Here is a 72,089-nt window from a genome sequence, read left to right as displayed (position 1 = left end):
AAAAGAAAAGCAGGCCCCACTAATAATCCTAGACACAAAGGGGAAAAAGTGAAATAAATAAATAAATAAAATTAACAAAAAAAGGAAAAGAGAGAGAGATATTCAACACAATTATTCCCCTGTAATAATTAGATTATGTGAGTTCTCAATGTGCGTGCCTCTGATATTTGATCTGTATAACACAGACACACTAAAATAGGAGATTTTGAATACCCCATTGTAGAGAACTCAAGCTTGCATAGGACTCTCTGCATTTCCAACAGAAAAAAAAAAAAACTGCTGCCATTTCCTCTTTCATAAAAACTCTTTCTTTTTCATTTTCTCTATCTTTCTTTATATGTCAATGGCCAATCCCAACTCTGCATAGCTTTCTGCAACTGTCACAATATATATATAGAGACATTCCTGCATTATATGTCCACCCCCCCATTTATACAGAACTCAATCTTTAGGTACAACAAACAAAAACCCTAATGTTTATGCTTTATTGATTGTTATTTGTCATGTAAAGATTGAATCTTTTTTGGTTAAAAATGCGTTTTTTTTGTCTTTCTTGGCATTTTGGATGTGGATCTGATCTTGGTTTTTGATCTTTTTGTATTTTATGATGGAAATGGTTGAGAATTTTGAATCTTGATTTGTGATTGGTAGTTTTCGATTGGTGTCTTTTTGCAGGATGATCTGAGGATTTGGATAGCTTGGTTTATAAGGGAATAGAGAGTTGTTTCAGAATTGGCATTGGTTGGATTGGTTGTGTGTGTGAGAGAGAGAATTGTGAGTCATTGGTAGTTGATGTGTCATAATCATTTAGGAGGGGCATATCACTTATCTGCATTTGCTTGTTTTACTTGGTGATTGTGGAGACTTGTGGGATTGAAATTTTGCCTGATTTGTTATCTTGATTAGTTTGGTTTGATTGGGGAATTTCTTTATGTTGAGCTTAGGTAGTGGTTTAAACAGATGCCAGTTGAAATTGTTTGGATTTTGGGTGATATATATGGGAGATGGTCTCTGATGATATATTACAGTTTTCACAGTTGTTGGAAGTTCAGGTTGAAACAATAGCTACCACCTAGTGGTCTAACTCAATTCGATCTTCGAAGGGGTTCTTGAAACTAGGCCATGAGAAGCCCTTTGCTCAATAAACTATCATTAATTTTCGGCCCTAGACCACCACTCAACTGGATACTCTTGTGTTTGGTCAGTGTCTTTATGCTAATAGCATATTCAGGATCATTTTCTTCTACTACCTTTGACTCGGTGACTTCCTCTGTGAAGCCTGATATCTATACAAATTATAGAAAGCTAAAGGAGCAAGCAAGAAATGATTATTTAGAGCTAAAGAGCATTTCTCTGGGAGCTAACCGGATAAAGGATGTTGGTCTTTGTGGGAAGGAAAGAGAGAATTATGTGCCTTGCTATAATGTATCTGCAAACCTATTAGTTGGGCTTAAAGATGGGGAGGAATTTGATCGGCACTGTGAGTTATCGCAAGAATATCAAGATTGTTTGGTTCGTCCTCCCAAGGAGTACAAGATTCCACTGACTTGGCCAGCAGGTAGGGATGCCATATGGAGTGGAAATGTGAAGCTAACCAAAGATCAGTTCCTTTCTTCTGGAAGCATGACAAAAAGGTATAGTTGGTCAAATTCAGCTCATCTTTCAAATAGTGCATTTAGCGCGATGGAGCATGTGTTTTAAGTCTTTACCTCCTCTGGATTGGTTTATTTTAAGTAATAGATTCTAAAGGTCCAATTTTTAAGCCTTCTTCAGAGTTGGTCATTGCTTTACTTTCTTTCCAGGCTAATGTTAGTGGAAGAGAACCAAATAGCTTTCCACTCAGAGGATGGAATGATTGTTGATGGTGTCAAAGATTACTCTCACCTTATTGCAGAGATGATTGGGCTGGGAAGTGATACAGAGTTTCTTCAAGCCGGTGTAAGTGCAGTGTTTGTTCTGCATTAAATAGACATATCCTAATTTGTTGCTTGTTTGTGTCTGTGTGTGTTTCTTTAAAATCAATTATTTTGGTCTGCGAATGACGTATTGGCATCATTCCTACATCTAAATGCAGAACAAATTTCACTCTTAGATATATTGCCTTTCTCTTCTGAATAACAGGTGCACACCGTGCTGGATATTGGTTGTGGATTTGGTGGCTTTGGTGCCCATCTACACTCACTGATGTTGATGGCTCTTTGTGTGGCAGCATATGAGCCATCTGGTAGCCAAGTTCAGTTAGCACTCGAGAGAGGACTTCCTGCTGTCATTGGCAATTTTATTTCAAAACAGCTTCCATTTCCGTCATTGTCCTATGACATGGTTCACTGTGCTCAATGTGGAATCATTTGGGATAGCAAAGGTATTGTCGCAGTTGTGCTTTGAGGAAGTACTGTTTTCCATCACGCATTTATGAGTGACTAATCTTATTATATTTGTAATCTCCATTGTATTAACTATGATATTTACTTCATTTCCATGTTTATTTCATGATGTCAATTGTCGAATCCACTCCTAGTAACGTTACACCGATTCCTTTCCATCTGTTATATGATTAACCCCCTACACTGGTTAACATAGTTTCCAAATAGAATAATGTTGCTTGGTATTGCCTATTTAGCTAGATTTTACTAGTGTCCCACTGATCAATTATCTTTTAAATTCAAAATCCTGCCCTGTCTCTGTCTCTGTCTCACGTGTGCTGGACCGCTAATGGAAGCTTCCTGAAAGCTTAGACCATCTTGTGTGTGGGATGATTGACCTTAAGCTGGAGCTTAAAAGATATTATTGTTTAGAAACCAGCACCATATTCTTATTTACGGATGCATTCTAGTCTATAGTTGATTTTGTTGTTTCACATTTTCTGTAGAGAAAATCAAAAACACGTTCTTTTCATCTGTCAGTTATCATGATGAAACAATTTCAGATCTCATATCGCCTTCTAAACATTTAAAGTTCCATTCAAGTCTTGTTAAAATTTGAAAATAAATTTTATAGCATGAAACTGACAATGATTTGACAAAACAGATGGGCTGTTTCTTATTGAAATTGACCGTATACTCAAACCTGGTGGTTACTTTGTCTTAACCTCACCCACAACACATCAGCAGGATAGTACTAGCACTACAAAGAAGGGAAGCACGTCTAGTTCACTGGAAGAATTCACTAAGAAGCTCTGTTGGTCTCTTTTGGCACAGCAAGAAGAGACTTTTATTTGGCAGAAGACAGCTGATTCTCAGTGTTATACATCCAGGTAAGTCTACTAAGAAAGCCAATGTGTGTAGCTGATTAACTCCCAGTCTCCGACTATGTTCAGTTTCTCGCTTCCTCGGCTTTAATTAATTCAATTTATAAGCTAATTTTCAGGATTAAAAAGAAAGAACTAAAGTATTACAGGGATACTATTCTAGAAATATAATGCCTATTAAGATACAGAAGATGCCGAGGGTCTCCAGGAAATAGCCGTCATACCTTGGTAGGAGTAAGGTCTGCGTACATTCTACCCTCCCCAGACCCCATGTTGTGGGATTTCACTGGGTGGTTGTTGTTGTTGTTGTAAGATACAGAAGACCATGTTTTTTGTTAAAGCGTGACCCCCCCAGGCCATCCCACCAAACCACCACACATCAAAACATTTTTAATGGGTCATGGATAGGTTTGAAACTGTTTTTATTTGTGCACTTGTTTATAAAATATTGTATGCCCCAACTACCCGACATCCTTTTGCAAAAGGGAAAAGTTACCCTTTATGCTCTGGTGTTAATATTCGTGTGTTTCAATCTGTTTTCACGTTATAGTTTTACCTTTTTCATTTTCTTTCTTTTCCACTTAACTCCCACAATGAGAATTTGCATTTAATTGTCGCAGTAAGGGTGAGATACCAGTTTGTAAAGGAAATGATATGCAAATGTACTACCAACCACTTTCACACTGTATATCTGGGACAACAAGTCACCGGTGGGTTCCAATTCATAGCAAATCTGATCATCTGAACTCAACTGAGCTTGAAATTCACGGCAAGTTTTCTTTCTGTTTTTCCAAAACTAGATTGGTTGTTGTGACGTTTTCAGTTTTATATTTGTTCTCCAACTCCGTTATTTTGACCCTCTATTGTTAGCAGTCATTTTTTTTTTACCAATCTTTTGATTTGTTACAGGGCTCCATCCTGATGATTTCTTTGAGGAGTCAAACTTCTGGAAATTAGCTCTGAGAAATTATTGGTCTTTGCTCTCACCCTTGATTTTCTCTGACCATCCGAAAAGGCCAGGTGATGATGATCCATTACCTCCATATAATATGGTGCGTAATGTCATGGACATGAATGCTCATTATGGAGGTCTTAGTGCTGCATTGATGGAGGCAAGAAAAGCAGTATGGGTGATGAACGTGATTCCTCTTGGGGCGCGTAATACACTTCCTCTCATATATGATCGAGGTTTTGCCGGTGTTCTGCATAACTGGTGAGACATTGTTAGAAATGTTCTAAAGACTTGCAAAGACATGTGCTTGGATGTGTGAACATGCTAAAGTGGAAAGAGTGCGCTCTTCTTCTTAATTTTCTTGATAGTTAAATTTTATTATATATTTTCTGTCTCATATTAGTTAGTATTACATCTTTATGAAGAATTGCATTGTTCTGTTTTGCTTGTGTGCTACTAAGGACATCGTTCCTCCATAATATGCAATAAGCATTATTGCCCTGTTCCAAGCGAGCTAAGTCCAGTTTTTAAGTGAAGAAGAGTAGAGGGGTGGGATCATCATTCCCATGTCTCGAAAGCTGTGGTTGGCCCAAAGGGTTGGGTCCAAAGGGATTTTTCGGTCATAAAAAAAATGCAATAAGCATTGTTTTGCTCTTTTACACTTCTTAGTCTCTTATGTTGCCTGAATTACCATCACTTCAATTTTCCCGCATCTTTTCCTTTTTCATTTGATTATCCATGGGAATTCTGCTGGATTCTGAAGTACATTTGCATTTTGATCTTTGGTATTGAGAAGGATCGTAAATGCATTGGATGATCCTGATGTGTTCCACCCGTAATTTATTGTTGACTGTCAGCTTAAATAGTTTTTGGTTGGGATTGTAATCTTCTCCATCACCAGAATAATATCCTCACTGAGCCATGTCTTTATATAGTCAGTGAGAATTAATTTAAGACCGGGGAAAGGCAGCATCATAAGAAGCTCGTCCATATCCTCACCTGGATATATTATTGAAATTTGAGTCCTTTCAGTTGAATTCTCGTAAAGCAATTGGAGTTGAACTGTTTTTATTGCTAGATGCTCGAAATATTCTGGCTATTGATTCCGATGTTGTTCTAACATTGGTCCAGGTGTGAACCCTTTCCTACATATCCCCGAACATATGATTTGCTCCATGCAAATGGGCTCCTTTCCCATATTGATTCACAAAAATGCAGCATGTTTAAACTACTCCTGGAGATGGATCGTATTTTAAGGCCTGAGGTAATATTCCGTTTGCTCTCTATATTTCTTTAATGATCTTTTGATTTACTTTTCTTCTAAGGTTAGCTTGTATCTCTCATTGAGATACTATTATGAATTTGAATTGTAAGAATATACTTGTTGCAGGGATGGATTATTCTTTCTGATACATTGGTTACAATAGAAAAAGCACGCACTTTAGCTGCCCAAATCCGCTGGGAAGCCAGGCTGATCGACCTCCTGAATGGAAGTGACCAGCGACTACTTGTATGCCAAAAACCATTCGTGAAAAAGTGATATTCTGCAAATGCATAATTTCATCAATCTAATGATTGTCCAGTCCTTTTTAACACTGCTAATTTCCTAACTTCTCGTGTAAACGAGGAATACTATGAAAAAGCGGAAGTTCTATATTTTGATATTACCAGGCCACAAGCTTGCGCGGTGACGTCTGAACCTCTTGGTCTTCTTATTGATGGATTATATGGTGCTCACAAAGCTGAAACTATATTTTTTGGAAGCTGATGAATATAGAGAATGCTTTTGCTTCATTAGTAACAGTACACAAAAGAAGATTTTGGCCTTATTTTTTTCCCACAATATTTATGTAGCAATTCTTTCGTCTCATTGCTTCTCTCTTTTTTTTTTTTTTCTATTTTTGAAATTCATTCTGAATTTTGTAATTGAATTATGTTTTGTACTGAAGAACTACCCTTTACTGAGAGCAAGAGTTCTATATTGGAATCAATCATAAAGATGACACTTAACCAAATTCTTCAATAATTGGCATTCCATCATTTGTCTTGTGGGATTGAATCATACTTTAGTTGCTTTGGACTTGAGTATGGTATCTGATACGAGTGTGGATTTAGAGGTGAGATTCTTCATGATCTAACTCTAAAGATTTGACGACACGAATTCAGGTATACTACAGGTGCTGGGTGCCGTTAAAAATAATTCAAATATCTTAAGAGTAGAGGTTTATTTACATGTAGCCTGTAGTGTACACTTAATTTTTTGTTCTCATGTTTTAGTATAGCACAAATATCTCTAACAAACAAATAATGAAACTTAGAATGGGAGGTTCAATATTTCTATTTCGAACAATTAATATATATATATAGGTCACGGATACCTGGTAACTTGGGAAAACTGTATGTATATCTGAAATAATGTATATTTTTCTGTATTGTCGTCTTTTAAAACAAAGGTAAAATAGTTTTATTGATTGACGCAGGGTGCACGGGTGGACATTTACTAGACTTACCTGGATTAAGTCCACTAAATGATATTTTAGTAGTTACGCCCATTTATATATACTAGATTCACCGCATGTGCATTGCACGTGGTTGCTTTGTGGTTTCAACTTTTAAAATGTATCCATTGTATATTTGTCATAATATATCGTCGTTACTCTCTGCATACTCTTTTAAAGTCATTTAACTGTGCAAATGTATGCCTCCTACATTTGTTGAACATATTGCATATGTCTTAAACAAATTGTGTGAATGCATGTTTTCAATCCCTAAAATTCTTCTTTGTAAATAATACTCCATTACGGTGTACTAATGTACTGAAATGAGATGCATACAACTTGTGGCCGAAGCTCTATATAATATGTAGTTATGTATCTTTTATCGAATTCACATTTAGGACCCATATTAAGGTTATCCAGTAACACAGTCTACGTTTAAGTAGTACCAAATCTCTTGTAGCATAATTACCTATAATTCACTCTAGAGGATAGTTTTTTTTTAATGTTGCATAGTGATGGTTAGCTCGTCTCTCATTCAACCGAACCTGTCAATACGACCAATGACATTTTCATTAGCTTCATGTAAGTTGTTTGGTTTGATCCCAAATGATTTATGATAAAACTTATATCAATTGTCTCTCACCTAATACTTCCTTGTATACGATATTTCTTGTGTATGTCCCTGTCGTCCTATCTGGTTGTTCTATCATAACCAATACTTTCGTCGTGGCCATTGAGATTCCTCTTGACAGTGATACATATAGTTGCCCATGTAAGAAAACATGTTGCGGTAAATACAATCCAACATTAGGGATTGTTTGTCCTTTCGCTTTATTTATCGTCATTGCAAAGCATAGACGTATTGAAAATTGCTTGCGAATAAATTTGAATACATATCCTTCATTCTCAGACGGTGATAGTTTGATTCTTGATATAAACATCTGCTTTGTTGCAAATTGTCCCGTTGTTATTTCGATGTCTATGACATTGTTGTCAAAACCTCTGCAAATCAATCGTGTCCTATTGCATAATCCATTTGATGGGTCCAGATTCTGCAGCATCATGATAGGCACATTTTCTTTCAAAACTAATCTAACATATAATATTCAAATAGACATTAGTTGTTATGTATTTTTGCTGACCTATGTTTTTCATACGTTTTTGCTAGTTCATGTTAAATAATCATTCGAATGAAAATGAAAGAATGGGCTTGTTGATATACCTATGTGGATGTTATTTGTGTAAATTAAAATTTAGGGAAAATTACCAAATTACACACCTTTTATTATTATATTTCCTAAAAGTCCCAACCCTTTAAAAAATTTATCAAAATCCCTTATTTTCAGTTTTTCCCTTCATATACATCACTCAAAAAACATTCTCTCTCTTCTAAATCTTTTTCTCTCGTTCTCTCTCCAGATCCAAAAATTTAAGAAATTTACTGAGTATATCCCTAATTTCTATTCTCTCTCTATTTTCATAGCTTTTACTGAGCATATCCCTAATTTCTCACTCATGATTCTGATTCTTCTAGTAGTGATGGTTTTAATGAAAATAGATTCAAACACCATAATAAGGTCTTTAATTATGAAGAAATTGTGAAAGGATGCTTGTTCAAGTTCGAAATCTCCAGTTCTAATAGTTTCAAGTTCAAAATCTCCAATTCCAAAAGCTTCCAAAAAAGGAGAAAAAAGTCAAAACAGTAGTTTATTTTCTATGTATCATGTTATTGTATTTTTTATGGCTGGGTGAATGTCTTATTTTGAATTGAGGTTAATCTATTATTTCATGATACATAAACTTGTTGTTATGTGTCAGATATTCTCATGTATCAGTTTATGTATCAGATTCTCATGTATCAGAAGCTTTACTGCTTCTGATACATCTACAACCTATATCAATATAGGATGTTATGTATCAACCACAATTCAATTGAAAACTAATACTACAATCTTCAATGTATCAACCCTTAATCTGTCGAATATATCAGCTATGGTTATGTATCAGCTATTCTCATGTATCAGAAGCTTTACTTCTTCTGATACATCTACAACCTATATCAATACAAGATGTTATGTATCAACCACAATTCAGTTGAAAACTAATACAACAATCTTTAATTTATCAACCCTCAATCTGTCGAATGTATCAGCTATGGTTATGTATCAACTATTCTTATGTATCAGCTATTCTCAAGTATCAGAAGCTTTACTGCTTCTGATACATCTACAATCATCTTACTCCTACCAGATAATTCAACCAAAGTCGAAGGTAGCATGGGTTAAACACAACCCATAAACTGTTAAAAAACTGTGTAGCATGGTCAATTCAGGAGCAATTGCTGCTTTTAGATTCAAGTAAGATATATTTTCGCTCAGTAGTATCGGGATATTCATCTCGATTCGCTTGATGAAATTCGAAGTTTGGATTGAAGTTTATGTTCGATGTTATGCTCTGTTTTTTGAGTTTTTCACGTCACTCATAACTGTTATGATTTGTTTGGATTATTTCCCTTATTTAGCAAAGTAACTGATTGAAACAAGGAATCCTAGCTAAAAGTACGTTACTATCCATAAATACTTCAACAACATTAATTATTCTACACCCAAAACGTGATGTATCAGAAGAACCTGTAATGTATCGGGAAAATCAGGGAAATCGGGTAATTTAAGAAAAATGAGTGTTAAGTTGTAATTGAGCTTTTTCACTATGAGATTTAGGTAAAGTTTACTAAAATTTACGGTGATGGGCCTTGCCAGGCTATATTGTAGTGCGATTTTATTATTATTATGCAATTCAATTTGCATTGTGCTTATTTATTAGTTAAACAGTAACTCTGGAAAGTATGCTCGTAATATAAATTATTACTTGCCGTTGGGTTTTTTCCATGCCTAACAATTTTTAGCCGTATAAGTTATCACCAATTCTCTAACGGATTCCTCGCGCAATGATAGTTGTGTAGTTGATACTGATAATTCAGGCTAACTAATTATAGGTTTGTAACTAATACTACCCTATGCCTGGCTAATTGGCTTTTTAAATTGTTGTTTATGTTTATGTTAGTGTGCGGTAACCGTTGTAGGTAGTTCTAAAAGATTCTTCCTAATTTAACACCAGATTTGAAGAAAAACATAAAGGATTGAAAATTCGTAAAAATGAATTTCGGTGTTCAGTTTTACGATAGTGTTAGGCCTCTCGATTTCTGATTTAGTTCATTATCTTATAAAGTTGGCGTTGGCGAACAAAATGAACTCAAAATAATGTTATTGCTTATGTATTTGTTGTATTTGTTCGTGATGGAATTGAGGAAAAGCATAAAGGGCCGAAAATCGTTATAAAGGAATTATGATGGACAATTTTACTGTAGTGTTAGGCATCACGATATGTGACGTAGTTCATATCTTATTAAGTTAGTGTTGGCGAACGAACTGAACACAAAAAAATGTTATTGCTTCTTTAATTGTTGTATTTGTTCGGGATGATTTTATTCTCTTTGGATTCCCACTATTTATTGTAAATCTTAACAATTGTAAATCTTAACCCTCAGGAATGATTCTGAGTCACCCAATATAACTTTGTATATAATTCTCCGTTATGCTTGTCTAGTTGTCTTCATGTCCTTCTTTTGTTTTGGTTGTTCATTGAGCTTGAAGTATCATTTTGGACCCGTATTTATGGCGAGTGCATAAATATAGGTTACCTTTTGTGAATATCATATAAAGTGCGTCATAATTTAAATTTGTAAGTGTACATGACAGTAGTGTGTTGTTTGAAAATTGCACTTTGATGGTCTTCTCGTATTTCAGGACATGTAATTTAGTGATAGCTATTATGGATTAGATCATGGAAGTAGTTGTTAATTAGTCTTCAGTGGTATGGCGCATAGTACCATTTGACATTTTAATTAATAGATTGATCTAAATTGAAAGATGATGAATAAATATTGTACACATGGTTCACATTTCTGAGTACAGTAATTGTAATGCAAATGTCTGAAAAGCTTATACGTAGTATTTCACAAAAAAACAATAGATATGCGTTCAATTTATATACGGGGGATCAATTACTGTTGCATTATAAACTCCAGCTCTCAATTGTTGAAATGTTTTCATCTCTTTTGTGCTAGTTGCGGGTTCACCAAATCTGCTGGCATCTTAGGTAGCTTAATGACTGTTCCCAAACACACGCGCGCAAGAAGGTTTTATAAAGCACATAAGCGTAAAAATAGTTTACATTGGTGTGATATTTGTCGGGCTGGTTGAGCTCTGTAGTATTTTGATACATGCTATCCATCAGAGGGATCCTGCAAGTTATAAGGAGGGTAATGCAATAACCTTATAGTTCTTTAGAATGAATTTGTTGTTACTTATCCAAAATAGTAGCCTCTTGGATGTGCAAATCAACTTTCACCAACTATCATAGTGAAATTGTGTTCCTAGATAGTTTAACTATCAACCACCAATAATTACAATTCTAAACAAAATTTGTGGGGCTAGAAGTCATGTGTGTAATTTGCTAATCTTTTTAAGCCGTTTCATTAATCTTCCTCCTTTTTTTTAATAGTAATCCCAAATTGTATCCACACATTCAGTTTCATGTTTCCTGTTTAATGTATAAGATAGTACTTATTGAGGGGAATAAATTTGTAAGGTTATTTTCAATAGAGACAGCTTAAACATAGGCATAGCAATTGTTTGAAAGAAGTAAACATAATGAATCATCAATTCAATTTCACACAGCAAGCCCTGCTTAGATGGTTTTTAGGTAAAAAACAAATTGTGTTCTTATGTATATCTACTCAATCAAATGGATTGCTATTAGTCCTCTACCTAATGCATTCATTATCAGCATTGGTGATATGTTGGAGGTAATTAATAAATTTTACAACACTAAACTTGACAGACAAATTTGTCCTGCTCCCCGCATCCTTTCTGCTAAAAATCCACCAAAGTTCTGTAGTATTGGAGCTGCAGATTATTTCAGAGATTTTTTTTCTTATAAACTTGATAAGAAATCATAATTAAATGTTATTTGAATTGATAATACTGAAAATCCATCAAGTTGGAAATTTGTCCACCAGTCAAAGTATTTGAGGTTTGAATAATATATGTGCTCCAATGTTCATAATTGAGACAAAGTTATGTGAAAACATACAGACATTACATAAACAGGAGCAAAACTAATAAAATACATAAATTAAGCTATAGTACATACATACATTATTAGATAAACATAAGACTAAACTTAAAAGTTTCAGACATTAGGGTACAGGGGCTCGTTCAGGTGTACAGACAACTAAACTAATAATATACATACATTAAGCTACAATACATACATACATTTGATAAACATAAGACTAAACTAATAAGATTCACACATTAAGGTAGAGACGTTTGTTTAGCTGTAGACAGAACTTCAAGGTCAGTTGCACTATGAAGGAAGTCATCTACTGTGCCTCAACTTTTGTTTTTGTATTTTGGATTTGGAGCTTTTGTTTATTTGTTTTCCTGCCTCTTTTCCTTTGTGGCCTCATGGATTGTTCATCTTCCACTATGTGTGGTGTTTCATCTTCTTGGTCATGTATTTCATATGCTCTACAGTTCTTTACCTTCTTGTTTCGTGGGGTCAGTGATTTGATGCTTCTACCACTATTATTGGTGCTTCATCTTCACTTGCATGTATTTCCTGAGCAATTAAATTCCTTCGTGGGTTTGAATTATTCATATCGATGCAGACAAGGAAGTTAAATTTCTTTTCTTTACTCAACACCAATCTGAGGTAGTTCAGACAATGTTCCTTCTATAAGAAATGCCAACAGTTGGATATATTTGAGTTAATAGTTGTAAGTAAGTTTGTCATATAATTTGTCAATGTTGGACTTACGGTTGAAGATGTATAGTGTAAGATATTATAAGTATACGACATACCTTTAGCGAGGTTGATGCGATGTACTCTTGGACACTGCAGCCAAGTAAATTCTGGGCTGCGTCAAAAAGTATAACCCGAGCACGTTGTTCTCCAGCAGAAAGTTCAAGCCGTAAGCTATATCTTTAAACGAAAAGGGGAACAACTTAGACTTAACAGTAAAACATGTTTTTGTAATCTGAAAATGTAGAATGACCTTTTCTAGGAAGTCTAACCTCATTTCAAATTCGACATTTTCGATGTTGCAATTTCTACAATTCGCTAAATCTTTTATAACCTCCATTTTCTTGTGGCATTTCTTGCAGGAGAGTACCATGGCTCATCTTTATTGAGTATGTCAACAATTTTGGCTTTGAACTTGTATAAAGATTCCTGGACATTGTTAATAATCAATAGTCGGCATTATTTTTGGTAACGACTAATGGTCATTTGTGGATAGATAAAGTGTGGTTAGTAGGTACCTGTGTTTGTCTGAGCATCCCATCCATAAGATTGGGTAACGTCACTTCTGTGGCTTTTTTCATTACCTTACTCGGTGTGATGGTAATATCCTTCTTTTCGGCCTTTATGACTTCATGCCTGCATTTCGGATGAGGTTGGTTACTTGGCGCACATAATTAAAAATAGTTTTTGGGAATTTATGTTGATAGATTTAGATTGGGTAGGACTTCTTCTATATAGTTGCCCCCAATTAAATTGCTTGGTTGTGTTGTTAAATTATAGTTGTAACATAGCTTCTTGAAGTGATGTTTAAGAAATATTGGGAATTTATGTTGATAGATTTAGATTGGGTAGGACTTCTGCTATATAGTTGCCCCCAATTAAATTGCTTGGTTGTGTTGTTAAATTATAGTTGTAACATAGCTTCTTGAAGTGATGTTTAAGAAATATTGGCTAGTATAGTACAAAATGAAATAGTGCACCAGGAGCGAAGGTCTAGTGATTTTTGAAACATAGGATTGATCAACATACTGCTCACGGGTATAGTTGATATCCCAAAAATTCCTAGTTAGGAAATAGCATATTAAAATGAGGAATTATATAATATTTCTTAAATTAGCAGATAGAAAAGGTTGTGTAATACCTTTATAGATCGAGACTCGCACGTCGCATAAGGCTAAGATAGGTTGATCATCTTTCAGCTTCTGAAGAAAGGCACCATTGTTTTCTGCCAAATCTCCCCATAGAGTAACAGTTGTATGCTCCATTCTGAATTATCAGGATTCGAGTATTGTAAATGCCTTGTCCGATATTTATAACGCTAGAGAGAAAGCAAGTGAAACTACAAGTGAAGCTTACAGTTCATTAGTGACAACAATTTCGTGTCGTTTTCTTTTGCCTTTTACAATGAGGCGATTCACCATAACTAACACGCAAATCAAATCTGAATAGAGGTCATGTTGATTAGTGATAGCTATTATGTATTTGCGTGTGAATTTATAAATTGAATTGTGTGAAGAGTTATCGAATATGGAATCATTTGACAATTTCTCAGCGTGTTCCAAAGAAACAAAGCCATCCGAGAATTTGTGTGTTGATACATCATGATCAGTCTCCTTTATGATTGTGTTGTCGCAGGGGCTTGGCTCCCGAACTGTACGTGAGCTGTCTCGTACGGCTCTTCCTAAGAACTTGAAGCCCCATCTCTCTAAATAGAAAAAAATGCATTTACAAGAAAAAAAAGACTTTTTCAAAAAGCCTTCGCCCGCCTTTTTGTGCAATAAACCCCTCCTGCCGAAGACTAGTGGTAGGTCGTCCTGCGGAGCTTGCTAAAATATCGGTATTAAACCCGAAACTCCCGGCAGATGCTCCTTCCCCTTTTCGCCTGGAAGGGGGTCAGTCTCAAAGCAAATGAATCCTTCGAATCTTTGTTGTGAAGTCGATAAATTAGACGCCCTCTGGGTTATTAGTTTAGGATTTACTTTTTTAACCATAGGAATCTCCATTCATCCGACCGGAGGTATGGATAACGAGGCCACCTTCACAACCTTCTCCCTTCTGTCCCTATATTGGAATAAGGTAAGGACAGTTCAACTTCTTTGTGCACCGATGTGTAGTTGGAGTTGACCCGATCTAACCGGCCATTAGCAATAGTAACTCTTATTTGTCTTCAAGAATTCCTTCCATCTGTCGATATGCTTATTAAATAGTGTTGCTTGCAGCTTTGTCCCCTAATATTGAATTAACGACGTTCGATGGCGTGAGAAATGTATTCAGGAAAGTAGAGTGTAAAAGATATTACCTCGTCATCAACTAATATTATCGTTTGGTAAGTGCCTTCATGACGTGAATTATTGTACGGAATTGCCGAACTCTTTCGAATAACTAATACTCTCATCACTCAATCAACAAACTGTTTTGGGATCTTGTTTATGGGCAGGCAATGAAGTTCTATTTCAGTCGCCATATGTGCTGAATCTGGATGGATAGAGAGACAGAGGAGAAAGTGAGTACCAATATTAATTACGGACGTCTATGTGTATTTGCTAAAGTAAAAGGAATGTGTTAACAAGTTATAACAATTTTAGGAGCACAAGTACGGTGTGTTGCAAGTTAAAAGGAATGGTTAAACAGGTAATATCAATGTTAGGAGCACAAATACGGTGTGCTGAAAGTTTTCCACAGATTAGCGTTACAGGAATAATAAGGAGAATAAAAACTTACATATTTAAGTGTGGCCTGCGAAAACAACGGAAGAAGATAAGCAAAGAAGAAAGTGCAGTTGAAGGTTTGAGATAAATAAGAACGTTGTTTGAAGAATAATAAGCAGGGAAAAACTATGCATTTTTTGAAGGAGTATGATTTTTAATGTGAGAGGCCAAAATAAGATTGGGTGATATAAATAGGTAATTGCAGAAGTTGCATCCCTTGGGAACGTTTGGTTGTTGGCGTAGCTGTTGATGAAAGCAGACATTGTTAAGTTTGAATGAAAGCAAACGATTGTCGACATCTGGTTAGTTAGGGGTTATTTTAGTATAGATTTAGTGAAGGGGTGATAATGTAATTTAGGGGTTATACATAAGTGAGGGGTATTTACGTAATTTAACTTTTATTTTTTAGAGTTCATACTTCTAAGGTAGTATATATATATATATATATATATATATATATATATATATATATATATATATATTTTATTATTATTTTTTAAAAAAGTTTTCAAAGAGTTTCATCACAAAATTTGTAGCAAGTTATTGACACATCTATGAGCCCGTTTGAATGAGCTTAAAAAAAGTAACTTTTATGTATGAAGTATTTTTAGAACTTTGAAGTGCTGAAAATTATTTTTATAAATAAGCAGTTGAGTGTTTGGATAAAAGTGCTTATGTTGAAAATACGTGTTTGAATTTTAGGGTTAAAAGAATAAAAAGGATAGTTTGGAAATTTAGTTAAAATATAAGGGATATAAAAGTAATTTTCATGGTCAAACAAAATGGCTTAAGCACTTAGAAAAAAAAGTTAGAAATCCTAACTTTTCATTTTTGACTGACTTTAAGAACTTTATGGCTTAAAGTTAATATTAGACAAATACATTCAAAAGCTAAAAAAGAGCTTATAAGTTAGTTTGACCAACTTAAAACCCATCCAAACAGGCTCTATATCATTTTCGAAGAAAAAGAATTTAACATGTACATATGTTAAACAGTTAAAGTAATCAGAACCCAAATGTAATTTGACAACTATGTTTGGGCCTTCTAGTTTCTAATGGACCCAATTTCACTAAATTTCCTTTATTTTTTTTGGGCCCCAATTGTACTTTCCTCAAAATTTCATCTTCCTTGCCTGACCCATTCTCCCACTCCACCGGCGGCCACCATCCTCCACCGGAGACCTGAGTAAAAGATTGGGATTTTCGTTCCAGTTCGCGGTCACTGCGATTTTTCCCCCTCTTGGTTCGTATTCCGATCAGTTCCATAGCCGAGCTTCTTGATTTTTTGCTATATTTTGGGAACAAATTTGTATAGCTCCGAGCTTCTATATATTCAACAAGCTTTGGAGAAAAAATCTGGGTATACCTCAAATCTATTCTATTTACTGATTTGCAGCTTGTTTGGATGCTTCTATATTTTTGTTTTGATTACTACTTTAATTTTATTGTATGGTATCGTTAATCAGTGTGATTGCGTAGTTACCTTATTTTTTCTTCTCATTTTATCTTTGCTTATTAGATATAATCATTTTTTATCACTTACCATTTCTTTTTGTAAGGGTTTGTTCTTCAAATTGCTAGTGTGTGAGCTATGAACGATAAAATCTATCCAAATGTTATATTCATTAAAACAATACACTACAACACAATATAATACTACTGAAGTCTGAAGTCTAATTGCCTTTAGCGATCGGAAATAATGAAGATAACTGATCGATGATACTTGTGGTGATGATCTGATGATATCATATGCATTGATGCATGGTTGTTTCGTTGCACTCTTTTATTAGGTGTGTGTGCTTATCTCCTTGTCATCACTTGTTGAAGATAAGTTCTTGATCAATTAATCTTGTACCTTGCTCAATTAATTTCATTCTTTATAATTTTGTGTATATTTTTTTTTCTTTATCGGTTTCTTTACTATGTTTAACTTGTGAGATTTAGAGAATAATAATCTGACATATATTCAAATTCAGATATCTTAATTTTAATGACAATTTGATATATGGATGATTTGATTTGTTTTTAGAAATAAATGTATTAAATACGTAGCTTAATAGAAACAAAAGAATGAATAAAATGATTTGGTTTATAAGTAGCAATTAAGTTAAAAGTGCAGATGCATGAAATAGCCGACTCTTGGATACAGCCAATGGTTGCTGGCTATCTTAATCATATTTGATTGCTTTTCAAAGACCTTTATTTCATCTGAAGTCTTCAGCAGTAAAGCAACAGAATAATGCTGGACTATTTATTGGAGTGAACTATTGTCTTCTTAAACATAATAGAGGATGTGAATCTCCAAAAAAAGTTGATTTTCTTGGCTGTATTGATTACAGGGTAGCTTCCAGTTTCGCAGAAGATGTCACTTTTCAGGCTCTCTAGAAGAGTCAATCCTTTAGTTTCTTTAAACAGGACTCATCATTATCCGCTTTCCACATCCAGGTGATTAATTAGCTATTTTGTTTTTCTCTTAGTTCTTTTACCCTTCTGGCATATCTGCATTGCAATGAGTTAATGGTAGTTGAGTGTTTCCCATATTGCTCAACCTATTTTTCCTTGATTCAGGGAATATCTTGAAATTTTAGTGTCAAAAGATAGAAATCTTGGGGCAATCAACAATAAATATGGACAAATCTTTGGTTTTGGGTATCGAGGTTTCACATCAAGATGTGAGCTTAATAAATCTACACTTCACAACTGCAAAGGGCCCTCCCTTTTGAGAGGGCAGAGTACAGTTAGGTCTTGGCCAATGTTGAATCTTCGTCATCATTATGGAACTCAGGCTACTGCAACAGAGAATAAATCAAGGAAGATGCTCTTTTATTTGGTAGGTTTAGTTTTTGCTATGGTAGGGGCTAGCTATGCTGCAGTTCCTCTGTACAGGAGATTCTGCCAAGCCACGGGATATGGAGGTACAATTCAACGTCGGGAGGTAAGTTATTCGTCATTGATCTGGTTATAAATAGGCTTTCAGAGTCCTATGAAATCAATGAAATTTACCACCTTACAGAGTGTTGAAGAAAAGATTGCCCGACATGAGAAAGATGGAAGAGTTACCTCCAGGTACTTTCATATGTTGCTCACTTGAAGATCTTTTTATTATAATTGGCAACTATCTTTTGTTTATGGAAAGTTGGGAACATGTGAAAGCTTTTTGTTCACTCGTGTTATAAAAAAGCATTGCTTCGTCGCATAAAAAGATGAAGTGATGCAAAGCGAGGGACCATCTTTTCATGGGTGGAGACATGTGCTCTAGAGAAGTGGCTCTCCCAATTAACGAATCCATGCTGATACAAATAAGAACCGGTCTATTCTTTAATTCTCAATTTAAGGAGTTGGATTAATATTGGAATTATGGCTTATTAGATGCTGAAATAAGGTAGTATTTTTATTGCAATTTGATTGTTTTAGTACTAATTGCAAATGGGATTTTTGTTTCAAACTTCACGGACCTTGTCGCTTTTTCGTGCTTTTCTCTTATAAGAAACATTGTTTCTCTCCAATTCTTTGTGTCTACTTGCCTAAAAGATAGTGAATAAAGAATAGCAGTGGTGTTTCTTGAAGCAAATACTACAGAGAACTTGTAAAAACTGTCAGTTAACTTGCAAATCCACCTAGTTTCTTAACCGTTACTGTCCCTTGGAGATTTCTCAGTTATTATCGAAAGAGAAAAACGGATGCTAGAAGAAATTTCTAATGTGGTATGTTCTTCTTAAGTGAATTTTTTTTCACAAATTAATTTATGTAACTCTTTTATATTGCATTAGGGAGATTGCAGTACAATTCAATGCTGATGTAGCAGACGGGATGCCTTGGAAGTTTATTCCAACACAGCGTGAGGTGCCTTTTCTGTTATAGGCATGTGTTATGTTCATAAATAGTTAGTCAACATACTAATGGTTTAGCATGCTTCCTATGTTCCACTTGACGTATTCTCCTTATCTTGTGATTTAGGTAAGAGTAAAACCAGGAGAGAGTGCTCTTGCCTTTTACACTGCTGAAAATCGAAGCTCGACTCCTATTACAGGTGTATCAACATACAATGTAACCCCCATGAAGGTATATGCTTATAAAATCAGGTGTATTGTAGTTTGTCCACCTCCCCTTGTAGTTCTCAATCATCCAATACAACCTTTAGGCAGCTTATATGACTTGAAGATGGAACTCCCTAGTCCCTCCAACTATTTTCATATTTTCAATGTTTTCCTCTATGGAACACCTCAAAACTGTAGATGTTCGTCATCATTGTTATATTATTTCTATTAGACAAGTTTTCTATTTCTGAGTCTATTCCAAACATATTATAGGTCATAAAAAAAGGTATCTTTTCTTTTAAAAGTATTGAGCTAAACTATGATGTTTGAGAGTCAGCTTTCATTGATGTTGGCACCAATATGGTGACACACCATCTGTTCAAGAGTGTCTCCAACATGAGGGTTTCAACTATGCCATACGTAACTTAACTGCTCTCTCTAAAAGAAGGAAATGAAGCATGAGACCCCATGTCACTATGCTCTTTGAGACTCTGCTTAGGTCATCTATCTACTACTGACAGTTATATAGTGTGTAATCCAGTCGTTTGCTCAAAATATATTGTTCTGTATAGATTAGCATAAATTGACAACCATAATGGTGATGTGCCTTCAATTTCATAGCATAGTCACCCTAGTACACCCATACTTGGTTGACAAGTTCACACATTTTTAAAACAGTCATAAATTCTAAACAAACAAGGCTCTAGTAAGTTTGAAACATTAGATTTTATTCATAATCATACTTATTGAGCCCATTACTGCCTGGAAACTCCTTTCATTGAGTATGCAGTTCTTATAGCACCTAGGAACATTGGTTCAACTCATATTTCTTAAAGTTACTAGAGACAAGTGTGATTTGTCGATCTGAAAGGGATTTGCTCCTTCAAGCAACATTTTCATCTCCTCGTAGTGGCCCAAAAAGCAGAAATGGTTTAGCATGCTTCCTATGTTCCACTTGATGTATTCTCCTCCTCTTAACCTAATCTTTAGTCTAGTTTCTTGTTTCATGATATCACCCTTTTTGGTTGGTGGATGGTATTGAAATTCCATTGGTAGTTGTTGCCCGCCTAAGGAGGAATGTTGTGTCACTGACTTTCCTGTATTTTTTGGTTTAACCATCTAATCATTGAGTGAAATACAACAATGAAGTTTGCCAATATTACTCAAAATAATAATTTGAAGTACTAGAAGTTCTCTCGATCTTCTCTTACGTGACTAAAAGACTCCTAGGAAGGTATACGATCTAAAGTAAGTGTATTGACATTACTAAAAACATATTCTCAACTAATTGGTATAACTTAACATTGATCTCTTCTTCTTTCATTCCGCTCTATTTTTCGTTTGTCTTCATGGATTCCAAGAAATTATAGGTAGTTCTATGAAAACTTTCTTCCATGTAATTTTAGGTCTATCTCGTCCTCTTTTTAGCACATTCGCTCATCATGGTTGCATACTTACAAATTGGTGCATCTAGAGGTCAATGCATGGCATGTACCAAACTATCTCAAGAGACTCTCATTTTATCCTCGATCTGTGCTACTTGCACCCTCTACCAAATGTGGTTATTTTTCATCTTTTATATTCTTACATCACCACACATCCATCTTAACTCATAGCATAAGTGTCTCTGTGACATTTAACTTGTGGTTGTGTTGGAACTTGGACATTAGTGACGTAACATTGCTAGTCTTATAACTGTCACATAAAACTTACCTTTGCGTTTAGTAGGCATCATACTATCATATAAAACCTTGATAGTCCTTCTTATTTTCAATCATACCATTTTCCTGGAGCATCTCACCTAGATATCTGTAAACAACATTCAAGCACCACAACTACTCTCACATCCATTTCTTTCTTCTTATGTTGACTACTAAACTTGTAGTGCATTCAATCTTTTACTTTTCTTATATCCCATACCTTTTAGAATGATTCTCCACAGTTCCATCTTTTGGTTGATACCTTTGTTGCTTTCGTCAATTAACACAATATTATCCCTATCTTGTATTGAGTTAGTTAGCTCATTGATAATTAGGGTAAACAAGTACGGGCTTAATGCTGATCCTTTGATGTGAACCTGCAGTTACGGGAACTTCTTTGTATCTCCCATTAATGTTCTCACATTGCATGCAATATGTATCTCCGCTAAACATTGGCATAATACATTATTTGGTTTTCTTTAGTGCTAGCTACAAGGTGCAAGGCAGTATTGTTTTTTCGATACGTAGGTGCAGGGAAGTATTAGGTATCCATACGAGCCATTTACATCTTTTTAACGGGAAACAAAATCTTTGTCTCATCAGGCTGCTGTGTATTTCAATAAAATACAATGTTTTTGCTTTGAAGAACAGCAATTGCTTCCTGGGGAGCAGATTGACATGCCTGTAAGTTGCTCATCAACTTTCTTTGCCTGAAGATTATTGCATCTTTTCATGCCAATGACACATTAATCGACTTGCATTTGTAGGTTTTCTTTTACATTGATCCCGAGTTTGAAACCGACCCCAAAATGGATGGCATCAGCAATTTGATCCTATCATACACATTCTTTAAGGTCTCGGACAAATAAAGAAGTTGCTTTGTTTTTGTGGCTGACAAGGAAAAGAACAGTGAAAACATTGTTTCACCTGTAGTTTTTCTTATTACTGGACCAAAAGATTCACTTGTCATCCTACTACAGTAATTTAAAAGAGAAGAAAAATATGAATGGCTACAACAATTGTAGCCTTTTCCTTAGCCATATTTTGTCTTTCTGTTGTGTTAGATGATAAACTTATCCACTTCCCTGGTTATGTATTATATTTGTATGAAAATTAAGATGTCAACAGCTACATATACAATTTGTAATCCTACAAGTGGGGTATGGTGAGGGTAAAATGTACGCAAATTTTACCCCTACCTTGTAGAGATAGAAAGGTTTTCCGATAAGCAAGGAAAGTGATTCCCATAAAGATACAAATATAATTGGTTCTCAGAGATGTCAAGGGTCTCAAGCTTGGCTAGTGAGTCGATTTGTGGTGGGATTGTTCCTGAAATATAATTGTTGGACAAATCAAGATAGACAAGATTAGTGAGTTTACCAATTTCAGGTGGGATGGTGCCAGAGAAATGATTTATGCTAAGAAAAATGAGAGTTGAAAATGGAAAATCATAGAGTGTGCCAACAATACTTGCATTTGTAATATCGAACCTATTTACTCTACCATTAGAATATTTAACTCAATTCCAGTCCCTGCATTCACAAGAATTTGTGTCCATGAAGCCAATGAGGAATTATTCTTATTTTGCAAAGTTGATTTCCATTTTAGGAGAGCAGTTGCTTCCTCAATGTAAGCAAAAGTAATTGTGAAGAGATATAAGAGAGTGAAAAAATGTAGAGGAAATATTTTGGTAATCATCATCATTAATTTTCAGTTGATTATTTGTTTTTTGATCAAGAACTTGTAAATTTTTAAATATTGTAGCAAGTCTTGCTAGTCAATGACTATATTTCTCAGCTTGTGAAACACAGAGTAGACGAATTTGGAGTCAATGAGTCAATAGATTAGTGTAGCAGAGATCATGCTCAAAGGGATGAGTGGGCATGCATATTAGGAGAAATATGACTAGGAATGTAATAATAAGGGACAAGATGAGAGAAACGAGATAGAGATGGTTCCGAGACATGTGAAGAGGAGGTGTGTAGATGCACCAATAAGGAGGTGTGAGAGGTGGTAGTAGGCCAAAAAAGAACTAAGGGGAGGTGATTAGACCTGATATGACATAACTTTAGCTTATCGAGGACATGAATTTAGTTAGGAAGATATGAAAGGTAGAAGATTAGGATAGAAGGTTAATATATAAGCAAGATTTGTTGAACTTTATCTGGGAGAAGTAGCGAGCTAGCCTCTCCTCCTTTTATCCTTATCAGTAGTATTAGTTAGTAACCGCGTAGTTTAGAGGCAATGAGTATGGTTTACCAGGCCATTACGGATGAATCTAAAAACTTTTGGACAAAAAAGAGCCATAACATTTCCAAAAGTTTATGGACTAATGAAAAATTGAGAAAATCCTGAATTCTTTTTTGTAGTTCCTAATTGTTAAAAAAATGGTGTGGATCATATAGAGACTATGGACATGGTACACCAGGTCATTACGAATGATCCTAAAAAATTTTTGAGCCAAACAGAGCCGGTCATTAATATTCCCAAAAGTTCTTGAATTAACACAAATGAAAAACTGAAAATATCCTAAATTTCTATTTCGTGGCTCCTAAATATTATAAAAAGTAATGTGAATCATGTAGAGGATATGAGTATGATTCGCCAAGTCATTATAGATGATCCAAATTTTTTTTGGGCCAAACAGACTCCGTCAGTAATATTAACTCCATGATTCAGCATTATTTAGAATTTTATGTCCATGAAGCAAGTAAGGATTTTTTTTTCTAAAGTTGCTTTTTTATCGAGAAATTAAAATTTCTTAGCCGAAAGAGAAGTTGCTTCCTCAATGGAAGCAAAAATAATTGCGAAGACTCGACAGATATAAGAGAGCAAGAAACTGAAAAAAAGAAGCAAAACAGAATCTTTGCATTATATTACCAAGTAATTATTGCACTAATTGTATAATTGTATTTAGTCAAGTCAAATTTGAAATTAAACTTAATTTGGTTCAAGTGTAATATAAAACTTGAACTAATTTACCTGAAAAAACTTCATGAGGAAGATTTTATTCTTTTGGAAAATTCAGACTTTTTTGCTCTTTTCCTTCACAACTCCATAAAGGTTTCTTTGGAGATGACAAAAGAGGTTGCTCAGATGGTAAGAACCCTTCACCTCCAACTTCAAGATTACAGGCTCGAGTCACTTATCCTTAGACGCTAGATCCATGAGTGACAACGAAGTTGTTGAAGGAAAGAGCAAATACGACTCCACCTTTTGCTCCCTTGACGATTCGAACCCGCAATTTTGAGATTGGAGGTGGAGAGTGCTTACCATCTGAGCAACCCCTTTTTGTTATCGAAAAAACCTTTATAAAGTTGTGAAGGAAAAGAGAAAACGAGCAACAACATTTGCATTTCACAAAAGGAACAAATCTTCTACATGAAGTTATTTTCTATCTTCCACATGAAGTTATTTTCTATGCTATTTATTTATATTCCTCTAATAGCACAAAATTAATGCAAACTTTTAAACTCTGACTCTTCACTGAGGTTACATTCATAAATTTGCACAACTCATATTTGATCCTTCCAGCTAACAGATCTATTTGATCTTATTGTCCTCCGGCAAGCTCATTCTGATCTTAATGAATGTAATATATTGGAATCCTGAAGCACCATCACGATCCTTCAACACATACCTTTTTTGTTTCATTTTAGTTAATCGTTGTACTAAAAATAAATGTTCGATTTTACTTATTCATTTTAGTGCTTTTTTTTAGAAGAAAAACAAAACAAACTTACTTATCATGTACTTTTATTTAGTAAGAAAATAACAGTACAGAGGGGTTACAAACTGAATTCCCTCACCTACTGAAAATAACAGTATTACTTTTTCCCTCGGTAAAGTAATAATAGTTAACTTTAGAGTTTCAAAGCATTATTAATAAGATTAGTTTAGTAAAATACGTCTCTTATTAAAACTCTCTTAAGGTGTATGCTATTAATAATATGAAACGAAGAGAGTATATGATACTACTATTATATCTGACATTAGATGAAATCAACATGATCAAAGGGATGACCAGACCCTCTTGGAGAATGCAGAATATAAATATATAATCGATGATATTCAACACAAAATATAACAGAAAAATGTCACGATTAGTCATTGCTATAGAGAAAGTAACAGAACTCTTGCGAAGCATGCCACCACCCTTCAAGAAGATGACATTTCCTACATAAAGAAGACTTACCTAAGGAGGCTATTGGTCCCTTTAGAAGGGATAAGATGCAGCTCCCGTCCTTTGGAAGATGAGCAAAAAAAACACTCTTCTTGGTGCTATGAGCCCCGTGATTCTCCTACTTTTATAGATGTCAGTAGGTTTAGGCTAAAGCTGTTGGTTACTTCTATGTTTATCTAGGTTTATAGCACTTCAATGTGTCAGAATTATATTCTTAGTCTTAGACAAGATCTCTTAGGAGTATTAACTCCACTGTAAGCCCTCTTTTTTGTCTAGAGGTTAGGTTGCCATGTCCCTCTTAACAATATTCCAATGCTCTCTACCAGGATTAGCCATATACCGACTAACCACTCCCACTGCTTGTGCAATGTCAGGTCTTGTACATACCATAGCGAACATTAAACTTCCCACTGCTGATGCATACGGTACTCTAGACATCTCCATCCTCTCTGCTTCATTGCTAGGACACATACTTGAGGATAACTTGAAATTAATAGGAAGTGGGGTAGAAATTGACTTACAGTCTTGCATCTTGAAACGTCTCAAGATTTTCTTCAAGTAGTTCTTTTGAGAAAGCCAAATCTTCCTATTATTTCTGTCTCGGTGAATTTGCATCCCTAGAATCTTGTTTGCTGGTCCCAAGTCCTTCATTTCAAACTCCCTAGCCAACTGTGCCTTTAAATTTGTGAGACGATCTTTGTTGGGGCCTGCTACCAACATGTCGTCAACATACAATAGCAAAATAACAAAATCTTCATCAACAAATCTCTTGTAATAAACACAAGGATCTGAACTATGTCTGTTGTATCCAAGGCTTATAATGAAGGAATCAAATCTCTTATACCAACATCTCGGCGCCTGTTTGAGACCGTATAGAGATTTGTTCAACCTGCAAACCAAGTTCTCTTTTCCTTGTTCTTCAAAACCTTCTGGTTGGAGCATATAAATTTCTTCTTCAAGCTCTCCATGAAGAAATGCAGTTTTGACATCTAACTGCTCCAAGTACAAGTCAAATGTAGCACACATCGCCAGGACCACTCGAATTGTTGTGAGTCGAACCACTGGAGAAAATATCTCATTGAAGTCGATACCTTCTTTCTGAGCGAATCCTTTCACCACCAATCTTGCACGATACCTCTCAACTTGATCATTACCATTGCGTTTGATCTTGTAGACCCATTTGTTTCCAATGGCCTTCCTTCCTTGTGGTAATTGAACAAGATCCCATGTTTTATTTTTATGAAGAGCTTCAATTTCTTCTTGCATTGCTGCCACCCACAGAGATGATTCTTGGCCTTTCATAGCCTCGTGAAAAGTTGAAGGCTCTCCATCTTCTGTTAGTAGACAGTATGCAATATTACTCTCCATAGAATAATCTGAGTGCCAAGCTGGTTCTCTTCTCTCCCTAGTTGACCGTCGAACTTCTGGAGTTTCGATCTCAGCTTGCTCTTGTTCTTCGTGCTCTGGTACTGCTTCAGAAGAAATTGGAACTTCTTCTATTTCTTCAACTTCAACTGTAGTAGTCTCTGATTTTTCTTTTGAAGTGCTACCTTCTTTTGCTTGTATCTTATTTTCAACAAATACAACATCCCTGTTGATTACCACCTTGCGGGCTGTGGGATCCCACAAGCGATACCCCTTGACTCCATCAGCATACCCTAAGAAAATGCATTCCCTGGATTTTGGATCCAATTTTGATTTTTCTTGGGTGTTGTACATAACATAAGCAGGACTTCCGAATATATGTAAGCGAGAATAATCAGCTGGTTTTCCTGTCCACATCTCCATTGGCATTTTCAGATCAATTGCGGTTGATGGTGACTGATTGATCACATAACAGGCGGTTTTGACTGCTTTTGCCCAGAATGGTTTTTCCAACCCTGCAGTTGCCAACATAGCTCTTGTCCGTTCCAACAAGGTTCTGTTCATCCGCTCTGTTACTCCATTTTGTTGTGGAGTATATGCCACCGTGAATTGTCGTTTAATACCTTCTTGTTTACAGAAGTTATTAAATTCATCACCAGTGTATTCTCCTCCATTATCTGTCCTCAAACACTTGATCTTTTTCTCAGATTCAAGTTCCACCCGCGCTTTGAATTCTTTGAAAACTGGAAAAACATCTGCCTTTCTCTTGATTGGATACACCCAACTTCTCCTGGAGTAATTATCGATGAATGACACAAAATATTTCGCTCCTCCTAGAGACTCCACCGGTGCTTGCCAGACATCAGAGTGAACCAGATCTAGTATTTCCTTGCTTTTAGCAGAAGAACTGCTAAACTTCAGTCTATTTTGCTTGCTGGTAACACAATGCTCACAAAAGGGTAGCGAAACCTTTTTGAGCCCTGGAAGAAGTTTTTGCTCAGCAAGAATCTTCAAACCTCGTTCCGACATATGGCCAAGTTTACGATGCCACATCATCGTTGATTCTTCAAATGAACTTGCTGACGCGGTTGATGCTTCTCCTTCTTGGTGTGTTTCACCTTTAAGCACATATAGATTTGCAGCAAGTTTTTCTGCTTTCATCACTACAAGCGCTCCTTTGGATATTCTCATGACTCCACCATGAGTCTTATACGAACATCCATTATCATCTAGTTGTCCTAAAGACAATAGATTCTTCTTCAAGTCTTTTACATGTCGTACCTCCTGGATGGTGCGTACCGTGCCATCATACATCTTTATTTTGATGGACCCAATACCAATAACATCCAAAGCATGATCGTTTCCCATGAACACTGACCCTCTTGAGATTGGATTATATTGATGGAACCATTCTCTCCTGGAAGTCATGTGCCATGTTGCTCCTGTGTCCATGATCCAGACATCAGCGAAATATTTTCTGCCTTCATTATTTGATATTGCCTCACTACATAAAATATCTCCATCATCCGAGGTACATGCAACATTCCCTTGAGCATTTGATGACTCAGGATTTTCACTCTTCTTCTTGAACCGACAATCTTTCTTGAAGTGCCCTTTCTTGCCACAGTTGTAGCACTTGATATTCTTCTTACTTCTTGATTGAGATCTGCCATGATTGTGACTCCCACTGGGGCCACGTTCCGTTGGTCTTCCTCTCACCATCATCAAAGCTTCAGCTTGCTGCGAACTTGCTTGTCTGTCTTCCTTATTTTTGCGCCTATTTTCTTCTTCCAAGACAGCGGCTGCAATTTCATCGAAAAATAGACTGTCTGTATTGTTCGTCAGGTTGATGATGAGTTGATCATACGAGTCAGGCAGACTTTGAAGTAGAAGCTCCACACGTTCAATCCCCTCTATTTTACAACCCATTGTTGTAAGTTGCGAAAATAGAGTATTCAAAGTATTGATGTGTTCAGTAACTGACATGGACTCTGCCATTCGAAGAGTATACAATCTTCTTTTTAAGAAGATTTTATTATGTAAAGACTTGGCCTCATACAACCCCGTAAGAGTATCCCATATTTCCTTCGCCGTCCGCTTTTCCGCTACACTAGACAATACTTGATCAGCTAGTGCCAAGTGTAGATCAGCAACTGCGTTGCTGTCTATGTCGTTCCACTTGCTGTCATCAACAAAGTCTGTGGGCCTGCCTTCAATTGCAGCTAAGCAATTGTCTTTTCTCAGTATCGCTTTTATTTTCATTTTCCACAATGAGAAATTAGTCCCATTGAATTTTTCAACATCAAACTTTGTTGTACTCGACATTGTTATTTGCTTCACACCCTTCTAGATCGTTTCTGAATATTTTTGCGAACAATCGTGACAAACTGTACCGTCACCGAAATTTACTATTCACGTGAATAGTACTGTTCACCAAATTTACTATTCACAAATAGTACTTTTGCATAAAACAGATAGAATAACCGAGGGCTCTGATACCAATGTTGGGGGGAGGAAGCACCACAACTAAAGTTTGATATGATGAAAATAAATTAGACACGAGAATTTTACGTGGAAACCCCTCTAACTGATAGAAGGGAAAAACCACGGGGTAGAAGGATCTCACTATAAAAATATGGAATACACAGCTCTCAAATACAAGGAGAAAACAACAATTAACACTTCTCTCTTGTAAAAGGAACAACTACTAAAGATGACACTCAAGACTACAATATTTATCTTGGTGTATAACTCTCTTTGTATTCTTACTCTCTCTTTCTGGAATGATCTAAATGAGGGCAGAATGCCCTCTATTTATAAGAGGAACAAAACGCGTAAAGGAAAAATTTACGCGTTTTCAACATGAAAACGCGTAAGGTCGGCTACGCGTAAGGAAAAATTGATGATGGCTGCTTTTCTTTTCAGCCTACTATCTTTGACTTTTCTTCCTCTACTTTTTTTTGTTTCTACAAAGTGGTCGTTAGACCAGCTATGTTATATGGGGCAGAGTGTTGGCCAGTTAAGGTCTCCCACGTGCAAAAGATGAAGGTTGCCGAGATGAGAATGTTGAGATGGATGTGTGGGCATACCAGGAGTGACAGGATTAGAAATGAGGCTATTCGAGAAAAGGTAGGAGTGGCCTCAGTGGAAGACAAGATGCGGGAAACGCGACTGAGATGGTTTGGACATGTGAAGAGGAGAGTCCCAGAGGCACCAGTGCGGAGATGTGAGAGGCTGGCCATGGATGGTTTCAGAAGAGGTAGGGGTAGGCCGAAGAAATATTGGGGAGAGGTGATCAGACAGGACATGGCGCATTTACGACTTACCGAGGACATGACCCTAGATAGGAGGGTGTGGAGGACACACATTAGGGTAGAAGGCTAGTTCATAGTGGTTTTATTCTCCCTTATTCGTAGGCGTATTAACGCACTATGATTTCTGGTACTCTGCTGTATGTTATTTATGGTATTTATGTTATTATCCAATAATAATATCTACTGTTTTTTGTGCTTTGATTATACTATTGTTTGGATCGTTTTCATTATCTACTTATTTACTCTAATATTCTTGTCTAACCTTGTTCTATACTTTTATTGAGCCGAGGGTCTTTCGGAAACAGCCGTCCTACATTGGTAGGAGTCAGGTCTGCGTACACTCTACCCTCCCCAGACCCCACGATGTGGGATTTCACTGGGTTGTTGTTGTTGTTGTTGTTGGCTTTTGTAGCATTTGCATGTATCCTGGATGGATGGCTTAATATAAAAAATAAAATAAAAATAATATCCTATGGTTTGAAGACAATATTAAGACCAATGCTGATACTACTGGAGGCAAATATTATTATGAATTATTAATTATAATATGCATAAACCATTCTCATTAATTAGTAGCCCTCCATACATTTGTTGCTTTTTTTTTTGTGTGTGTTCTTTTGCGCAAATAAACACAAAAGCTAATTAAGCTTTCAAATAAGAACTCCATTAATGTGCATCTAACATATACAGCATCAAGATCGATATCGTCTAATAATGTAGAAAATATATATGTTAATGCAGAACATCTAACGTATATATAGCATCAAGATCGATGTCGTCTAGTGCAGCAAATGCATGCTCCTTGAGGTGTTGTTATTGCCCTAAAATATCTTCATAGAAGTAGCTCGTCTCTCGCAAACCCTAATATATCGTTCCCTTTTCGTAGGGTGAAATTGATAGCCCGTCATTGCATTTTAGTGATATGAAAAGAGAAAATAAAGAAACAATGGAGCTAGAAGCAACGTAGGCAAAATGAAATACAGTTGTGAATGATATATCCCTAAAACCCTAAAACAATGATTGATGATCATCTCTAGATAATTCTCAGCCAAATATTTCTAAGTATGATGATCATCATACCATTGATGTTAAGACATTGCTAAGAAAAGAGCTTAGCAAAGTAAATTAAAAAATGAGTTAAATTTGTCATTATTGACCAACGTCAAAAACTTTCAAACGTAACACGCACAAACAAATTTAACATTGAACTATCAAATGATCGAAAATTTCTCTCGAAATTTATGAAACAGGATCACTATGGTGGCAATTAATGCCATCACCATATTTTTCTCAAAACGTACGAAGAATTGATTTCTATCCTCCAGGCTCAAATTTAACCACCCTCAAGCCTCAAATCAATTTAAATGAAACTCAACAACAATCAATTGTTCAAATAGTATTTTTGAGAGTGGAGATAGTCAATTATTATCATCATACCATTGATGTTAAGACTTTGGTTCGCGATGTTGAAGAAATACTACTCCGATGTGATCTTCAAATCCCAACAACGAGTTCTTGGCGAATCGTTTGATGGGGAAGACATGAAGAAGAAAGCTAAAGTGATGGGAGAAGCGCGCAGTTGCAAGAAGAGAAGCCAAGTTTTTTTTACTCTATCAAATTCTGAATATATATGAGCAACATCATTTATGGTACAAATACTTCATGCTTTAAAGTTTATCTTTGTCTTTAAGAAATTGTAACCTCCATTTTTTTTATTGCCGCATACATATTAAGTAGTTGTCATCGAATGAAAGTAGTATTTTATTAAAGTTATACGAAAATTAGCTTAACATATATCACCAGAATTCTGTTTTTCAACTTATTGACAGTGCTACGTTTTAATTAAACATCAAAACACACTCTTTCCTATCTTTATCTTTCAACTTTTTCCCTGCCCCATTAAGTATCATTCTTGGCAAAAACTTAATAACACATGTAATATTATCTTGCAAATATTTATGTTGGTATGTTCAAATTGGAATTTAAACTTTAAAAGTTATAAAATTATATCTTCTAAAAAAGTGTGTTGGTGCGGAGCGGTCCGCAATCCACATAGTAATAGATTGAGTTTGTTGTTTTAAGGTCCAACCAGGCCTGACTCATGTAATTCTAGTTAAAGCCTTTGTGGATTGGACCAACAACTCTAATTGTTACCAACTTTAGGGCCAATTTTAAAAAAATTGCTATAAAACTCAAAGTAGAGCTATGTTTACCACCATTAAAGGAAAAGAAAACCCTAATAATAATAAGAAATTAGGGCTCTTCTAACTCTTTCTCCATTCTCTCTCTAGAGCATGTACATCTCCCAATTTTAGAAAGATTTTAATTTCTCCTCAGATCTGTAATCTATATTAGCCAAAACAAAGTTTTAATTTGGTGATTTGGGATCTTTGGAGAAGTAAGCCAACCTCAAAAGGTCAGATTTTTTTTCAACATATCATGATTTAGGGTTTTATTTCAAGTTTTACTATAACACCCCATTTTTTTTTTGCCAAGACTCGAACCATTCTTCATATGCGTATAGACTCGGACTGAATGACTTCTAATTGTATATATGAGTTAGGCTCAATTTCTATGTATTTTAAGTATATTAGATGTGGTTTAGGGTCATAAGGGATCTCTAACACCAAGCCAACTCCAAAGAATTTCTATCGGCTAAGTTTTCGAATGAGTCCGTATAAAAGTCAACTTCAAATGACCATATCTCCTAGAATATAACGAATTGAGTGGACTTTGACCTATCAAATTAAAGGTCTTTGAGTTTTCTTTCCAACTCCACCAATATTGCATTTTTTGGAGTTCGGAGTAAAAAGTTATGTCTAGTTAACCAGAGAGATGCGCGCCAAGTCAGCGACGCGGACTTGGCCAGTTTTTGCTTCAACTCAAAATTTCGGAAAAAAATGAACTATAGTGAAACACCTCCGCGTCGCGGACCTGCTCCCGTATAGTTCAAATTTGTGCAAAAAATTCTAGATTTCAGTAAGGGTAACTTGGACCATTCCCTATATATATATATATGAAGTTGGATGCATTTTGAAGTCATTTTTCAGTCTTTTGCCTCCCCCAAAATCCTAAACTTCATCATCTTCTCTCTCAGATCATCACTAACAAATTTGCTCTCAAACTCAAGGATTCAAGCTCTTCATTTAGGAACTAACATCAAGATTTCTTCAAGATCTACTCTAAGGTATGTAAGGCTACTCACAACGTTAGATTGATTTCATTCACGTGCCCTACATCTTTATTGATTCGAGTTGAGTTGAGTTTTGAGGTTCCATGAGGTTAGTTTCTGAGTTATCTATAATTTCTATTGAGTTTTGTATATAAATTCATAGGTATTAATGATGTTCTTGAGTTGAGTTTTGTTGAGAGTATGGATTCATGTATTCATTCACATGAACCCAAGATCAGATTTCATTTTGTCATAATTTGTCTTGAGGTTGAGATTGATGGTTTTCATGTACAAATAAAAGTATTGCTTTCAAAGTGAGATGATGCATATTTTAATGAGTTTGATGAAATTGAACATAGAGTTAAATTAGGATTTTGGATCAAGATATTTGATGATGATGTAAATGATGTCTATCTTTAAAAAGGTAAAATGATTGATGAAGAGGTAATGTTGATGATGATGTCTTGAAATGGAGTGGATTGGAGTCTAATGTGACATCATAATTTGCATAGTTCGATTTGATTGGAGTCTTATGAGGATTTTGAGTATAAATGATTGTTTGGGAAGGAATTTTAAAAATGATTTGCGAACATTTTGCATAAATTATTTATGCACTATTTTGAACTTAAAGAATGATTATTTTCATCTTTGATTTAGAAAGAGTTTGAGCATGAGTTGAGTTTGAAAAGTCTCTGAGCATGAGTATTTTTAGTATAAACGAGTTGAGCATTTTTACATTAAAATGTCTATTTTTAGAACGAGTTGATGGGTAAAAATTATATTTTAAATGCATTTAATATTTACTGCATTCATTGAGTTGAGATTGTATCAAATTTAAAGAGAAGAGTTTGATGATTGAGATGAGTTGATTTTTTTGAAAGAAGGTCCAATGAGACCAAATTGATTGAGTTTTGAAAAGAGTCCACTGAGACTAAATGAGTTGATTTGAACTAAGTCCAAAAGAGACTAAATGAGTATTTTGATTATTTTACTCACCCGATAGATATGAGCATATTGAATCTTGGAAGGAGTATCGAGCACTGAATTGGGTAAGAGTATAGTCCCTACTCGAATCCCATGAACTACGTAGCCAACGTAGTAAAGGATTGAACCTTTAAAGTCGGATGTTTCATATTTCATTGTCCTGACATGATAGGACTTGATTGATTATTGGATCCATGATTGGTTGATTCGTTCATACCCTGACAAAGTATTGAACGGACATGACAATAATGTTGTCTTGTTGCACATCACCTACTTATAGGTGGTGGGATTGTTGTCGGTTAGAGAAACTCCCAAATTGAGTGGATTGTGCATGATATGATTGGTTTGATTGAGATTGTAGAAGATTGAGTCGAATTGTAAAACATTGCTAAATTCTAATTTGCATACCTGTTGAGTCGAGTCCTTTGAGTTTATTATTGAGTTGATTGAATACTTGGTTGATTGGATTGGATTGGATAGTATGTGATTGGATTGAGTCAGATTGTATATGATTAGATTAGATCGAATTGTAAATGATTGGATTAGATCAGATTGTATATGATTGGATTGGATCAAATTTTATATGATTGGATTGAATTGAATTGTACATGATTGGATTGGATTGTATATGATTGGTCTCTGTCTAAACTGCATTCTTACTTTAGACTTATGACACCTTGATTGAGTCTCTCTTACCTTTCTGTTTGAGATATCTGAACTGGTATTATTCTACCTTGGTGTATGTTTTATTCTACCATATTACATACTCATACATTCCACGTACTAACGTCTATTTGGACTTGCATCGTTTTATGATGCAGAGACAGGTTTAAGAGATCATCAATAGGCGCACCGTTGAGGATCTATTCACACTCAGCTTATTGGTGAGTCCTCCCCTATATTTGGAGGATACCACTTATGTTATTCTTGCGTTGAGTTTAGTCTTTTTATTTTGATTTAAGGTAGCCATGAACCTGTCATTGACACCAATTAGATAGTAGTGATAGAGACTTCATAGACTAGATAGTGATGGGTCGATGGAGTATTTTATTTCCATGAATTGTTCTTGTCATACTATTTTAATGACATAGATTGGAGTTCGATTTGTTGGCCCAATGACCTTTCTTTCTTGAGTTAGATTGTTGATTGGGATTGTCCACCTAATTATCTCCTTATTTTAAGTCTTCCGCTGATTGAATGAATGAACAGATGTGTGATCAGGCCAAGTGGTTCTCTTAGGAGCCAGTAATGATTTCTGAGTGCCGGCCATGTCTAGGGTACCCTCCCGGGGCGTGACATTTACAAACTATATATATTTACTTTTATTGGTTTGAATGTGATATGTCTTTCTGTTTGTTTGTTAAGAATTGATTTTGCCGGACACTTGTATTTTTTGATTTTATGAATTTTAAAATTCTTCATTTTTACACCTACAACAAGATCTGAAAAGACTATTTTTTCTATTCAGTTTATAAGTTGTCAATAGATTTCATTCTCACTTTTTTGATAGAGGTATGAGCTGATTCTTTTTTTAGAAATATTAAATGTCAGAGTAAATCATAACCAAAGTTGCTAGGACTTGGGTGCATATATCCAACATAGATGCGGATTCGACGGTCAAACTCAAAAAAATCTAAATTTTAATATTTGAGGTATGGATCATGGTAGGTATACGGGTGATACGTGTTTCTGTTTGTTTGGTGGATGTATGAGAGGATTTTTTTTTTCTATAGAAATACTAGTAGAAGTTTTGAGGAATTAAGATCTCTTTCCTTTTTACAATACAAAATGAATAAACGAAAATCGGCTTTTCAGATATGCATATGTATCTGTACAAATCCTATGTTTGTGTATATAAGATTTATATTCTCTTTTTCTTTTTTTGGAGACATAAGATTTTTATCTTAGATTGTTCGAATTTACCTGCATAAATTGATTTACTTTTGTGTATTTCCAATTCCAGGATCTCTTTCTTCCCGAGGTACTTATACTTGACCTCCAATTTCAAGAGTTCTCTTCGTGAATAATGTTAGTTGGAACTTGGGAAGTGATTCCTCGTCACTATTGTTGTCGTTGGTCTGTGGCAACCTGCCCATGAAATAATGTGTTGTACTATGTCAATATTCTCGTTCTAGTTATTATGCGCATCAAAACTTTTCTGAAGATTAGTAGTTTGTAGTTCCCCACACCAGTTGTTTCCTAGATATACTTTCACAAGACCTGTTATAGAGGATCTTACCTGATTCTAATCCTATTATTTAAGTTCACTGTCCACTTGTCAAGCTCTGGTTAAGATTTATGGCAAGTAGGACTGTGAATTTGATTGGTGGGATTAGAACAAGGTCTGCTTCCTCTATGGCAGCTATCCTAAAAGCATTTCAAGGTAGCAATTGGTGTGCGATATTGATGTGCAACCACAAACTATACTCTTCAGGAATGTGTTGATGTGCATACTAATCCGAACAAAAGTATTGATGTTCATATTGTTCCATGATGAGCAAATCAGCACGGGCCGGTCCAACAAACATTGATGGATGATATGGTGCAAATAAACATGAAACTATACGTTTTGGAAGCTCAAGAATAGAGAAAGAACTTTGCTGCAAAAGAAGTAGTTTTTTTTCTTTTTCTCATCCGGTATCCGATGCCAGCAAATGAAGTAGAAAGAACCTGTCATCACATTTTTTCAAATTTTGAAATTGAATTGTGTTTTGTACTGAAGCTACTCCCATTATTCAATATTCGATTTCTTCATCATTTATCAACTTCATATAAAAAAATAAAATTGGAAGCGATGGAAAAGGCTTTGGCAAAGAAAATCGATTGTTGGCATCTCATCACCTAAGAGGGTTAACTTCACATCATTCTTGTACCTAGGTTTTGATTAATTACACAAAATCTTGTAGGATAATTGTTTGTGCCTACTCGTCCCTACCCTTCAAATGTAAGTTATTTCCTCTGACCCAATTTATGTGATAGAGTTGGAATTTTGAGATTCAAACTTCTAAATTTTAACTATGAATTTAGATATAAAAGCCTTAACAATATCAAACGTTTCTTCCAACTTTAAACAAATAAATATTATCTCCTTCATATTTTGATTGACTTTTATAAATACCTACTTAATCCTCTCAAATCTCAATAATCAATCTTCATCATTGTTAGTGTCATTTCTTACCTATAGAACAAATAAATACAAGTCTAATAATATAACGAGAAAAATAATGAAAAATAATGAAGCACACAAGTTAACAACGTTACATCTAGCCATCAAAATTTGTTAACGTGTGATGATGGATGTCAAAAACACTCACTTTTGATAATTTCGATGGTGTTTATATGATCATTTTGTAAGTTGAAGTGTTCAACTGACATAGTGGAGACGGGGATGTTACACTTAAATTTTGATGGTGTTTGTAGATCATTTTGTAAGTTGGAGTGTTAAGATGGGTTGAGGTGCCTAGATGTGCACACTCAAAGTTAGAGTGTTAACTTGCCAATTGAGGCTAAGTTTAAGGGTAGGTATTATGCCTTTTTTTTAATCAAACACATCATCAACTGCTTATTAGCAATTTTAGCAATTCTATCCAAATATGTATAACTGCTTATTTATAAAATCAATTTCAGCACATATAACTTATCAGTTATTTACAATCAGCTAATCAAAACGGTAATATGTTTGTTACCTATTTTCATGCTATTATACAAATTTTATCATGAATGGTGTATGTACTAAAAGTGATCCAAAGATGGAGATTTAGTCAAATCCTTCCACAACTCTCTCATTCATCCTTATTCATTAACTTCCCCTTTACTCACGCTTTTCCTTTCCTTCTTTAACTCCTTCAAAACATCTATCAATCTAGCTCATTTGTAAACAAGAAAACTTTGAAATAATATTATACTACTCTATTATAATTTTGCCATTTGAACATCTCACCTACTTTTCTTGTTTGTTTAATACAATTTACATTGAAGATGGCGTCTCAAAAGGAAAGAGAAACTCATGTTTACATGGCCAAGCTCGCCGAGCAAGCTGAGCGTTATGATGGTTGGTTTCATTTCTTCCCCCTCTTCCATTTTTGTATAGTCAAACTTCTCTATAACATCGTCGTTTGTTTGGATATCTTTTTGGATGCTATAATATAATATACTATGAAAAAAATGATTCCAAATGAAAACTTGATTGTTATAGTGAAATGTTACAAGATGAATGTTATAGAGAGGTCCGATTATACCTTTAGACGGATTCTTGATTTGGAGGTAGTAGGTGCTCCACTGCTCCTATTAATTTTTTACATTTTAACGATTTTTTAAAAAGCTTTTTTTTTTAATACGTGTATGTCCAAGATTGTATATATGATAGATTGTTTGCATTTTTTGTATTAGTAATTTCTATATACAAGATTTGAGAAATGGAGCATATGAGTACAATGTGAATGCAATGCTGAAAATTTAGTTGTTAATTACTCGCGATATATGCGTCAAATTAAAGCAATAAGGGCATGACATGTGTCTTTTGCATTAAGTGTTTTCCCGGTGATATTTATGATCTAGTGTGATGTATGGAATATGTGACAAAGGTAGATCTGTTGAATACCTGTCATGGCATATAGGTCCAATTTGGACATGCAATTGCTTCGATTTGAATGATCAAGTGATGACTCGGACATAAAGAAAAGAAAAACCAAGTGACATAAAAAGTCACATTTCTTCTTAGATTCCAATTTCCTTTAACAAAGAAAGTGGCTTTCTGAGATAATAAATATTATTTGAGCAACCATCTGAAAAATCAACTCAAAGATAAACTTTTGTTGATTGATAAATTAATAGTTAAAAATTGAATCTTGGGCTTGTTCTGTTATAATTTGGTTTGTGAATATTGCATAGTTCTTAAATGGAATGTATAAATCTTGATTTTACAGAGATGGTTGAGAGTATGAAGAAAGTTGCAAAACTTGATGTGGAATTGACAGTGGAGGAAAGGAACTTGCTTTCTGTTGGCTACAAGAACGTTATTGGAGCTCGAAGAGCTTCATGGCGTATTATGTCTTCCATCGAACAGAAAGAAGAGTCAAAAGGGAATGAGCAAAACGTCAAGCTGATAAAAGGCTATCGTCAAAAGGTCGAGGAAGAGCTTTCCAAGATTTGCTCTGATATTCTTGAAATCATTGACAAACATCTTATTCCATCTGCTGGCACTGGTGAAGCTACTGTCTTCTATTACAAAATGTAAGTCAATCGGAATTTTTTTTAAACCATGTTTCCTAGTACTACCCCTATGTTCATTGATTTACCAGAACTTGCTCTGTTAGGATCGATGGGCGAGGTATGTAATGGACATGAGTGGTATTGAAGAGGGTGATTACAGTACAATGGAATGACTTTGAGTTGAATATGTTTGCGCCTAAGAGTGTAGCCTAATCATCGATGAAATGGGAGGAGAATTATGAGGTATCTCAGGTTCAAATCGGAGGGTGTGATTTCTTCCCATTTGTCCATGCCTATGCAATTAGTCTAGGTGCTCATAAGCGCACCAAAACACCATGGTTATAAGAGAAAAGTAAAATATGGCTTGCGAAGCATCTGGCTTACCTGTAATATCAGAATCTCCTATGTACAAGGAGATTTATCATTAATATGATGATTGAAATGAAAAGCATAAGCATGACTACGATCTTAACATAAGCATGAAACTTTTTGGTAGCACCAGCAAATCAGATGGACCTAACATAATTCAAATGGATTTTCTATTTTGATCATCACAAGCTTAGGTTCTTCATGACCTTAGCAGTTGTTCCAAAATCGAGTTCTTTCAGTTTTTGGTATATTTCTAATAGTTTTACCTTCTTATCTTTGTCATTCTGGTTCAGGAAAGGTGACTACTTTCGTTATCTTGCTGAGTTCAAGACTGATTCTGAAAGGAAAGAGGCTTCTGAACAATCATTGAAGGGCTATGAGGCAAGTTATTTCTTCTTCCATCCTAACTGAAAAATGCAAGATTATAAGTCGATTAATCATACATGTTGTTTAGAATAGCATGTAATTTTGCATCTTTTTGCTCCTTTTAGGCTGCTACTGCAACTGCAAACACTGATCTCTCTTCAACACATCCGATTCGTCTTGGTCTTGCTTTGAACTTCTCTGTTTTCTACTATGAGATCATGAACTCTCCTGAAAGGTAGCATTTTTAACCAACCTTGATTAATACAACCATAACGTAATCAGTGTAATCTCATGAGTGAGATCTGGGGAGGGTATCTGGGGAGGGTGGTGTGTTCACACACCTTACCCCTACCTTATGAACGAATCTTGATTAAGCTTGTACATAAATCATATGATATGATAAGATGATTAAATATTGATGACTCAATTTGCAGGGCATGTCACTTGGCTAAACAAGCTTTTGATGAGGCAATTGCAGAGTTAGACACTTTAAGTGAGGATTCATATAAGGACAGTACCTTAATTATGCAGCTCTTGAGAGATAACCTCACACTATGGACTTCTGATTTGCCTGAAGATGGAGGTAATTAATTAATTATCCTAAACAACTAATATAAAATGTTTGAAGCGAAGTATTGGCGTAACTGTTAAGTTGTTTTCATGTTACTAAAAGGTCACGAGTTCGAGCTGTGAAAACAGTCTCTTGCAGAAATGCAAGGTAAGACGGTGTACCACAAGATGTGGTATGACCCATCCTTGAATCCCACGCATAGCGGGAGTTTATTGCACCCCGCTATCCATAACTTATATAAAATGGATTACAATCATATTGATATATCTTTTAACTCTATATACACATACTATGTTCAAGTATAACTCACACATTTTACATGTTGAAATTCCTTGATAATGTCTCTGTGAAATAGAACTATTTCTAGTTTTGCTACTTTAACAATGAAAGTATAGTAATGCAGTAAAAAATTAATTTATATGTGTTGACAGTGTAAGCACAGCCCTCGACCCTATCTGTACAAATAGAATAGCCCATCTATACCATTAAGGGGCTTCTATGATCATCGACCACAGAAATATAAGTGTTGTCACCTTACCAACTTGATCTTGTTGCTCCTGGCAACCAAAAGTGCATGAATCATTTCACCAAGTATGTGTCCGGATAGTCCAAAGTATCAATAGTTAGCTCTTGACCTTCCGGTCAAAAAACAGTGTGGATGAAGGCGTGTAAGTGGACTATTCCATGGAAGGGATTTAACTTTCCATAAATTTTTTGTCCCTCAACGACAAAATCTTTGCTAATTTCTTTTTTTGATGATCGACGAATCAAATAATTTTCCTGTTCCATTTTTTGCCTCTTCTTCTCCCTCTGAATCAAACTTTTCATTATAATAGGTTAGGTACCATTTACATCAAGTTACAAATTAATTCTTATCGAGAGATTTAGTTGCAATTACCTTATAAGTGACATGATTGTTAAAAAAAAAAGGCTGCTCCTAGGTGCATAGAACTTAAACTCATGCAAGAAATAAATCTTTTTGGAAGCAATACTGAAGATAAAAATTTTGTACAGGTGAAGGGAATGTGAAGGCTGATGAACCAAAAGCTGTTGAACCAAAATCTGCTGATGCAAAATCTTCTGAGGCAAAATCTGTTGAACCTGAAGTGAGTTGCATAACTTGACAAACTTCCATTTTCTCAAAGTTTACAGCTTATGACTCTTCTAACATCAAATTTTTATTTTCTTGGAATCATCATAGGAAGCATCAAAAGCTACACAATAGTCGATACACGCAACAAATTACTACAGGATTTCTTTTTTTCTTTTTCTCAGCTTTACAAGACACAACTGCTTTTGCAATGGCCTCATTTGAAGAAGATGCAATTCATTGAATGATTATCTGATTTTTTAAAACTAGTTTGAGACTTATTCGTTGATTTTTTGTTTTTGATTTACTCATGTTGTTAGTTGTGGAAGAGTTATCATCTAAACAACAGGCACATTTTGTATTACTTAATAGTATCTTCTTTTTTTCTAAATAGCCTTTCGAGTCTTTGTTAGATCCACGATTGAGATTATTCATTCCATATATATATTTTTTTTAGGGGGGGGGGGGGGGTGTTCTATTACATCCCCTGAATCTCTAGTGAAATTGGGATTCAGAGGATTCATTGCCTTGCTGTGAGTTTATATTAGTAGTCATAGTATTGCTTTTGCAGTTTCTTGTCCTTCGATTTATGTTACTATCTGTTGATTCCTTATAACTTGACTATTGTATTATTTTGTTGTTGTTTTGTTACTATATATTGTTTTTGTTATTATCTGTGTTTCTTGTACTTTCTTTGCTTCTTTTTTCTGGATTGTTGTTTTTCCTTGAGCTAAGGGTCTCGGAAACAACTTCTCTACCTATAAGATTTGCGCACACTTTACCCTTCCCAAGTTCCACTTTGTGGGGCTACATAGAATATGTTGTTGATGTTGTAAAATTAGCAAAAAACAAGATTGGGGTTGATGGGGTTGTTACTACTAATTGCTTAGGAGCAAGTCAAAAAGATTAAGAAATAAAACTATCTAATAATTCAATTTCACCTTTCACTAGCGATGAAATTATTATCTCAGGGTAATTCTTATGTCGTTTCTTCAATTGGATCAATGCATGTATAAATCATAAATGTATGGATGACCAATTGTCCACAGTACTTTCATGAGTAATTCAAGTGTTAATCGATCTTAAGTTGGCATTCAACCATAAATTCCAATTTTTTTTACTTTTTTTGTAGTCTATTGATCAGTTGGAGTTGAAGATGGAGTTGCATTTGGTTATATTCTTTGCAAAGAATATTTGGAATAATGTTCATTTCTGAATATACTTAAAACAACTAAAAATGAAAAGTGAGATGGATAACAAGTAATAAGTTGTTTTCCAAGTTTGAATTACAACTTCAAAGGTTGGATTTGAAATTTTCATGGGCAAACACTAATTTTTAAATAAAGTGAAAAACAATTTCGAGATCAACCATTTGTAATCTTTATCAAGCCTTGCTTCTTGAATTTCATTTGTTTTTCTTTTTTCTTTTTGAAAAAATGGTGGTATACGTTTAATTTGCGCATAACTCATCTAATTTACCTAATATTTACTACCTCCACTACCACCAATACCGAATAACTCCATCAACTAAAGCTTAGACCAATGAGAAAAATGCACATCAACCAAAGCAACTTGGACAAAAGAGGAAAATACACCAATTTGTCGTCTCTGCTGGAATCCAAACCTCGGTATTAAAAACGTCCTTAGTTCCTCGATTCATTCCGTAGAGAGAAGTTCATCATTGGCAAAACACTTATTTGGTTATGCCATTTTTGGCTTAGTTCCTCAATTCACTCTGTGGCGAAAAATCCATCATTGGAAAAACAATTATTTGGTTATGCGATTATGAGTTTTGCTCTAACTGAAGCTATTGCATTGTTTGCCCCAATGATAGCCTTTTCAATCTCATTCTTATTCCAACAATAGCATTATGCAACACAACAACTAATTCCATAATGATTTATTTAGTATCCTTTATCAGTCAAGCTCCTTAAGTGACCAAATTAAAAAGGACAGCTCGATGCACAAAGCATCTCCCGTTCATATAAGGTCTGGGGAAGAGTTGCAACCAAGGAGAGTGATGTAGACAACATCTCTTAGCACAGGGAATGTTGATGCTTCACAATATATCCAAATACAGAAAAGAGGGGGTGAGGATGGGGAGGAGGATTCTCTATGAGAAAATTTATTAAAAGATAAAATGTCTGTATATAAGGAAAGCTGAAATCAAGTCTCACAATGCATACAAATTTTTAAGTAAAGGAAGATCCAACAGAAGATGCATCAAGAAATATAATTTAACCATCCTGATAATAATATACAAAAACTTCCATAGGTGAACGTTCGATATCCATATCTATTCCAAAATAGCTCAAGGTTTCTCTGTTGAGAAATAACTGTGCGGTAGGCAAAACACTACCTCCCGATTAAAGATTTTAGCGTCCTCATCCTCTGGTTTCTGAAATTAGTTAAAAGAACACCACAGTAAGAACACGACTTCAAAAAAAAGAAATGCCCCGTAAAGCCAAGATTCTAGTCTGTGAAACAGAACAGCTAAAAGCATAAGTTGAAGATTCTATGAAAAATAAAGAATATAGTGTGCTACATAACTCTCAAGATAAATTATGCTGTCTAACAAGTTCTATTTGAAGTATTTCATATCTCTTTCTTTCCTCGTCAATAGGATGTACGCTGTATAGAGCCAGAATTCAGTATGAAAATGAAGAGGCCTGTCTCCTTGACATCGTTTTCCAATGTCCTAATCTTGGTCTCTTGGAGAACACAGGATTAACTATGATATTATTAAGAAGATTCAACTTCGAAGAAACTCAGATTACTACTTCACGAACAGTGTGCAACTCTGTATCTCGGTATATCAGTTATCATCCTGCTAATCGTGGAGCAGGAAGAATGTGTGAATTCTTCTTGCTCAAACAAGCAGCCTTTCAAAGTCAAATACCGAGTAACGAAAAAGTTATATAGAAAGTAAACCAATAATACATACCACCATATCCAAGTTGTAGAAGCGATCCAGCAGCTTCAAAACTTCATCAGGAGAAAATTGCCTATTCAAGCTGTGACAAAAAAATTTAGTGTTGAAAGACAAACGATAAAGTCACATTAAGTTTCTTCACACTCTTAGGTACGCTTTTTACACGTGCCTCAGTTTTCTTATTTCTATTGAGAGTGTGACATGAGCTAAGCTCATTCACAAAGCCATAAAATAAAGAGTTAATAAACAAAAAAGACAGAAGTAGTCTAGTAACCTTCTACGCAGATGTGCTGTTAAGCCGTAAAGGACAAAATGACGATGGATGCCTGCAATAAGAATCAAGGTGAACATGTTAAATGTTTCACTCCCACAGCAGAAAGAAAAATTTAAGCTATCACAATTTCTCTTATAGTTAGCTATGCAAGTTACCCCTCGACGCTAAATAGCATGCAAGTGACTAATTCTATTACAGCCTAGGTATAAAGCAATAAATTTTTGGGATAAAATTATTACTTTATAAGAGACGGAATGTAGAATAAAAACATGTGTATAAGAAGTACATGGATAAAATTATTTTAAAACAAAAATGCCATTAGAACTAGGTAATTCGCCTATTATTCACCGTATAACAATTCATACATTGTTATTCATTGCATAGCAATAACTTTTATAACAAAAGGGGTAGGGGTAGGGGTAGGGGAAGGGGATACCTACATTATCATTCATGCATAACTAGTACATGAACCAAACAACTCCTTACAGTTACACGCCGTCCATCTAACTAGAAAGGTAACGTATGAACTACATTGAATTCTTCAAACCCTAGTAATCAAAGCACTTCTATTTACCACAAAATTTCAACAAGTTCCAGATTACACCATGATTTTCTATCCGCCACATTTTACTTTGAATTTTACTTATGAACTAGACAAACTATGATAAAGTTACCACTTTTTCAGCCTTAATAACAACAAAACTTAAAGAGGAAACATATAAAATGAGTAATGGCACATAAAACCTAAACAAATTATACCTTTCAATTTGGCAGGGGGATAAGCTTCAAGAGCCTCCAACAATCTTATCTCCAACTCGACCTGCGATTGTTCCTCCTATAGTTTGATAAATAAACATACCCATAAAAAAAAGAATCAAATAACTTCTATAATCAAACACATCAGCAAGCATATAATCAGTTGCAAAGTCAGGATTTTTACCGAGGGAATTCAACACATAATGAAACCAAATGGATTCAACATCTTGTTTTTATAACCGTGGTATCTGGACCACCTTTTGGGCACATCGAGCATACATGCCACCTTCCATCAGCAACAAGTACCAGAACAGATAGGAATTTAAATAAAAGAGATTCAACATCTATTTTATATATACCTAAATTTTCATTTTAATAGTATAATTTTTCAACGAACGGGTTTTGATATGATACCCTAGCTCTGCCCATGCATATGATAAAAACACAACAACATGAAACAATGGTAGAAAAGGGTAACCTAAATTTTTCTTAATTAAGAAAACAAAAAGGTACCTTATGATCAAGAGCAGAAGAGGCAGGTTTACAAGGAGAATGAACAGACAATCCATCTTGTTCATCATGTTCAACTTTTTCCTTGCCTTTGTCACTTGCACCAGTGTTCTTCCCCATTTGCTTTTTGGTTCTTGGGATTGGATTTTGGATATAAATTTTTGGTTTCTTGAAAGGTGGCTTTGATAAAACCTAGGTATTCTCAGTTTGTTTGATTTAAAAATCAAGATTCTAGTGGGCTGGTTTTGGGGTGTTTTGGATTTGATCAGTTTTGGGCTCTAAAATTTAATATCAAATTAAACTAATATTATTATATTAAAATTATTTGATTAAGTGTAAGAGGATATAAAATGGAAATTTCATAAATAGCTATAGTTTGGAGTTTAGTGCAACGCAATACCCTTAAGGCCTTAACTTATATAAATGGATTACAATCATATTGATATACTTTTGGAATGAAAAGCATAAGCACGAGTGCGATCTTCATGGTCCAAGATAATCAAACCATCATCAATACTAACACAAGCATGATTATTTTTGGTAGCACCAGCAAATCAGATGGACCTAACATAATTCAAATGATTTTTTATTTTGATCATCACAAGCTTAGGTTCTTCATGACCTTAGCAGTTGTTCCAAAATTGAGTTCTTTCAGTTTTTTGTATATTTCTAATAGGCTTACCTTCTTATCTTTGTCATTCTGGTTCAGGAAAGGTGACTACTTTCGTTACCTTGCTGAGTTCAAGACTGATTCTGAAAGGAAAGAGGCTTCTGAACAATCACTGAAGGGCTATGAGGCAAGTTATTTCTTCTTCCATCCTAACTGAAAAATGCAAGATTATAAGTCGATTAATCATACACGTTGTTTAGAATAGCATGTGATTTTGCATCTTTTTGCTCCTTTTAGGCTGCTACTGCAACTGCAAACACTGATCTCTCTTCAATACATCCGATTCGTCTTGGTCTTGCTTTGAACTTCTCTGTTTTCTACTATTAGACCATGAAATCTCCTGAAAGGTAGCATTTTTACCCAACCTTGATTAATACAACCACAACGTAATCAGTGTAATCTCATAAGTGAGATCCGGAGAGGATGGTGTGTATGCAGACCTTACACCTACTTTGTGAACCAATCTTGATTAATCTTGTATGTATATCATATGATATGATAAGATGATTAAATATTGATGACTCAATTTGCAGGGCATATCACTTGGCTAAACAAGCTTTTGATGAGGCAATTGCAGAGTTAGACACTTTAAGTGAGGAATCATATAAGGACAGTACCTTAATTATGCAGCTCTTGAGAGATAACCTCACACTATGGACTTGTGATTTGCCTGAAGAAAAAAAAAGGGCAGTCCGGTACACTAAAGCTTCCGCTATGCGCAGGGTTTGGAGAAGATCCATGGTTGAGATTATTCATTCCATTTTTTGGGGGGTTGGGGGTTCTATTACTTTCACGCCCCGGGAGGGTACCCTAAACGTGGCCGGCACAAAGAAACCATTACTGGCTCCTAATTGAACCACTTGGCCTGATCACACATCCGTTCATTCATTCAATCAGCGGAAGACTTAAAATAAAGAGATAATTAGGTGGGCAATTACAATCAACAATCTAGCTCAAGGAAGAAAGGTCATGGGCCAACAAATCGAACTCCAATCTATGTCATTAAAATAGTCTTACAAGAACAATTCAAGGAAATAAAATACTCCATCGACCCATCACTATCTAGTTTATGAAGCCTCTATCATTATTATCTAATTGGTGCCAATGACAGGTTCATGACTACCTCAAATTAGAACGAAAAGACTAAACTCAACGCAAGAATAACATAAGTGATATCCTCCGAATGTAGGGGAGGACTCACTAATAAGCTGAGTGTGAACAGATTCTCAATGGTGCGCCTATTGATGATCTCTTAAACCTGTCTCTGTATCATGAAATGACACAGGTCTAATATGGCAGAATGAAACATGCATCAAGGTAGAATAATATCAGTTCAGATATCTCAAATCAGAAAGATAAGAGACTAAATCAGGATGCCATAAGTCTAAGATACGAATACGGTTTAGACAGAGACTAATCATATACAATAAAATCCAATCCAATCATATATAATCCAAACCAATCCAATCATATACAATCCAATTCAATCCAATCATATACAATAAAATCCAATCCAATCATATATAATCCAAACCAATCCAATCATATACAATCAACTCAACAATAAAGTCAAAGGTCTCAACTCAATAGATATGTAAATTAGAATTTAGTAATGTTTTACAATTTGACTCAATCATCTACAATCTCAATCAAATCAATCATATCATGCACAATCCACCCAATTTAGAAGTTTCTCTAACCGACAACCATCACCTATTATCCAGTGATGTACAACAAGCCGATGTTGTTGTCACGTCCATTCAATACTTTGCCAGGGTATGAACAAATCAACAAATCATGGATCCAACAATTCATCAAGTCCTATCATATCAGGACAATGAAACAGGGAAACATCCGACTTTAACGGTTTAATCCCTTCCTACATTGGCTACGTAGTTCATGGGATTCGAGTAGGAACTATACTTTTGACCAATTCGGTGCTCAATACTCCTCCCAAGACTCAATATACTCATATCTATCAGGTAAAATATTCAAATCATCTCATCTGGTCTCTTTGGACTCTTTTCAAAACTCAATCTATCTCAATCATCACTTCTTTCAATCAAATAATAATTTCAAGACTCATGAGTCATCAAGACTCCGAGTCAACAATCATTAATGTTTTCATTTAAGACATGCTTTCAACTCAATCATGCAGTCCCATTACTCTTCATCAAAATGATTATTTATGTCGAGGAACTATTCATGTGTCAAAGTAGTAAGATGCTTAAAGACATCAACTTGATTCATGCTTAATGCATCCTCTTTCAAGACATTCAAAATCATGCTTTCAAACTCAATCAATGAAGTATATATTAAATGTATTTAAAACATAATTTTAACTCATCAACTCATTCGCAAAATAGATGTTTTAATATAAAAATGCTCAACTCGTTTATACTCAAAATACTCATGCTTAAAATAAAAATTAGAAAACTTCTCAAACTCAAATCATACCTTTCCAAAACTCCAACTCAAACAATCATTTATACTCAAAATGCTCATAAGATTCCAATCAAATCGAATTATGCAAATCATATCTTGTAGTCACATTAGACTCCAATCCCATACATCATCATCAACATTACCTCTTCATCAACCATTTCACTTTTTTTTTAAATGAACATCACTTACATCATCATCAAACATCTTGCTCCAAAATCCTTATTTAATTCTATGTTCAATTTCATCAAACTCATTAAAATATGCATCATCTCACTTTGAGAGCAATACTTTATTTATACATGAAAACCATCAATCTCAATCTCAAGGCAAATTATGACAAAAATGAAATCTCATATTGGGTTCATGTGAATGAATACATGAATGTATACCTCAAATAGTCAACTCAAAGACATCATCAATACATATGAATTTATATACAAAAAATCAATAGAAATTTTAGATAACTCAAGAACTTAATTCATGGAACCTCTAAACTCAACTCAACTCGAATCAATGAAGATGTAGAGCACGAGGAAGAACTTAGTCCAATATTGTGAATAGCCTTACATACCTGGAATGAAGATTATCTCACTGAAAATCAAAGACCTAGCTTGAAGATATTGAATCCTAGCTCTTCTTCTCCTCTCACATCTCTTCTCTCAAAATTTCTAGGGGTGAGTGAGACGAAAACACCCCTAGGATACTGATAAGGGGTGGATTTTAGCCCTAAAACATAGTGGGTTAGGTTGGGAAAGGTGGGGAAAAGACCAAAAAGCCCCTCACAAAAATTGAAAATGGGCAGAAATTTGAACTAGGGTAGAACAGGTCCGCGTCGCGGAGTTGTTCCCCCATAGTTCATTTTTTTTTGAAATTTTAAGTTGAACCAAGATTGGCCAAGTTCACGATGCGGACTGGTCGCGCACCCTTTTGGTTAATTGAATATAAATTTTTACTCCAAACTCCAAAAAATTCAATCTTGGTAGAGCTGGAAAGAAGACTCAAAGACCTTTAATTTAATAGGTCATGGACCACCTAAATCCATATATATTGAAAGATATGATCATTTGAAGTTGAACCTTATACGGTCTCATACGAAAACTTAGCCAATATAAATTCTTTATACTTGGCTTGGTTTTAGAGATCCCTTATGACCCTAAATTCACCTCTAATACACTTAAAATACTTAGGAATTGATCTTAACTCATATATATAATTAGAATTAATTCATTTCGAGTTTATACGCATATGAAAAATAGTTCGAGTCTTGGCGAAAAATAATTTAGGGTGTTACAATTACATCCCCTGAATCTCTAGTAAAATTGGGATTCAGAGGATGCATATTCTTGATGTGCGTTCATATTAGTTGTCATAGTATTGCTATTGCAGTTTCTTGTCCTTCGATTTATGTTACTATTTGTTGATTCCTGATACCTCGACTATTGTAGTATTTTGTTGTAGTTTTGTTACTATATGTTGGTTTTGTTAATATCTATGTTTCTTGTACTTTCTTTGCTTCTTTTTTTCAGATTGTTGGTTTTCCTTGAGCTGAGGGTCTATCGGGAACAACCTCTCTACCTATAAGATATGCATACACTTTACCTTTCCAAGCTCCACTTTGTGGGACTACATTGAATATGTTGTTGATGTTGTCAAATTAGCAGAAAACAAGATTGGGGTTGATAGGGCCGTTACTATTAATTGCTTAGGAGCAAGTCAAAAAGATTAAGAAATAAAACTATCTAATGATTCATTTTCACTTTTCACTAGCGATGAAATTATTATCTTAGGGTAATTCTTATGTCATTTCTTCAATTGGATCAATGCATGTATAAACCATAAATGTATCCCGGATGACCAATTTTCCACAGTACTTTCATGAGTAATTCAAGTGTTAAATTGATTTTAAGTAGGCGTTTGACCATATATTCCAATCTTTTTATATTTTTGTAGTTAGAGTTGAAGATAGAGTTGTATTTGGTTATATTCTTTGCGAAGAATATTTGGAATAATGTTCATGTTTGAATAAACTTAAAACAACTACAAACGAAATGTTAGTTGGATAATAGGTTATAAGTTGTTTTCCAAGTTTGAAGTACAACTTCAAAGGTTGGATTTGGAATTTTCATAGGCAAACACTAACTTTTAAATAAAGTGAAAAACAATTTCAAGATCAACCAGTTGTAATCTTTATCAAGCCTTGCTACTTGAATTGTTTTTCTTTTTTTCTTTTTGGAAAAATGGTGGTATATTAATTTGTGCATAACTCATCTAATTTACCTAATATTTACTACCACCAATACTGAATAACTCTATCAACTAAAACTTAGACAAATGAGAAAAATGCACCATAGGTCATTAAGGACGTTCTTATGGAAGAATATAAGAAAATTCGACCCGTACCCCCGACAACCAAAAAATGTGTGGGCTAACGAACACGAAAAATTGGCAAAATTGACTAATCCTTGTTGCGCCGCCAATAAAATGCTCCTAAACCCCTTTAAAGCGCCACTGAAGATACTGGAGTCGTTTCCCAGGTCGTTAAGGATGTTACTATGGAATAATCCAAGAAAATTAGCCCGAACCCCCGGCGCCTAAAAAATCTATGGGATAATACACACGAAAAACTGGCAAAATCGCCTAATACCTATTGTGTCGCTAATAAAATACTCCTAAACCTCTCTAAAACACCGCCGGGACTACTGGAGTCATTCCCCAGGTTGTTACGAACACTACTATAGAAGAATCTAAGAAAAGTCGACCCGGACCCCCGGCACCTAAAAAATCTGTGGGTTTAACATACAACAAACTGACAAAATCGCCTAATTTCTGTTGCGCCGCAAATAAAATGCTCCTAAACCACTCTAAAGTGTCACCGGGGACACTGGAGTCGTTCATAAGGTCATTAAGGACGCTACTATAAAATAATCCAAGAAAATTTAGCCTAGACCCCCGGCATCTAAAAAAATCTGTGGGCTAACACATACGAAAAACTGGAAAAATCGCCTAATTCCTGTTGCGTCGCACATAAAATTCTCCTAAACCTCTCTAAAACACCACCGGGGCTGCTGGAGTTCCTCAGGTCGTTATGGATGCTACTATGAAAGAATCCAATAATATTCAACACGGACCCCCACCTAAAAAATCTGTGGGCTAACACATACGAAAAATTGGCAAAATCGCCTAATTCCTATTACATCGCACATAAAATTTCCCTAAACCTCTCTAAAGCACCATCGGGGCTACAAGAGTTATTCCCCAGGTCGTTACGTACGCTACTATGGAAGAATACAGTAATATTCAACCCAAACCCCCGACACTTGAAAAATCTGTGGGCTAACACATAAAAAACTAGTAAAATCAACTAATTCCTATTGCATCGCAAATAAAATGCTCCTTAATCCCTCTAAAGCACCTCCGGAGCTACTGGAGTCGTTTCTAGGTCATTAGGACGCTACTATGGAAAAATCCAAGAAAATTCGATCCGGACCGCCAGCACTTAAAAAATATGTGGGCTAACACACATGAAAAGCTGACAACATTGCCTAATTCCTGTTGCGCCGCCAATAAAATGCTCCTAAACTCCTCAAAAGTGCTGCAGGGGTTACTATAGTCATTACCCAGGTCGTTAAGGACGCTACTATGGAAGAGTCTAATAAAATTCCCCTAAACCTTTATAAAGCACCACTGGGGATACTGGAGTCGTTCCCTAGGTCTTTACAGACGTTACTATGGAAGAATCCAAGAAAATTCATCCCGAACCCTCAACACCTAAAAATTCTATGAGCTAACACACACGAAAAACTTGCAATATGGCCTAATTCTTATTGGGTTGCTAATTAATATTACTAAACCTCTATAAAGCATTGCTGGGGCTAGTGGAGTCATTTCTCATGTCGTTACAGACGCTACTATTGAAAAATCCAAGAAAATTCAACCCGTACCTCCGGCACCTAAAAAATATGTGGGCTAACACACACAAAAAATTGGAAAAATTGCCAAATTGCTGTTGCGCCGCCAATAAAATGCTCCTAAACCCCTCTAAAGCACCTCTGAGGATACAAGAGTCGTTCTCCAGGTCGTTAAGGACGCTACTATGGAAGAATCAAAGAAAATTTAACACAAACCCCTGGCACCTAAAAAATTCGTGGGCTAACACACACGAAAAACTGGCAAAATCACCTTCTTCCTATTGCATCGCCAATAAAATTCCCCTAAACCCCTCTAAAGCATCGTCGGGGATACTGGAGTCATTCCCTAAATCGTTATGGATGCTTCTATGGAAGAATCCAAGAAAATTCAATCGGACCACTGGCACCTAAAAAATTCAAGGGCTAACATATACGAAAAACTAGCAAAACCGACTAATTTCAATTAAATCACTAATAAAATGTTCCTAAACCCCTCTAAAGCGCTGCTAGGGGTATTAGAGTCATTCCCTAGATTGTTAATGATGCTACTATAGAAGAATCCAGTAAAATTCAACCCGGACCTTCGACACCTAAAAAATCTATGGGCTAACACATACAAAAAATTGGCAAAATCGCTTAATTCATGTTGTGTTGCCAATAAAATTCTCCTAAACCTCTCTAACACGCTGTCGGGATACTAGAGTCGTTCCTCAGGTCGTTACGGACGCTACGATGGAAGATTCTAATGAAATTCGACCCGGACCCCCGAAACCTAAAAAATCTGTGGGCTAACACACGAAAAACTAGCAAAATCACCTAATTCCTGTTGCGCCGTAAATAAAATGCTCCTAAACCCCTTCAAAGCGCCTCCGGAGATACTGGAGTCGTTTCCCCAGTTCGTTAAGGATGCTAATATGGAAGAATCCAAGAAAATTAGACCTGGACCATCGGCACCTAAACAATCTATATGTCACGCCCCGGGAGGGTACCCTAGACGTGACCGGCACTCAGAAACCATTTCTGGCTCCCAAGCGAACCACATAGCCTGATCACACATCTGTTCATTCATTCATTCAGTGGAAAGTTTAAAAATAAAGAATAAATTAGCGGGCAACTCAAATCACCCATCCAACTCAAAGAATAAAGGCCATGGGCCGACAGATCAACTAAAATATTTGTCATTTAAAAGTAGTTTGACAAGAATAACTCAAGGATAAAAATACTCAATCGACTCATCACTATCTAGTCTATGAAGCCTCTATCACTACTATCTAATTGGTGCCAATGACAAGTTCATGGCTACCTCAAATAAAAATGGAAAGGGCTAACTCGATGCAAGATTACCTAGGCGGTGTCCTCCGAATATAGGGGAGGACTCACCAATACGCTGAGTGTGTATAGATCCTCAATGGTGCTCCTATTGACGATCTCTTAAACCTGTCTCTGCATCATAAAACGATGTAGGTCCAAATGGACGTCAGTACGTGGAATGTACGAGTATGTAATATGGCAGAATGAAACATACCTCAAGGAAGAATAACATCGGATCAACCATCTCGAATCAGAAAGGTAGGAGAGACTCACATAAGACGTCATAAATCTAAAGTAAGAATATATTTCTAGACAAAGACCAATCACACATCATACAATCCAATCCAATCATACACGATACAGTTCAATCAAATCATATATTATACGATTCAATCCAATCGTTTACAATCGGTTCAACCCGGTCATATACGATCCGATCCAATCCAATCATATATCCTTCCATTCAACCCAATCAACCTATCATCTAATCCAATCCAGTCCAATCGTACACTATCAAATCATAATTTATCTAATCAAATCCGATCAATGCAATCAACTCACAATCAACTCAAAGGGCTCAACTCAATAAATATGCAAATTAAGTTATGCAATATCTTACAATTCAACTCAATCATACAATCACAATCAAACCAATCAGATCAAGCACAATCCATTCAATTGGGAGTTTCTCTAACCGACAACCATCACCATATGAGCGAGTGATAGTACAACAAGCCGACGTTGTTACCGCGTCCGTTCATACCTTGCCAGGGTATGAACGCATCAACCAATCATGGATCCAATCCAATCGAGTCCTATAATGTCAGGAAAAACATTTTGGGGAAGCATCCGACTTTAACGGTTCAATCCCCTCCTACGTTTGGCGACGTAGTTTATTGGTTCGAGTATGGACTATACTCTTACCCAATTCGGTACTCGATACTCCTTCCAAGACTCAATATGCTCATATCTATCAAATGAGTAAAATACTCAAAATGCTCATTCAGTCTCATCGGACTCTTTCAAATCAACTCATTTAGTCTCATTGGACTCTTTTCCAAAACTCAATCAAATCTGGCCTCATTGGACCTTCTTTCAAATCGACTCGTCTCAAATCATCAAACTCTTCTCTTTAAAATCTATACAATCTCAAAAATCGACATTTTAAAGTAAAAATACTCAACTCACTTATACTCAAAATACTCGTGTTCAAAAATAATTAAAAGACTTCTCAAACTCAACTCATGCTTAAACTCTTTTCAAATCATAGATGAAAATAATTACTCTTTAAACTCAAAATAGTGTATAAATAGTTTATGCAAAAATGGTTTCAAAATCATTTATTTTCAAAATGCTCATAAGACTCCAACCACATCAAATTAGGTAAATCACATATCACATAATCACATTAGACTCCAATCCACTTCATCACATAACATCCTCATCAACATACCTCTACATCAATCATTCTACACATATTAAATAAGCCCCATTCACGTCATCACTCACATCGTCATCAAAACATCATCATCACATCATCATCATATATTATCATTTACATCATCATCAAACATTATCATCACCTCATTGTCAAGTATCATCATCACATCAATCATCTAACATCTACTCCAAAGTCCTTATTTTTGTCCTATGTTCATTTTATAGAAGCAAAGGGACATTCTTAACTAACCAATTCGTTCTATTCATTCCAATCAATACATATATACACACAACTATCCATCTCAACCTCAAGACATTTATGACAAGAAATCTCATCTTGGGTTCATGTGAATGAAATATGAACTCATACTCTCAACAAAACTCAACTCCAAAAATATCGTCAATACCTATAAATCTATATACAAAGATACATTTGTAGTTAATAATATGAAAAATAACTATTTAGTAACTGAAGTCATTAAAATCATCAATCAACCCTTTATATCAAAAAAAAAACATTCCATAGTTTAGGGAAAACTTTCAAGAAAACCTTCTTAGGAGGTTCAACTCTTTCACAACTCCTATCCAACACATCTATAGGCATATGGAAGAAATAAATCCATATTTTAGGTTAGCCTTACATACCTTGTTTGAAGACTTTGAAGAAACCTTGATGTTGGATCTTCAATGGAGGACTCAAATTTTGTAGGCACCCTTTGTTGGAGATGGATTTGGGGAAGAAGAAGAAGAAGAAGAGAGAGGAACTCCTAGGGCTTTTCTAGAGAGAGAGTGAGGCTGAGAAATGTGTTCCCAAAAGACCAAAGGCAATACATATATAATTTGGGTAAGTTCCCAAATTGCCCCTCTTTAAAAGTTCTGAAAATAGGCTAAAAATGCACCTGGCGCGATAGTGGCACGTCGCGCCATTGCAGCGCCAGGCCAATTACGCCTTAAACTTGCACACCTCGCAGTGGCGCGCCGCATTAGAGACCAAACTACTGAGGCATGTTTCTGGAGCGATAGTGGCGCGTCGCGCCCTTACAGAGCCAAGCCCATTATTCTGAATTCTGGGAATTTGGCCTGAAAAACCCTGCACAACTTTTAGTGGCGCGTCGCGCCAGGGACCAAACTACTGAGGCATGTTTCTGGCGCGATAGTGGCGCGTCGCGTCCTTACAGCGCCAAGCCCATTTCCCCAGCAGTTGCAACTCAGGCCAAAAAATGAAATTCCTGTCGTGCTAGTTCATCTTAGGATCATCATATCTTTTGACTCCGAACTCCAAAATTTATGTTCTTGATGGCGTTGGAAAGAAGACTCGATGACCTTTAATTTGGTAGGTCGTTGTCCACCCAGTTCTTTATATCCTAGGAGATATGGTCGTTTGAAATTGACCCTTATACTAACTCATCTGAAAACTTAATCGATTGGAGTTCTTTGGACTCGACTTGGTGTTAGAGATCCCTTATGACCCCTAAACACATCTAACACACTTCAAATACTTAGGAATTAATCCTAACTCACATGTAGAATTACAAGTCCTCTGGCCCGAGTCTACCCACACGTGAAGAGATGTTTGATTATTTGCGAAAAAATTTTCCGGGGTGTCACACTATAGCTAACACACACAAAAAACTGGCAAAGTTGTCTAATGCCTGTTGCGTCGCCAATAAAATGCTCCTAAACCCTTCTAAAGCATCATTGGGGATACTGGAGTCGTTGCCCAGGTCGTTAAGGACGCTACTATGGAAGAATCAAGAAAATTCAACTCGGACCCCTAGCACCTAAAAAATCTGTGGGCTAACACACACGAAAAGCTAGCAACATTGCCTAATTCCTGTTGCGCCGCCAATAAAATGCCCCTAAACCCCTCAAAAGTGCTGCCGGGGTTACTGTAGTCGTTCCCCAGGTAGTTAAGGATACTACTATGGAAGAATCCAAAAAACTTCAACCCGGACCCCCGACATCTAAAAACTCTGTGGACTAACACACACCTAAAAATTTTGTGGGCTAACACACACGAAAAACTGACAAAATCGCCTAATTCATGTTGTGTTGCTAATAAAATTCTCCTAAACCTCTCTAACGCGCTGCCGGGATACTGGAGCCGTTCCTCAGGTCGTTATGGATGCTACGATGGAATATTCTAATAAAATTCGACCCAGACCCCCGACACCTATGGGATAACAAACACGAAAAATTGGCAAAATCTATGGGCTAAAAAATCTATGGCTAACAAACACGAAAAATTGGCAAAATCGCCTAACTCCTATTGTGCCGCCATTAAAATACTCTTAAACCCCTCTAAAGCGCCCGGCACCTAAAAATTCTGTAGGCTAACACATAACAAAAATTGGTAAAATCGCCTAATTCCTGTTGCATCGCACATAAAATTCCCCTAAACCTCTCTAAAGTACCACCATGGATATTGGAGTCATTCCCCGGGTCGTTAAGGACGTTACTATGAAGAATACAAGAAAATTTGACCCGTACCCCCGGCAACCAAAAATTTGTGGGTTAACAAATATGAAAAACTGGCAAAATCGCCTAAATCCTGTTGCGCCGCCAATAAAATACTCCAAAACCCCTCTAAAGTGCCACTGAAGATAATGGATTCATTCCCTAGGTCTTTAAGGACGCTACTATGGAAGAATCCAAGAAAATTCAACCCGGACACCCGACACCTAAAAAATCTGTAGGATAACACACACGAAAAACTGGCAAAATCGCCTAATAATTGTTGCGTCGCTAATAAAATGCTCCTAAACCTCTCTAAAACACCGCCGGGACTACTGGAGTCATTCCCCAAGTTGTTACGGACGTTACTATAGAAGAATCCAAGAAAATTTGACCCGGACCCCTGGCACCTAAAAAATCCGTGGGCTTACCACACAAAAAACTGACAAAATCGCCTAATTCCTATTGCGACACAAATACAATGCTCCTAAACCCATCTAAAGCGCCACTGGGGATACTGGAGTCATTCATCAGGTAGTTAAGGATGCTACTATGAAAGAATCTAAGAAAATTCTACCTAGACCCTCGGCATCTAAAAAATCTGTGGGCTAACGTACATGAAAAACTAAAAAAATTGCCTAATTCCAGTTGCGTCGCACATTAAATTCACTTAAACTTCTCTAAAGCACCACCGAGGCTACTGGAGTCGTTCCTCGGGTCGTTACGAATTTTACTGTGGAATAATCCAACAATATTCGATCCGAACCCCCGGCACCTAAAAAATCCATGGGCTAACACACGAAAAACAAGCAAAATTGACTAATTTCTAATGCATCGCAAATAAAATGCTCCTTAATCCCTATAAAGCACCTCTGGGGCTACTAGAGTCGTTCCCTAGGTCGTTAAGGACGCTACTATTGAAAAATCCAAGAAAATTCGATATGGACCCCCATCACCTAAAATATCCATGGGCTAATACACACAAAAAATTGATAAAATCGCCTAATTCCTATTGTGTCGCACATAAAATTCCCCTAAACCTCTCTACAACACCACCAAGGATACTGAAGACGTTCCTCAGGTCGTTAAGGACGTCACTATTAAAGAATATAAGAAAATTCGACCCATACCCCCGGCACCCAAAAAATCTATGGGCTAACAAACACGAAAAATTGGAAAAATTGCCTAACTCCTGTTGCGCCGCCATTAAAATGCTCCTAAACCCCTCTAAAGAGCCATCGAAGATACTGGAGTCGTTCTCTAGTTCGTTAAGGAAGCTACTATAGAAAAATCCAAGAAAATTCGACTCGGACCCCTGACACCTAAAAACTCCATCGGCTTAACACAAAAAATTGACAAAATTGTCTAATTCCTGTTGCGCCACAAATAAAATGTTCCTAAACCCCTTCTAAGGCTCCACTAGGATACTGGAGTCGTTCATTAGATTGTTAAGGATGCTACTATAGAAGAATCCAAGAAAATTTAGCTCAGACCCCTGGCATCTAAAAAATCTGTGGGCTAACACAAATGAAAAACTAACAGAATTGCCTAATTCCTGTTGAGTCGCACAAAAAATTCCCCTAAAGCACTACTGAGGCTACTGGAGACATTCCCCAGGTCGTTACGCACGCTACTGTTGAAGAATTCAAGAAAATTTGACCCGAACCCCCGGCTCCTAAAAATCTGTAGGCTAACACACACGAAAAACAGGCAAAATCGCCTAATTCCTATTGCGTCGCTAAGAAAATGCTTCTAAACCCCTATAAAGAACCACCGAGGATACTGGAGTCATTCCCCAGGTCGTTAAGGACGTTACTATGGAAAAATAATCTGTGGGCTAACACACACGAAAAGTTGGAAAAATTTCCTAATTCTGTTGTGTCGCCAATAAAATCCTCCTTAACATCTCTAAAGCCACCGGGGCTACTAGAGTAGTTCCCCAAGTCGTTACGAATCTACGATATAAGAATCCCAGAAAATTCAATGCGTACCCCGACACCTAAAATATCTGTGGGCTAACACACACGAAAAACTGGCAAAATTGCCTAATTCCTGTTGCGTTGCAAATAAAATTCCTCTAAACCCCTCTAAAGCATCGCTGAGGATACTGAAGTCATTACCCAGGTCATTACAAAAACTACTATTGAAGAATTCAAGAAAATTTAACCCGAACCCTCGGCACCTAAGAAATTTATGGGCCAACACACATCAAAATTTGGAAAAATCGTCTAATCTTGTTGCAACGCTAATAAAAAATCTGTAGGGCTAACAAATATGAAAAACTGGCAAAAATTGCCTAATTCCTGTTGCGTCGCATATAAAATTCCGCTAAAAATCCCTCTAAAGTGCCACCGGGATACTGGAGTCATTCCCAGGTCGTTACGGACACTAGTATGGAAGAATCCAATAAAATTCAACTCAAACCCCCGACACCTAAAAAATATGTAGGTAACACACATAAAAAACTAACAAAATTGTCTAATTTCTGAAGCACCGCCGGGGCTACTGGAGTCATTCCCCAGGTTATTACAGACGCTATTATGAAAGAATCCAAAAAAATATGACCCGGACCTCCGGCATCTAAAAATTTTGTGGGCTAACACAAACGAAAAACAGGCAAAATCACCTAATTCCTGTTGCACCGCCAATAAAATGCTCCTAAATCCCTATAAAGTGCCACCGGGGATACTGGTGTCGTTCCCCATGTCGTTAAGGACGCTATTATGGAAGAATCCAAGAAAATTCAACCCAGACCCCCGGCACCTAAAAAATCTGTTGGCGAACACACACGAAAAACTGGCAAAATCGCCTAATCCTATTGCGTCGCACATAAAATTCCCCTAAACCTCTTTAAAGCACCATCGAGGCTACTGGAGTCGTTCCGTAGGTAAATTTTGGATGCTACTATGGAATAATCCAAAAAAATTCAACCCGGACACCCAGCACCTAAAAAATCTGTGGGTTAACACATACAAAAAACTCACAAAATTGCCTAATTCCTATTGCGTCGCATATAAAATTCCCCTAAATCTCTCCAAAGCACCACCGAGGCTACTGGAGTTGTTCCCAAGTCGTTACAAACGCTACTATGGAAGAATCTAAAAAAATTTGACCCAGATTCTCGGCACCCAAAAAATTTGTCGGCTAACACACACGAAAAATAGGCAAAATCGCCTAATTTCTATTGCACCGACATTAAAATGCTCCTAAACCCATCTGAAGCACCACCGAGGATACTGGAGTAGTTCCCCAGGTTGTTAAGGACGCTACTATAGAAGAATCCAAGAAAATTCAGCCCGAACACTCGGCACCCAAAAAATTTGTGGGCTAACAAACATGAAAAACTGGCAAAATCGCCTAATTCCTGTTGCATCTAACATAAAACTCCCCTAAACCTCTCTAAAGCACCGCCAGGGCTACTGGAGTCGTTCCCCAGGTTGTTACGGATGCTACTATGGAAGAATCCAAGAAAATTAAACCCGGACCCCAAGCACCTAAAAAATTTGTGGGGTAACAGACATGAAAAACTGGTAAAATCGCCTAATTCTTGTTGCATTGCCAATAAAATTCCCATAAACCTCTATAAAGTATCGCCGGAGATATTATAGTGGTTATCCAGGTCGTTAAGGACTATACTATTGAAGAATTCAAAAAAATTAAGCCCGGACCCCCAGGATCAAAAAAAACTGTGGGCTAACACACACAAAAAACTGGCAAAATCGACTAATTCCTGTCGTGTCTCACATGAAATTCCCCTAAACCACTCTAAAGCACCACCGGGGCTACTAGAGTCGTTCACCAGGTTGTTACGGATGCTACTATGGAAGAATCCAAGAAGATTCAACTCGGACCCCTGGCACCCAAAATATCTGCCGGCTTAACACACAAAAAAATGACAAAATTGCCTAATTCCTATTGCGCCGCAAATAAAATATTCGTAAACCCCTTCTAAAGTGCCACTGGGATACTGGAGTCATTCATCAAGTCGTTAAGGACGCTACTATAGAAGAATCCAAGAAAATTTAGCCAGACCCCCGACACCTAAAAAAATCTGTGGGCTAACACAAACAAAAAACTAGCAAAATTGCCTAATTCCTGTTGCGTCGCACATAAAATTCCCTAAGCCTCTCTAAAGCACCACCGGGGCTATTGGAGTCATTCCTCAAGTCGTTATGGATGCTACTATGGAAGTATCTAAGAAAATTGAACCCGGACCCCAGCACCTGAAAAATCTATGGGCTAACACATACGAAAAATTGACAAAATCGCCTAATTCCTGTTGCGTCGCACATAAAATTCCCCTAAACCTCTCTAAAGCACTACCAGGGCTATTGGAGTCATTCTCCAGGTCGTAACGCACGCTACTATTAAGAATCCAAGAAAATTCGACCTGGACCCGCGATTCCTAAAAAATCTGTAGGCACACACAAAAAATAGGGAAAATAACCTAATTCCTGTTGCGCCACTAATAAAATGCTCCTAAACTCTTTAAAGCGTCGTCAGGGCTACTAGAGTCATTCCCCAGGTCGTTAAGGACGCTACTATGGAAGAATCCAAGAAATTTCAACCCATACCCCCGGCAACTAAAAAATCTGTGGGCTAACACACAAAAAACTAGCAAAATTTCCTAATTCCTGGTGCACCGCCAATAAAATGCTCCTAAACATCTCTAAAGCGTCGTTGGGGATACTGGAGTCATTCCCCAGGTTGTTAAGGATGCTACTATGAAAGAATCCAAGAAAATTCAATTCGAACTCCTAGCACTTAGAAATTTCATGGGCTAACACACATGAAAAAATAGCAAAATCGCCTAATTCATGTTGAGTCGCTAATAAAATAATCCTAAACCTTTTTAAAGCACCACTGAGGCTACTGAAGTCATTCCGCAGGTCGTTAAGGATGCTACTATGGAAGAATTTAAGAAAATTTGACCCAGACCTCCGGCACCTAAAAAATCCATGGGTTAACACATCTAAAAAATTAGCAAAATTACTTAATTACTGTTGCGTCGCTAATAAAATCCTTTTAAACCCCTCTGAAGCACCGCCGAAGGTACTGGAGTCGTTTCTCAGGACGTTATGGATGCTACTATGGAAGAATCCAAGAAAATTAAACTCGGACCCCCGGCACCTAACAAATCTGTAGGCTAACACACACGAAATACTGGCACAATTGCCAAACTCCTGTTGCATCGCATATAAAATTCACGTAAACCTCTCTAAAGCACCGTTGGGGCTAATAGAGTCGTTACCCAGGTCGTTACGAACGCTACTATGGAATAATCCAAGAAAATTCAATCTGAACCCCGGCACCTAAAAAATTTATGGGCTAACACGAACGAAAAACTGGCAAAATCACCTAATTCCTGTTACGTCGCTAATAAAATTCCCCTAAACCTCTCTAAAGCGCCGCCGAGGATACTAGAGTCGTTACCCAGGTTGTTTCGGACTCAACTATGGAAGAATCCAATAAAATATAACCCGAACCCCCGGCACCTAAGAAATTTGTGAGCTAACACACATGAAAAACTGGCAAAATTGCCTAATTATTGTTGCGCCGCCAATAAAATGCTCTTAAACCTATCTAAAGCACCACCGGGGATACTGGAGTCGTTCCCAATGTCATTAAGTACACGACTATGGAAGAATCCATGAAAATTTAACCCAGACCCCCGACATCTAAAAAGTCTGTGGGCTAACACACATGAAAAACTGGCAAAATCGCCTAATTCATGTTGTGTTGCCAATAAAATTCCCCTAAATATCTCTAAAGCACCGCCAGAGATATTAGAGTCATTCCCAGGTCGTTATGGACTCTACTATGGAAGAATCCAAGAAAATTCTATCTGGACACCCGACACCTAAAAAATCTGTGGGCTAACACATACGAAAAACTAGAAAAATTGTCTAATTTCTGTTGTGCCACCAATAAAATGCTCCTTAACCCCGCTAAAGCACTATCAGGGATACTGGAGTCGTTCCCCAAGTTGTTAAGGACGCGGCTATGGAAGAATTAAAGAAAACTCAACCCGGACCCCCGGCACCCAAAACATTTGTAGGCTACCACACACGAAAAATTGGCAAAGTCGCCTAATACCCATTGCGTCCCCAAAAAAATTCCCCTAAACCTCTCTAAAGGACCGCTGGATATACTTCAATGTTTCCCAGGTCATTACAGACGCTACTTTGGAAGAATCTAAGAAAATTCAACACAGACCCCCGATAAGTAAAATTTTTGTGGCTAAACACAGATGAAAAATTGGCAAAATCGCCTAATTCATGTTGCGTCACCAATAAAATGCTTCTAAACCCCTCTAAAGCACCGCCAGGGATACTGGAGTCGTTCCCCAGGTCGTTAAGGACGCTACTACTGAAGAATACAAGAAAATTCAATCCTGACCCCCGGCACCTAAAATATCTGTGGGCTAACACACATAAAATACTGGCATAATTGCCAAATTCTTGTTGCGTCGCACATAAAATTCACCTAAACCTCTTTAAAGCACCGTCATGGCTACTAGAGTTATTTCCTTAGGTCGTTATGAATGATACTATGGAAGAATCCAAGAAAATTCAACACGGAACCCCGGCACTTAAAAAATCTGTGGGCTAATACACACGAAAAACAGGCAAAATCACCTAATTCCTGTTGTGCTGCTAATAAAATGCTCCTAAACCCTCTAAAGCGCCACCGGGGCTACTAGAGTCCTTCCCCAGGTCGTTAAGGAAGCTACAATGGAAAAATCCAAGAAATTTCAACCCGGATCCCCCGCAACTAAAAAATCCATGGGCTAACACACAAAAAACTGGCAAAATCACTTAATTCCTAATGCGCCGCCAATAAAATGCTCCTAAACCTTTCTAAAAGCATCGCCGGGGATACTGGATTGATTTTTCCAGGTCGTTAAGAATGCTACTATGGAAGAATCAATGAAAATTCAACTCGAACCCTAGCACCTAAAAATTTCATAGTCTAACACACATGAAAACTGGCAAAATTGCATAATTCCTGTTGAGTCGCTAATAAAATGATTCTAAACCTCTCTAAAGCACCACCGAGGCTACTGACATTGTTTCGCAGGTCGTTAAGGATGCTACTATGGAAGAATTTAAGAAAATTCAACCCGAACATCCGGCACCTAAAAAATCTGTGGGCTAACCCACCTGAAAAATTAGCAAAATCGCCTAATTCCTGTTACGTCACCAATAAAATGCTTCTAAACCCTTTTGAAGCACCACCGGGGATACTGGAGTCGTTCCCTAGGTTATTAAGGATGCTTCTATGGAAGAATCCAAGAAAATTCAACCCGTACCCCCGGCACCTAAAAAGTCTGTGGGCTAACACACACGAAATACTGGCACAATTGCCAAATTCCTGTTGCGTCGCATATAAAATTCACCTAAACCTCTCTAAATCACCATCGGGGCTACTGGAGTCGTTCCCCAAGTCGTTACAGATGTTATGGAAAAAACCAAGAAAATTCAATCTAAACCCCTGGCACCTAAAATATCTGTGGGCTAACACCCAAGAAATACTGGCAAAATCGCCTAATTTCTATTGCGTCGCTAATAAAATTCCCCTAAACCCCTCTAAAGCACAACCGAGGATATTGTAGTCATTACTCAGGTTGTTACGGATGCAACTATGGAAGAATTCAAGAAAATATAACCCAAACCCCCGGCACCTAAGAAATCTGTGAGCTAACATACATGAAAAACTAGCAAAATTGCCTAATTCCTGTTGCACCGCTAATAAAATGCTCTTAAACCTATCTAAAGCGCCACCAGGGATACTAGAGTTGTTACCAATATTGTTAAGGATGCGACTATGGAAGAATACAAGAGAATTCAACCCGGACCTCCGTCACCTAAAATATCTATGGGCTAACACACATGAAAAACTGGCAAAATCGCTTAATTCATATTGTGTTGCCAATAAAATTCCCCTAAACCTCTCTAAAGCACCGCCGGGGATATTGGAGTCATTCCCCAGGTAGTTACGGACTCTACTATGGAAGAATCCAATAAAATTCAATCCGAACCCCCGACACCTAAAAAATCTATGGGCTAACACACACGAAATACTGGCACAATTACCAAATTCCTATTGTGTCGCACATAAAATTCACCTAAACCTTTCTAAAGCACCGTCATGGCTACTAGAGTCGTTCTCAGGTCACTAAGGATGATAGTATGGAAGAATCTGAGAAAATTCAACCCGAAACCCCGGCACTTAAAAAAGTTTGGGCTAACACATACTAAAAACTGGAAAAATCACCTAATTCTTGTTGCGTCGCACATAAAATTTCCCTAAACCTCTCTAAAGCACTGCTGGGGATACTGGAGTCATTTCTCCAGGTTGTTACGGACGCTACTAAGAAAGAAAATAAGAAAATTTAACCAGACCGCCTGCACCTAAAAATTCTGTGGGCTAACACAAATGAAAAACTGGCAAAGATGCCTAATTCTTGTTGAGTCGCTAATAAAATTCTCCTAAACCTTTCTAAAGCACCGCCAAGGCTACTGAATTCGTTACCCAGGTCGTTACGGACGCTACTATGGAAAAATGTAAGAAAATTTGACCCGGACCCCCGACATCTAAAAATTCTGTGGGCTAACACACACGAAAAATTGGCAAAATTGCCTAATTTCTATTGCGTCGCTAATAAAATGCTTCTAATTCTCTCTAAAGTGCCACCGGAGATACTGGAGTCGTTCTCCAAGTCATTAAAGACGCTACTATAGAAGAATCTAAGAAAATTCAACCCGTATCCCGACACCTAAAAAATTTGTGGGCTAACACACATGAAATACTGGCACAATTGCCAAATTCCTGTTGCATCGCACAAAAAATTCACCTAAACCTCTCTAAAGCACCGTCGGAGCTATTGGAGTCATTCCCCAGGTCATTACGGACGCTACTTTGGAAGAATCCAAGAAAATTCAATCAAAACCCTCGGCACCTAAAAACTTTGTGGGCTAACACACATGAAAAACTGGCAAAAATCATCTAATTCCTACTGCATCGCCAATAAAATTCCCATAAACCTATCTAAAGTATCGCTGTGGATACTGGAGTCGTTACCCAGTTCATTACGGATGAACCTATGGAAGAATCCAAGAAAATTTAACCTGAACCCCTGAAGCCTAAGAAATCTATGGGCTAACACACATGAAAAACTAGCAAAATCGCCTAATTTCTATTGCGTCGCTAATAAAATGCTCCTAAACCTCTTTAAACCACCGTCGGGACTACTGGAGTTATTTCCCAGGTTGTTATGAATGCTCCTATGGAATAATGCAAGAAAATTTGACTCGGACCCCTTGCATCTAAAAATTCCATGGGCTAACATACACGAAAAACTGGCAAAATCGCCTAATTCATGTTGCACCTCTAATAAAATGCTTTCAAACCTCTCTAAAGCACCGTCGGGGATACTATAGTCATTCCCCAGGTCGTTAAAGATGCTACTATAGAAGAATCCTAGAAATTCAACCCAAACACTTGGCACCTAAAAAATCTGTGGGCTAACACACACAAAAAACTGGCAAAATCGCCTAATTTCTATTGCATCGACAATTAAATTCCCCTAAACCCTCTAAAGCACCACCGGGGATACTAGAATCATTCCCCAGGTCTTTACGGATGCTACAATGGAAGAATCCAAGAAAATTCAACTCGAACCCCTAGCACCTAAAAATTCTATGGGCTAACATACACGAAAAACTTTCAAAATCGCCTAATTCATGCTGCGTCGCTAATAAAATGCTCCTAAATCTCTCTAAAGCACTGTCGGGGCTAGTGGAGTCATTCTCAAGGTCATTACGGATGCTACTATGAAAGAATCTAAGAAAATTCAACCTGAACCTCCAACATCTAAAAAATTCGTGGGCTAACACACACGAAAAATTGGAAAAGTCGACTAATTCCTATTGCATCGCCAATAAAATGCTCCTAAACCCTTCTAAAGCACCACTGGGATACAAGAATCATTTACTAGGTCGTTAAGGATGCTACTATGGAAGAATCAAAGAAAATTCAATCCGAACCTCCGACATCTAAAATATCTGTGGGTTAATACACATGAAAAACTGGCAAAATCACCTTATTCCTATTGAATCGAGAATAAAATTCCCTAAACCCCTCTAAAGTGTGGCCGGGGCTACTGGAGTCGTTCCCTAGGTCGTTATAGACGCTATTATGGAAGAATCTAAGAAAATTCAATCCAGACCCCCAGTACCTGAAATATCTGTGGGCTAACTCACACGAAAAGCTGGCAAAATCGCCTAATTCCTATTGCGTCGCAAATAAAATGCTCCTTAATCCCTCTAAAGCACCGCTAGGGCTTCTGGAGTCATTCCCTAGGTCCTTACGGATGCTACTATGGAAAAATGTAAGACTATTCGATCCAGACCCAGCACCTAAAAAATCTGTGGGCTAACACACACGAAAAGCTGGCAAAATCACCTAATTCCTGTTGTGCCGCTAATAAAATGCCCCTAAACCCCTCTAAAGCTTTGCCGAGGATACTGGAGTTGTTTCCTAGGTTGTTAAGGACTCTACTATGGAAGAATCCAAGAAAACATTTAACCCGGACCCCCGACACCTAAAAAATCTGTATGCTAACACACATGAAAAACTGGCAAAATTACCTTATTCCTATTGCATCGCCAATAAAATTCCCCAAAACCTCTCTAAAGCATCGCTGTGGATATTGGAGTTATTACCCAGGTCATTACGGATGCTACTATGAAAGAATCCAAGAAAATTCAATCTGAACCCCTGGCTTCTAAAAATTTTGTGGGCTAACAAACACGAAAAACTAGCAAAATCGCCTAATTCATATTGCATCGCTAATAAAATGCTCCAAAACCTCTCTAAAGTGCTACCGGGGCTACTAGAGTCGTTTCCCATATCGTTAAGGATGCTACTATGGAAGAATCCAAGAAAATTTGATTCGTACCCTCAACACCTAAAAAATCTATGGGCTAACACACACGAAAAGCTGGAAAAATCGCCTAATTCCTGTTGCGCCGCCAATAAAATGCCCCTAAACCCTCTAAAGCATTGTTGGGGATACTAGAGTCGTTCCCCAAGTCGTTTGAGATGCTACTATGGAAGAATCAAAGAACATTCAACCCATACCCCCGACACCTAAAAAATCTGTGGGCTAATACACACGAAAAACTAGCAAATTGCCTATTTCCTATTGCGTTGCCAATAATATTCTCCTAAACCCCTCTAAAGCACTGTTGGGGATATTGGAGTCATTCCCCAGGTCGTCATGGACGTTATTATTGAAGAATCTAAGAAAATTCAACCCGGACTTCGGCACCTAAAAAACCACTATAGCCGCAAAAGCTATATCTACTAGCGTTAAAGGAGTAACTATGCTCATGGAAGCAAACCAAGGGCACAGTACTACCTTCATCCCTAGGCTTCTTAAATGGGATGACATACTTACTAATGAAGAATGGAAATTTAATTCCATCACCAACCCTTTACCTATTCAACCCAAACGGTCTCACATCGATAAGGTTATTCAATTTCCAGATGGATCTATTAACCTTAAGTTCTTAGATCCAACTCTTACAGCCAAGCTTCTTCAAGTGGAAGAATGTTTTTGGCTAGACCTTCTTCTTTTAACCCCCAGGAAGGAGATAACTCTTCCACTGAAAATGTTGAGCATGGGAAAGTTCATGGAGTAGATTTCTCTAGAACCATCCCAAAAGTTTATTACGAAGCTATAGCCCCTAGAAGCCCCACTCTTAATGACATGAAACCTGAACACAATAGAAAAGACTCTATAGGTGTTCTCACTTCTGATGAAACCTTTGTCCCAAATCAAAGAAAGTTAAACAAATGGTGGAAACTTTTTACGCACAAAAGAAAAGTTGACTGGTACAACGCTACTTATTCTCTAGAACAAAGGATCTCCTTTAGAGACAAATGGTTTGCAGATATGAAAAGACTCAAATCCAAAATAATTTTTTTAAAATGGTTTAAATATTCAGGACAAATAGATGACACCCAATCATCCCTTCAAGTCCTTGTTAACAAGTGGTACACCAGAGAACAAGTGGTAAAAAGTGTTATACCTCCTCTAGAAGGACTCAGAATTCCTTATAGGAAAGAAATCTTAAAGGCCTCACCTTTCAAAAAACCTATTGAAAAGGAAACCGCCTTAGTTTCTACTACTGATATCAATAGCATCTTTGAATAAAACAACTACACCAACCAGGTTCTTCATGTCGTCTCTCAACAAATAGAAGAAGCCAAGGGAAATTATAAAGGAATAAGTCAGATTGGTAGTAAGCCCAACACTTCCTACTCTAGTCCCCTTATTGAAACTAACCCCATTTTTAAGATCCCAGAATTTCTAAAGAAGATTTTCCTAAGTTAGATGACCAATTCATTCAGTCTAATGACATCTTAGAAAAGATCAATGACCAGCTTTCTAAGCTCAACATCACCAAAGGAGACAAACTTAGAGCCATAACATAAAATGTCGCTCAAGGAAGTCGTTATCCCTATAGGAGAAACTACTATCCTAGACCATCCTTTCTTGACGTCTAATTTGAAGAATATACTCTTCACCCTGCATCCACTACAGATGGAACTGGTATTCAAGAATGGAACATAGATGGTATGGCTGAGGGTCAGATTTATGGTAAACTCTAAGAAATAGGGATAAATATCACGACATATAAAATGAAAGGCGTTAGTGATAAGAATGCTGCTACAAGACTCATTGCAGGTTTCACAGGCACCATAAAAAATTAGTGTGACAACTATCTCACTGATCACAATAAGGCTGAAATCCAAAACGCAATTACCACCAAGAGGGTAGTAAAAACCAAAAACAGAGTCAAAACTACAGCTGAGGTAGTCGTAGAAGATGCGACTGCTACCTTAATATATTGTATAGAAAAACACTTTGTGGGCGAACCTCAACTCTTCCAAGATAGAAGTCTAGAGATTCTAAAAAATTTGTATTGCAAGAAATTAACTGACTTTAGATGGTACAAAGACATGTTCGTCAACAAAGTCATGATAAGATCTGATTGCAATAATGACTATTGGAAAAGATATGAGGGAAAAATCCCCTACCCACAACTCTCTTATGGAGACCTTATCAGCCTTATCAATATAACTGCCATGGAACTCTGCACCGACCTTAAGCTAAAGGAACAACTTAAGAAAGAGTAGAAAACTTATTCTATAGAACTTGGAAGCTTCTGTCAAGATTTTGGGTTTCTCGTATTAAAACTCCCATCTTCTAGAAAGGTTGGAAAGCGAGAAAGAACTTCGGGAAGTTATTCTCGTAAAATGAATTTTTCTAAGAGAAAGGAATATAGAGATAAACCCAAAAGAAGGTTCAAAAGAAAACCTTCTAAGGGCTCATCTGAAAAAACTTGTTGGACATGTGGCAAGAGAGGTCACCGATCCAATAAATGCCCCAGAAACAAAAAGAAAAGAAAAAAGAATTAACAGATCGACAGATCGTAAGTGCAGGTAAGTTGCAGGTAAGTAAATAAGCAGTAAATAATAAAACTTACTCGACACATAGTACTGGATTATATTTGAAGCGAAAGCTTACATACAAACATGATTGTAATATGAGAAAGACTAAGAGAAAAATTTAGTAGTGGAAATTTTCTGATGTCTTTGAATTGAATGTTACAAGTATTAAATAGACGCTAAATAGATAATGGGAATCTTGGTGCCTTCTTCTGACTGGTCCTCAATATTTCC

At 36.5% G+C, this 72,089-nt stretch overlaps 3 protein-coding genes and 2 pseudogenes across 4 annotated transcripts; 4 read left to right on the top strand and 1 right to left on the bottom strand.

Moving 5' to 3' along the window:
- The first annotated feature begins 91 nt into the window (after nt 1–91).
- On the top strand, nt 92–6,219 carry LOC129880100 (probable methyltransferase PMT5). Its single transcript, XM_055953972.1, has 9 exons — nt 92–452; nt 676–1,634; nt 1,803–1,938; nt 2,122–2,362; nt 3,028–3,253; nt 3,868–4,016; nt 4,157–4,460; nt 5,331–5,463; nt 5,590–6,219. Exons 2-9 carry the CDS (start codon nt 1,123–1,125, stop codon nt 5,737–5,739), a joined length of 1,851 nt encoding a protein of 616 aa, XP_055809947.1. The 5' UTR covers nt 92–452; nt 676–1,122; the 3' UTR covers nt 5,740–6,219.
- Nucleotides 6,220–16,350: 10,131 nt separating this feature from the next.
- On the top strand, nt 16,351–22,285 carry LOC129880099 (cytochrome c oxidase assembly protein COX11, mitochondrial-like). Its single transcript, XM_055953971.1, has 8 exons — nt 16,351–16,632; nt 17,612–17,717; nt 17,841–18,207; nt 18,286–18,338; nt 19,043–19,115; nt 19,230–19,334; nt 21,613–21,693; nt 21,777–22,285. Exons 2-8 carry the CDS (start codon nt 17,635–17,637, stop codon nt 21,876–21,878), a joined length of 864 nt encoding a protein of 287 aa, XP_055809946.1. The 5' UTR covers nt 16,351–16,632; nt 17,612–17,634; the 3' UTR covers nt 21,879–22,285.
- A 15,462-nt stretch (nt 22,286–37,747) lies between these two features.
- On the top strand, nt 37,748–42,022 carry LOC129874701 (14-3-3-like protein GF14 iota; annotated as a pseudogene). The gene is made up of 7 exons (XR_008762943.1): nt 37,748–38,078; nt 38,953–39,259; nt 39,901–39,988; nt 40,099–40,208; nt 40,408–40,556; nt 41,559–41,650; nt 41,746–42,022. The product of XR_008762943.1 is annotated as a 14-3-3-like protein GF14 iota (transcript).
- A 1,923-nt stretch (nt 42,023–43,945) lies between these two features.
- LOC129874692 (uncharacterized) lies at nt 43,946–46,287 on the bottom strand. The gene is made up of 5 exons (XM_055950019.1): nt 46,110–46,287; nt 45,600–45,675; nt 44,841–44,892; nt 44,579–44,648; nt 43,946–44,032 (listed from the first exon to the last, which is right to left on the bottom strand). The coding sequence occupies exons 1-5, from the start codon at nt 46,224–46,226 to the stop codon at nt 43,946–43,948; spliced, it is 402 nt and encodes a 133-aa protein (XP_055805994.1). The 5' UTR covers nt 46,227–46,287.
- A 436-nt stretch (nt 46,288–46,723) lies between these two features.
- On the top strand, nt 46,724–50,765 carry LOC129879815 (14-3-3-like protein GF14 iota; annotated as a pseudogene).
- The last annotated feature ends 21,324 nt before the right edge of the window (nt 50,766–72,089 follow it).

This window comes from Solanum dulcamara, chromosome 2, assembly GCF_947179165.1.
Source record: "Solanum dulcamara chromosome 2, daSolDulc1.2, whole genome shotgun sequence".
NCBI lineage: Eukaryota > Viridiplantae > Streptophyta > Magnoliopsida > Solanales > Solanaceae > Solanum > Solanum dulcamara.
The sequence above is the reverse complement of the archived record's forward strand: the minus strand, read 5'-3'. Positions and strand labels throughout refer to the sequence as shown.

What these genes read in the sequence shown, in the direction of transcription:
- LOC129880100 (XM_055953972.1), top strand. Translation starts at nt 1,123, where the DNA reads ATGAGAAGCCCTTTGCTCAATAAACTATCATTAATTTTCGGCCCTAGA. An exon ending in CAGAGTTTCTTCAAGCCGGT is followed by an intron (nt 1,939 to 2,121) that starts GTAAGTGCAGTG and finishes TCTGAATAACAG; the next exon opens with GTGCACACCGTGCTGGATAT. An exon ending in TCTCAGTGTTATACATCCAG is followed by an intron (nt 3,254 to 3,867) that starts GTAAGTCTACTA and finishes TAATTGTCGCAG; the next exon opens with TAAGGGTGAGATACCAGTTT.
- LOC129880099 (XM_055953971.1), top strand. Translation starts at nt 17,635, where the DNA reads ATGTCACTTTTCAGGCTCTCTAGAAGAGTCAATCCTTTAGTTTCTTTA. An exon ending in GATGGAAGAGTTACCTCCAG is followed by an intron (nt 18,339 to 19,042) that starts GTACTTTCATAT and finishes ATATTGCATTAG; the next exon opens with GGAGATTGCAGTACAATTCA. An exon ending in GGGAGCAGATTGACATGCCT is followed by an intron (nt 21,694 to 21,776) that starts GTAAGTTGCTCA and finishes TTGCATTTGTAG; the next exon opens with GTTTTCTTTTACATTGATCC.
- LOC129874692 (XM_055950019.1), bottom strand. Translation starts at nt 46,226, where the DNA reads ATGGGGAAGAACACTGGTGCAAGTGACAAAGGCAAGGAAAAAGTTGAA. An exon ending in CTTCTGCTCTTGATCATAAG is followed by an intron (nt 45,676 to 46,109) that starts GTACCTTTTTGT and finishes ATCAAACTATAG; the next exon opens with GAGGAACAATCGCAGGTCGA. An exon ending in ACAGCACATCTGCGTAGAAG is followed by an intron (nt 44,649 to 44,840) that starts GTTACTAGACTA and finishes TTTTTGTCACAG; the next exon opens with CTTGAATAGGCAATTTTCTC.